The sequence below is a fragment of the Octopus sinensis genome, unplaced genomic scaffold (genome assembly GCF_006345805.1).
Source record: "Octopus sinensis unplaced genomic scaffold, ASM634580v1 Contig08757, whole genome shotgun sequence".
Taxonomy (NCBI): Eukaryota; Metazoa; Mollusca; class Cephalopoda; order Octopoda; family Octopodidae; genus Octopus; species Octopus sinensis.
The window spans coordinates 84,926-157,014 of NW_021831287.1; the positions used below are offsets into that span (position 1 = coordinate 84,926).

Sequence of the window (72,089 nt, forward strand, 5' to 3'; positions counted from 1 at the left end):
GACGACAACCTACTCAGTTGGGACATGGCAGTGCCTCCGAGTCCTCGTGGCCGATGCTGTTGATGATGTGTTTCATGTCCTCGTCCAAGTTGCACAGAATTTCATCATTGTTCCGACGGTCCATTTCCAATTTAATCTTTATTGAGATGTACTAAATATAGAACAAACCACCAGATATTAATAATTATTTACGTTTATAAATATTCGCAATATATATGCCGCATAATTTTCATTTATATATTCGAAATTTATTTGTTTAAACCGTTTCTTGTCAAATCAAGTTCTCTTTTTTCCCTAATTAAATCAATTGCCTATCAACCACATCGATTGGGGGTTGCCCCACCCTCGTCGTCCCACATGGCGTGATTGTCATTACTAATATCTATTCTTGTTTTAACATCTTTCACGATGACTTTTCCAGATGAAATGAGTTTATTCTTCTCCGAATTGCCGTAGTAAAGACATTGGTCTGTCCACAATTTTGGAAAGACCAAACATCAAAGCGCCGAATTTTGTAAAAAATATAAATCTTTGAACTTTCAAAGGACAAAAAGTCCCTTAATTAATTTAATCAGTAAATAATAAAGCATTATTGTCTGGTTATACAGTCAATTAGGTTTGTGGACAGTGGTCTCCACTTTTATTATCGACTTGAGAACATTAAATATGAGTTTGTTCACTTTGACCTTATTTCGTCCCCCGAGGGAACACACTCTGCATCCACAAGTTGGTAATTCACTGGAAACTCCTAAAAGTGAATGTCCTCAAACTGCCTTGATTCCTCCAGAGAAGGGGATTTCGCTTTTCTTGCTGCATAGACTGCAAAGGACAATCCAATAAGTCCGTGCCAGTGACACTCTCACACACATCTCGCACATGCAATCCCCGCAGTACAGCGTTCGGGGTTTCCTCGTCCCGTTGTCGTAACTGCCATCATTCGGGGATACTACCATTTCCTACATTTGGGACATTTTGTGTCCCCCCGGTCGACATTTTGAGCTTTGACGATCTCCATTGAACTTGTGGACATTTCAGGTTCTTCCATTCGATGATTGACTGCCAGAATATCTTTAGAAATGGCCTCATAGAGTCTTTCATCGGGCGTGGTCGTATCTGTGGTAGATGTGAACAAAGGACTCAGCAGTTTTCTTTTGCTGAAAGTAAGCATTCTGTGTATTAAAGATCTGCCTGGTAATACTGCACTCACTTTCGTTGTTTTATTTCCACTTTCAGTTTGGGGATGTCCTTAAATTTGATTTTAGACGTCCTTTCTGATTTGTCTTCTCCCACTAGCAGGTCTCCAGAAAGAATAGCAGCAGGCATTTCCTTCATTTCACTTTGGGTACTAAACTCCCTGCATGCTGATAACCCCGTTTCGGCGGAGACAAATGATCCTTGTGACTTATTTTCTTGGTCAATGGAGGATAATTGCTGGACAATTTGATGGCAGATTTCATGCAACTCGGCAACCCTCAGTGCCATCTGATTTATCAATCCGCGGATAGTTTGATCATCAACCATATTGGAGTGTCATTCTATAAATGGCGCAATCTGTGTTATTTGTCACCTAATGGATTATCAATTCCCCTAATTGAGTGACGGAGAATATTATTGATCCTCCCTCCTCAATCAATGGGGTATTCCCCACTAAGAGTATCAACACAAGTCCTCAATCTCATCAAATACATCTTCGTCCACACCCCCAACACCCACTTCTCGTCTAATCCTGTCCAACATATCCCGACTGACGTACTCGCTCACCCTCCTCCCCAATTCCCTCTCCAACACAGCCACATGTTCATAGGCCTTCCTCCAGTCCTCGAAGGAGTAGTACAATCCACATAAATAAGCACGGACATGAACAGTACGGACTGCCCGGTCTATTCCAGGCTCCTCTAACAGTTGCCGACACTTCTGTTCTTCTTCCCCCTTCATTCTGCCCCCCACAACTCCATCAAACACACTCGCCAATCTGATCCTTTCACGTAAATCAGCAATGTTCTCGTCGTAGTTCTCCCTCTCTTCCATCTTCTCTTGCAAATTCCCGCCCAAACCAATTCGATCTCCAAAATGTGGGCTCATCTGGGGGCCTCGCTTAGGAATGTCAGCAGAATTAGCCTTTTGGTAGTACCCGATGGCCTCACCCCAGGCCAATGTGGCCTTGTTGTAATCTCGATACTCATCAATCTCCAATTGGGCACATGCACAGTAAAAATTGGCAATCAAATGATGTGCTTTGGCCTTCGAATAAAGTCTCAGAATCTCCTTCATCAAACTGGGTGTTTCACTCCAATTTAAAGACTGAAGATAATTTCCCGCCATTATGTATAATTGAGGGTCACGTGATAGGTTTGCCACTCTAAGCACTCTTTCCGTGTCTCCTCCTCTTATTAGAGCCTTCAGAGCATTCTCTGTCTGCCCGGAGAGAGTGTACAGTCGACTGGCCACTTCATATTGGCCATTATTCATGCAATTTAAAGCCAAAGAAGAAATTGTGCTCTCATGCAAAGAGGACCTCTTCTGAGTTTCCAACTTTGACAGAATTTTAAAAGATAGTTGAGGAGTCAGCACTATTTTGTGAGTATTGCACAGTTCGAGGGCATCACAGGGTTGTCCGGAGTTTATTAGGACAGTGATTGCCTTTTCAATGTGCCCTTTATTAACAAAGTACTCCGCACAGTAAGACACCATCTCAGGATCAGTACTATTCACTGACTTTCCAACAGGATCCCCATCCTATAAAAATATAATAAGCATCACTAAAATGTTAATATTTTTCGCGCTATCGTTTAAATAATTTATTACACATGCGGTTAGCCGGTTTAAAAATAAAAAATACAGTGTCCAAAGCAAAGCTGTCGGCGAGTTCTTGAAAGGAAGTAAGATGGTCAATATGGAGGGCCAGCTCGAATGCTTTCGACAAGTCCCCAATCTGAATACATGCACTGTCAACCAACCTGCTGATACAACGTGATTGCCCTTTCCTCCATTCCAGGAATATCCTTCAATTCGAGTGCTACTTTCCGTGCCTCCCCTGGGAGTGCCTTCCCAGCCAGAATTGCCATCTCCGAATAAGACTGACTGGCCTACTGGACTGACCACACTACGACTGCCCTCAGCAGACGGATTGCCTTGGAATAACACTCTCCTTTCTTGTAGTACTCGATTGCTCTCCCAATCTCCCCCTCGTTTTCATAGTACTTCCCAATGTAGATGTAACACACTGGGTGACCACATTTGTCACTCATCTCCAATGCCTGAAGGTTAAGGATAGTCCAACCTCCTCTATTCTGTTGCACTGACACAGTACTGACACAGCTGACTCAATGTCACCAATGGCCGTCAATAAGGATATTCCCGCTTTTACTTTCTTACAATTTATTAATACATTTGCCAACGACTTTTTCATTTTACTAAATAATTAAAATAATAAAAAACATATTATTCCCCTGTTCTATTTTTTGCCTTAAAATAGGCAGGGAACTCTCATCTGGCTTGAACCACAAATTATTCACTTCCAGACCACCCGCCCCATCGCATAATTCGGGCCAGTAATTAAGCATATTCTCCACTTCCTTCGAGCCTTCCAAGTGCTTTGCCCTTCGAAGCCTAATTACTGCTTCCTGCATTTTGTGAGACTCCTGGGCGACTTGCAAAGCCTAATATTGATAATTACAAATTACTTTTCCCCAGTCTCCCGAACATTGATATAACTCGGTCAGCTTGGACCCTGCCAGCAGATCAGAGAACTACCAAATATGCCAACAATATACCTCCTCTCCCACACACCCTGCCAAAACTCCCAGGATGACGTCATCAGACTCGTTCTTTACTGCCCTGTAGGCTAACAGAGAACACGTGTCCTCTAATTTGGCGAGGCAGGTGAGACAGAGCTTGATTTTTCTGTATTTGACACACAATTTGGCCATCTTCTTCCAAACCACCTTCCTTCAATTAAAATACAATTCCCCACTCTGTCACATGTCCTATAGACTTGACAGCCTCCTCCAAACTGCCAGTCGTAGACAGATAGGCAAATTCCATCATGTCAGAATGTTCTATAACATGCAACAACAAAGCCACTTAATTTTCCCTCCAAATTTCGAAAAGTATGGACAACCAAATCCGAAGACACGTGATCAAATCCCAGGGAATTAGTCTACCATTCACATATAAAAACAAACTTGGCTAACAAAATAGACAGAAAGGAGAGACATCCCCGCCAGCAGCCTAAACGTGGAGGGAGCTGCCAATGTCTCAACCAAGAGCAATCCTTTGGGCGAACAGGCAAGGATAGCCAGACCATATATGTTCTAGAATATTCGAGAACATTCTACATTGTTTTTGGATTGACAGACAATAAATCGACTGTCATCCTCATCCCAGGCGTGTCTCGTCGCACAGCACTGCAAGGATTTGACTTGTTTGGTCACCACATCCACAACAAATAAGCGGGAATCCACTTGTCCTCTGATCTGTTAATAGAACACCCACAAACAACATTCTTAACAAGGAGAGACACATAATTCCCCCCAGAATTGCACTTTACATCCACAAACTCCCCAAAGTCCTCCACGAACTCATTCACAGAGAGTGCACTCACTGCCTCCCCGGGTGGTCTATCTGTTTGTGTGGAGGACAACCTTCCATCACACTTGTATAAATAGATCATCCCACAACTCGTCTCCACCAGTAGGTTAGTCCTCACTTTACTCATCTTTGTCGGCCTTCCCCTCATGCTTACACACTCACTACTCCCTTTTCGGTGTCCCTGGGGTTTAATCCACTGATAGCAGTCACCTTCAAGTCCAGGATGACCACTGATTTCCCCTCAATGTAATAAATGTGGTCTTTTATAAGACAAATGTGGTCTGCCAGGCAGTCGAGCATGTCTACATAGTGAGCATCACCATTTTCGATTTTAAGAATGATTATTTTATATCCATTCCAACAGATTAAATAGTTCTGGGTGATTTATTATTTTAGTGTGGCTAACCTCACTCATCGACATTCCAATGGCGGTAAAATTCATCTCAATGAAAAATGATTGATCTTTGTTGGTGAAAAAGTACTTTTGTGAGTCAGTCTGGACTATCATCGCCTCTCCGTCCTTATCCAACATTATGCCCTGTTTTTTGAGAATAGTACACGTAGAAGAAGATGTAATAAACAGACCATCACTGCCCCACTACACCCATTACTATTATTTATTACTTTAATAAATTTAAAATCACCCCCGATTGTGGTGGTGTATTTTATTTGGTGTCCCAGTCGTGGTTCTGTGCTCAACCTGAATATAAACACACGACCCTCCGTCGTACACACACCCAAATACCCTTAAATTCAACCACCAATTAATACTTTTTTGGCGGGAAAATTCCATTGCTTTAATATGGAAATTTCCAGAACATTCTTGTTGTAGATCAATGACATAGTTGTCCTCCATTTGCAAGTCGCAGATTCTGAGGGACTAATAAGGCAGGACTGACCGAATTAGGTTGTTTCCATCAGAAATGCCCACAAATCTGCTCTCAGCCAGAAAGAGGCAGGGATTGTCCACATTCCCACTCAGTTTGAGCTGTCCTGTTTATGTGGAGACAACCTTTCTGGTTTCGACAAACGGAGTCTTGTCAGTGTGCCAGTGGATGAGAAGGGACCTCGTAATGCTGATGAGCACTTGCTGTCCTTCCAAGTGGTAGAGACCGATTACGTAATCATTGACTTCAAAGCACTTCCGGAAACCACGGAATTCCGTGATTGAGTTGATGTGGCCTTTTTTGAGACTTTAAGGATACCATTTTCGAGAGCAATGAAGAGGGAAGGGTCAGTGGTCTGGGAAGAGGAGGGGACTCGGAGTGCCAAGAGCATTGGCTTGGAGTCGAATTTGTAGGAATCACGAAGAAGGGGACCGTCCTCTTGCCCACATTGACATATATGAACATAAAAATCCTAACATTTTATTTAATTAATATAAATTAATAATTAAATAATTTGTATTAAATTAATATATACTTTTGTAAAAATAACGATATTATTTCCATCAAAATAAATTTGTTCTGGCCTGGACTCGAGAGTGACTTTCTGTCCGACAAGCAGTACCTCTTGGTCACTGACGTTGTACAGTCCCACTGAAAAGTCATCCGAGACGAGGATTATTTTTGAGTTTTGAGGACACCAAGAAGCCAGAACACAACTGGCACTGTCATTTATTACAATTTCTTGTCCAAAATTGCCCTACAATGGTATTTGATGAGACTTGATTGTTCGACAGACGCACTGAGAAAGAATTAGGAGTGTTGGATATTATCGCCGTCTGTCGGAGGTTTGGGTGTGGTAAAATTAGTTGTTGTTTCCCAAGTGGTAACTCCTGAGTGATGTAGGTAGACATTTAAATTTGTGTTGCTTAGATATTCTTTTATTCAAAACTGGTTAGCATTCATAAAATGAAATTTTTAATACGAAATTAATAATTATTATATAATTCCTTTTTCTGATTACAATTTTATTTTTTAAAATACAAGTAAAATGATTAATAAAAGTTCACTGAAATTCGATACTCAGGAATGAAAACTAATTTTCGAATGAGTCAAATTTATTCTTATTTGTTACATGAGCCGAATTCTGAACATATTTGCATAATATAAACCACATCCGACGACTTCACATTCGAGGCTCTCCTCAAATAATTAATGGGGACGTACCCCACCACTTGCTTGGACTCGGCCAGGCAAAATCCGTACTGATTTGGAGAGCCTTTGACGACCACGACTTGTCCCCTTTTCATTTGAAGTTGTTTGCCCTGCCAATGACTCAATCCACCCACCATGTTGGCCGTGACGTTGATTGCGGAGACTGGATCATAATCCAGAATGGCCACATAGTGGTTGTCACTGCTGGGAGTCAGGCTGCTTTTCCCCCCCTTTTTAGTCTGGATTTGCTTTATTTTTTCGATATCTGTGATCTCCTGCACGACATTGCTCGGGACATAGCCAAAGCGACCGCGACACTCCCCCTGATAGAACCCATCTGAGTCAATTTCCCCATAAACCTATCAAATACACTCAAAAACTCCACTTTGATAACATCATCCTTCATAAATGCTATTTCCTCGTCAATTATGTCCTGATTGGGGGACATTTTGTGGGGGTCGTAGGTGTAGAGGGCCAGAAAATACCGAATCTGGAAATCATTTGGCGAATCACCTTAATTTTGTTTTGTTGGGTCGCCAGATTCTCCGAATACTCAGAAAAGTCACTCAAAAACTGATTTCCTCTGCCCTTTATGTCTGAATCTGAAGTCTCCACTATTCTGGGCTGCTTTATCATAGGCACAGCAGTCTGCTTAGTTTTTAAAAGCTTTGTGTCTTCCTTAAGAACACTCTCCTCTGTGGATTCAGAGATCTACAATATGTCGGATGGAGACCTGGAAAACATCCCAAATAAGTTTTTTGGTGACTTCGAATGGTTCACTGTCGGCAGTTTCTGTTCCGTCGTAACTCATAGTCCGGATGGTGGCTTTCCTGGCCATTCCCTTCCTCAAACAGCAGGCAGGAAGAATAACATAATCGCCTGTAATAAACCACTCTCTCACATCACTTTTTGGTCCCGATATTTTTTTGACCAATTCTCCGTCGACGTAGAAGGCGTACCCCTTTGGTCCACACACCGAGTCTTTTTCGGGGGGAGGTCGCCAACTCACGAGGAGACTGCCCAACTGGGGACCCGGCTCAATCACCAAGCCCGTGGGAATGTTAAAAGCACCAGGAATAACAGAAATATCAAACATGGCTCAGTCGTGCGGAATAACGTTGTTTCTGAGTCGCTGGTGATTCGCTGCTTTTTCTGGGAGTCGATAAACACGGCGGTCAGTCTGAGTTTGTACTCTGTGAGGGGATGGAGGTGGGAAATAGTAGCCCGGACTATCCCCGACTTGACGAAGCCATGTCCGAATCGTCAATATACACAATGTGATGACAGTTGCTGTTCCCCGGTAGCCAACTCACCGTCACCGAATACCCCGTCACATGTTCTACTCGCACATTGGAGGGGGAGGAGGATGCCCCTGCAATGTGTGTAGGAAGTCAACCTCGGCCAATCAGGAGAGTGCACTGAGCAGGGTCGGACTGAGTGTACAAGTCCATTCTGTTCACTACGCTTATTCTCGATAACTAAAAGTGGAGTCACAATCCAACCTCCTCGTACTCAATGTCCTCCAAAATGTGCTTTGGCTTGTTGGTTCCTGAGATTGATGCCATTTTTATGCCATTGAAATAAATGTCGAAGAATTGGTTGTCGTTGGGGGATTTTAGTGAGGGTGGAGACGTCCAGGATATGAGCAGTCCTTTGTTGAATTCTCTCTCCACTTTTAATTTCATTGGTGGTAGGACGACCCCACGTGACACATCCCTCTCCACAACACTACTTTGTTGAGTCTATACATTCATCACCAACCACTACCTCACTGCCCTCTCTTCTCCTTTCTCTCAAATCTGCTTATTACCACAAAACTAAAACCACATTCGTCTGTTTGAGTCTGTCCAGTGGTCGTGTGGATCTCAGTTTGTGTAGTCCCCACATAACACGTCCGTCTGACCACCTCCCTTTGGAGAGACAAGTCTCCTTTATTACTGTTCATTTGTTCCTCTAACGAATTTATTTTGGCCTCAAAATTCTGAATTTGTTGACGTGAAATTACTATTTTTTGACTGTCCAAATGTGAGTTCAATTCTTTGATTGAAATTATTTTTTGCCTCAATTCATTCTGAAGGGCACGGTTCTCCTCCTTCAATTCCTCAATGATCTGCCCTTCAGTCACAAACTATACTTTATCGTCTCTCTTGTTTACAATCTGGGGAACTCGGAGTGAACTGTCGGCACATTCTTTACTCAGTCGTTCGTTCTCTTCCTTGACCTGCCAATACTCCAAAAGACACACCAATTGTATCCGCTTCTCTAAATGCTCAATCTTGGACTTTTGCTGAGTAGTCAGCACTTTTAGTTCGTTATTGTTTTTAGTCAGACGCTCATTTTCCCGTGTCTGTGAAATGTCACGACAAACTACATTTTCAGCCACTTGATTTGCGAGATGTGTAAATCTGCTTAACTCAGCTCTGAGGGCTGCATTGGTCTCGTCCAGTGCCCTCGTCCGGTCCCTTTCCAAGTCGTACTGAGCCTTCATTCGGTGGTTCTCTCGTTGCATATAAGCAATCTATGGACACATTATGCCTCCGAACTAATACACCAGCACTACTGCCCTATAAACCTCTCTTATGCGTATTATTAAATGTGTTATTGTTTAAATTGATTAGCAATATCGCGCTAGTCGATAATGCGTGCTTAGTCCCTCGGGCATACCGTGTTGTGCTTACTCTCAATTTCCTCAGTCAGCAGAGTTATCTTTGTCAGGTTTTCTGCCAGTTCTTGTCGTAGGAATTTCTCCACATCATTTTTGGAATTCCGAAAAAACGAAATGCCACCGAGTCTCTAAGGATTTGTTCATTCTATATATACAAATACCTTACATCCATACATTGCAGTCTCAGATGTTCTATCACCTTTTCCTGCTGGTCTCTTTTTCTTTCGCTCTGTTTATATTTCTCACTCAAAATGTCGAGTTGTCGCGTTTTTACCAACAGTTTTTTCTCCTATTGGATTCTACAATTTGTACTCACTAAAATCCTTATTTTTGTGCTCTGGTTATCTTTTGAGGGCTCTATATTGTCCATTTTGTAGTCCGATTAAGCACAGCCAATTAAACCCGAATTGAGCACATTTTGCTTTAAAAAGCACTCACACTTGCAATCAATGTACACATTTTGCCATCTGTGCCTCCTTCTCCGATCAATATGGCAATCAATTATTCAATTAACACTTGAAATGGGCAACTTAATTGTGTTGTTCGACATTAAGTTCGATTTTCATCACTCTTTGTTGGACACTCGTCATGGATCGATGACAAATTGGAGGATTATCATTTATTCTGATCGTCTCCCACATGTCAAATATAAGAGGACGCCATAATTGGAGAGGGACCTTCAGACTTGAAAAATTAATTTATTTTAATTCTTATCTTATGAATTTAATTCTGATTTAAAACTTCAAATTAATCTGATTAAACGCGAAATTTTTCTTCAACTTCTACTCCAGCAGTTCTCAATCGTGGTCCCCAGGAATTTTGAAAAAATTAAAATATATTATATTTTAAAGTAATTGTGTAATTAAGTATAAATAAAAAACATTGAAATTAACGTGATTTATTTTCAAGGTTTATCATTCTAGTTATTGTTAACAAGAATCGTCGTCTTTGGTCAGATTCTTAAGTTCAATTTGGATTTACTAAATTCATTGCCTGAAATAATGAAATAAATGCATGATTTGCCATATAATTGTGGGAAACAATTCACTGAAACCTTCTCAACTTAGGCGGCACAAAGAGTCTGTACACTCAGAAAATTGTTGCTCACATGAATATCTTAAACTCAAAAAAACTAAATTTGATTCACAGCTGAATGGTTTAATAAATCCAAAGATAAACCGAGATTAGAAGCATCCTAAGCGTTAATTTTAATTTGTATCTAAAAATAGGTCTCAAAGATTATTGCAAAAAAACAAAACTGTACACAATTCTGGGGAAAAGTCAATTAAATCAGCGGCTTTTGAAATGGGTCGAATTTTATTTGGTCCAGATGCAGTTAAGGACATACCGTTATTCAACGATTCAATTTCCCATAGAATTTCAGAATTGTCATGTGATATCCTGGAGCAATTAATTAAACGAATTATTAAAAGTATTAGATAAGCATCCAATTGGAGGAGTCAATTGACATTTCTAACGTCTGTCAGCCTGTCTTCTTTGTTGATGATGTGAATATCATTGATGAGTTTTTATTTTGTTTGGAGAGAGTACATTTTTAATATTTTTGACAATTTTATGAAGACGAATAAAATCCAATGGGACAAAGTTGGGAACATTAAGATAAACTCTCAACATTGTTTAACAATATGCTTGAAAGAAATGACTTTTCAGAGCTTGGAAGAGGATACCTGTGACAGTCGAGAACGAAAATAAGTTATCTGGACCGCTAGAGAACTTAAATTTGTTATTTTAAAAAATAAACTACTGAAGATTCTTGCACTAATCATTGGATCGGATTTGAGAACTTTTAAATCGATATTTATTGAAAAGCAGGAGAGCCTTTAGAACTGGGAGATCAAAAACTGATTTACTAAATGATTACTGTGCTATTTGTAAGAAAATAGTTATCTAACGTATAATCGACACATCAATGAGTAGTTTCCGTCAAATGCATAAATGCAACAACTCCATTCAGTGACACGTAAAATATTACATCCTCAGAGCAGTAAATGGATGTAACCTTTGAATCGTAGGCATTCGTTATATTATGGAAATATACTAAGTGAAGGCGTGTAATATGGAGATTTCTTTCTTTTTTTCTGTAATCGAAATAACAAAATCACCGAAACCATCAGAATATATACCTAGTTTGGATTAATACGTGCACTCTATTCCTTGCTCCTTGCCCAAGTCCCATTTCATTAATGAACGCAACTGGGTGTTTATATTGACTGGTACTCAGATGAGAGGTAATGTCTTTCTCGTTTGTGGATGTTGTTTCTTTTTAATTTTCCATATTTCAATTAATCTCAAAATGCTGACAATAAAAACTAAAAACCGTTTCAAATAAAAAGCTGTTACCCCACGACCTTATTGTCATTTCAAACATAGAGGATCTTGCTATTATCATTTCGATACATGAAATCTCTACAAAGCCAAGGGTGGTTTCATTGAACTATACTGATAATTTCTTACTTACTTAACGAATTTTCTATGATTTTTAGTTTAACAAAAAATTTTAATGAGAACTTATATGAACTTTCTTGAAAACTGAAAAAAAATGACTTGAAAGGCAATAAACTTACAAATTTTTAATGATTAAAATACCTAGCCTAAGGCTCATTCTTTATTTTAACTCTAGTTCTATTGCAAAGCTATATGAACTTCAAGTCAAATATCAGATCTACAACAAAATTTTAGAAAAAAAGCTGCTGTTTTCTTTGACATTTGATCCATATTTTTCGATTTTATGAAAATAAATCCATTTTCATTTATACTCACAACAAAATAAGCACGCGTGTTAATGTGTTTATTTAATTTTCGTTTTGATGTTTTAGTACTTTGACTCGTATGAAGACTGTGTGAAACTTTAACATCTGAAATAAACAAACGAATGTCATCTTTCCACCTGCGCTTTCAAACCGTGTGCTCTTCCATTACGTCAGAATTCTGAATAGCCTCTATTCTACTATGATTCCTTATATCTAAATATGTCATTTATTTCTTATTTTATTAAATTTTACTAGTTATTTTCCGCTTCATTAGTTGCTAAAATACCATTATTACCACATTCTCCTAACTGAATTCTTCGTTTATTGAAGAAGCGTATAGAGAAATAGATATGATTTAGCCTGTGTACAATCAAAGATTCAACCATATAAAAAATCACAATTCAATGTTTTAAGTCTGTATATACGCATTTAAATCGATTTGTAAAATTTTCAAAAAATCGATTTTTTGAATAAAAAGCTAATTTCTATAATATTAATTTTACTTACAATCACGATTATTAAAGTTCCAACAAAGCGCTTAAAATTGAAGTTGACGTCGAAAGATGTTAATTTAAAAGGCACTTGGCAATTGATTATGGATCATGAATAACGTCGACCTATGTACTATTTAGTTAGAAAAGTCAAAAAAATAAGTCAATTACCAAAGTAATTAATTATGGTTAGCCCAATGAATGAAGGGCGTGTTCATCCATTAAACTGACTATAAAAATGTGAGCAACGCCTAATTGTCAAATGTCGAAAAGCATCGTGTCTCATGGACCCATGGACCTACGAATTGTATTTTATAATTTTTTAATCCACAAAGGATACGCTTGAAATACCTCAAGTCCAAGACGACGGTAGATTTGGCAGCTCTGAGTCATAACTAGACGTCCTAATAAATATAAAATCAGTGGGCGTGTGTGGGACGGACATCACAATTTGGAAGAACGGAGGACTCGGGGGAGTCAGGAACGTTCGACCTCTCCGCATTGGTCACGAGCCGGCCGGGATTGTTGAGAAGGTTGGCTGCAATGTCAGAAACGTCAAGCCAGGTGAGTGTTATGGAATATAAAAGGCGACCGAGTGTGCATAGAACCACTCATTGCCTGCGGGGAATGTCGCTTCTGTAAACTGGGACGTGGGAATTGCTGTTCCAATCAGGGATATTTGGGGGTCCACGACACGGACGGGGCACTGACACAGTACCACACACAGCGAGCCGACTGTTGCTACATGTATGGTTTTCCAATGAGACCTCAGCCTCCCCGATTCCTTGTCCTTCGACGAGGGAGCGATGGTTCAGCCTCTTTCGATAGCCGTCGGAATTTGCAAACGAGCGGGAATTTCATTTGCACAAAAAGTGGTGATTGGTGGGACAGGAGTCATCGGGACATTGTGTATGATGGTTGCCCGGGCCTGTGGGGTTTCGAGGATTTGTGTCACTGGTTTGGGACTGTGTCATTCATGTAGATATTCTTGAGGATCGAGTCAACTTTGCACTCAAAAAAGGAGCCGATTGTGGCGTGGTTGTCAAAGAAGAGGACAGTCCAGCAGAAATTACTCAGAAAATAGTTGCCGAATTGGGGGGCATGGCTGACGTGTCTTTGGACTGTTGTGGGGTCTCTTCCAACATTGAGAGCATTCTGCAGGTAGGACTCAAATGGTTATGACAGGCCACTTTGCCTGGAGGAGTTCTGACGTTGGTGGGGATCTCGACTGGGATTTTATCTGCCAAAAATGTTGTCTTCAAAAACCTCGACGTTCGGGGATTTTATAAAACATTCAACTGGTAATGTTTTGTGAGGATTGCAAGCTATCCTGAGGCTATTGATCTTATCGAACAGAGAAAAGTCGACGCAGCTTCAATCATTTCTCACAGAATCCCCTTCGAAGAATATCAGACTGCATTCGACAACATGGTCTCGGGAATAGGAATGAAAAACATAATCTACTTTTAATTGATTAACTATTTCGGATTTGTTAAATTAACCAATTCCCTTGTTATGAACACTTTTATTCCACGGGCATATTTTTTATCTAACGTAAATTAAGTATTAATACTTTTCAAAATTATAATAATAATCGGTGAAAAGCCTGTATCTATGAGTCTTATCTGCTCAATTTCAAGAATAATGGAGAAAAATCGTGTTCAGAAGATTATTTACTCAGAAGATTATTCACTCAGGCTTTTCAAATTAGTTTCGAGAATCAAAATCTGGTCTTTATTTGGCATCGAAAAAATACAGTTACACACATATCGAAGAAAATAAGTGAGACAAAGAGTGATAGTCTAACATCGGAGTTTGTTCAGACTCAGAGTGTCCATTATTTGGATGGTTTTTGACAACGATAATGCATATTAAAGAAAAAGAGAATTCTGAAGAGTTTGATTTGAATGCCGATACGCTTGTTTATATCTGAAAGAGTATGTTTGTACCAGGACTTTTATATGGATGTGAAAATTATGTTCTCCGACGAAAAACAACGGATTAGTCACATTTTTACTGAGTCGTAGGACAGAGAATAAAGACTTTCAACAATAACAGATAATTTGGGGTTTTTGGAAACCGTCAACAATGCGAAGAGGCTTTTTAAGACTCATAAAAAGACTGTGTCCTTATCACATAACTTTTCTTGTTCTTTTGGTTTTACGTTAAATAAAAACATTGATTCATAATAATATATCTGTTTCTATGAGAACGTTGGTTTCAGACTTGATGAAACGAAAAGATAAAATGGACAAATGTCTTGATAACATAAACATATCAGTGGTTGAACTACAAGACGACTTGGTACGGATTTGCAAAGAATATTACCCGAAGGACAACCATGAGGGACAGTGCTCTGAGGCAGAACCCAAAGACTCGATTATAGTTCATTTGCTCCCATACATACAGGAATGTGTTAAAAGTTTTGAGAAGGCCCGGAATCTGCTTAAAAAACACAAAATCTCAATGCCGGATATCAACAACCAACGTGACCTTCGAGTTGTCATCAAATTAATCAAGTCACTCAACGTAAAGACCAAACTGATAAGGTTTCTGACGACAATGTACATCAACACCAAGTCAACCACCAAAAAGATCAGGAAAGTGTTGGGACAAATCACAGAACTCGTGTTTGACCGCCTTGTTCAGTTCGACCGTCCTAACAACCTTTCTTATTTCAAAAATGTCAACAAACTAACTTCTGAAACCCTCTGTTCAGTCGACGTGGAGCACATTAAAATCAGGAAAGCCATCGAGGGCACTCTGGAAGGGTCTCCAAGGGCAGAAGAGCCCCTCAAATTTGTTAAAGTGTCGGCGGAGTTGACTAAATCCTCAAAACTGGCCATCATTCGCTTCATTCCAGAACTCGTAGACGAACTGTTCGAATTGTTCTTGTTGGCCGCCAGGTGGGTGTCTCTGGAAAAAGAGTCCGTCAACAAAATATATGGCCAATTAGAAAAGGTGGTGGACATGTTAATAGTTTTAGTCTGTTCAGAATGAAAGTCACAAATGTTTTATAAACGGAAATGGGCGTTCTTTACTTCATTTTTTTGTTCTTAAAACGTCAGTCGAGAATGTCCAAAATTTGTGCGGAAAATCTGTTTTGTATGTGTCTCCGTCCCTTGTGAGTAAAAGTGCAGTTCTCTATGATCGTTCGCTCACAAAATAACCTCAAACATATTTTCAAAAAAACCCCAATGACGTCTATAATAAAATGTTGCAAATTTGTATGTAAAGTAACTTTTGTCGTATTAAAAGACTGCTAAGAAAGTAAACCTTAGATGTATCTTTTGAGCTATGTTTTCTTTTACTCGATTATAATGTGTTATGATAGATAGTACAGCGTGTTTTTATAAGTTTTGTCATCTTTCATTGACTAGATGAAAAATGTACTTTGAAAGTTGTGGAAGTAAAGGTTGCCCATGCAATAGTGATCTTGCTTAATCGCTTGAAAACTCGATATTTATGACGCCCAAAGTTAATTATCCAAGAATATATAATCTCACAATGCCGAATGAACTGACGGAATGGAAAAGAATATAAAATCAAATATTACCCATCCAATTTACCAATTTAATGCCTCCAAACAAGACAGAAATCAAGATAAGTATAACCGTGGCAGTTGTCGCGACTACACGTCCCAGTTACAGAAACAGTACAATCTCCTATTGAAGAAACATGCCCTCGCAGAGTGCACAATTGGTACAACCCATCATTCAGTCGCCCAGATTCTCTAAGAATTTCAAATTTGATGCAAAAAAACGTTTCAGAACCAACAAAAAAACACTTCACCTCTTCATTATATTTAAACAAAACGGATGTGCTCGAATCCGAGGACTTTATTCCCCGAGTACTGCAAGATCTCGACGAACTACAAAGAAAAGTAAAAAAGTGAAAATATTTTTCAGATCGACAAAAATATTGATTTATTAGAATCCGGGGCTTATCAAAATAGTAGAGAAGCGCGACATCACATTTCAAAAATTCAAAAAGAATTTGACTTTATAAATAGTCAGTATTTGGAGGCCAAAAAGTCAAGACGACTAGTCTTTGCTACAAAAAACGTGGACAAAAAAGTGTTCGAAACCTCCACCAAACTCGAAAATATATTTGAACTGGTATTTATTGACGATCAATGGAAGGTCAATACATACGACGAAACACGACACAAATCAACCTTCCGACTTACCCAAAACACACTCAAAGTACTAATCAAGTACCAAATAGAAGGATTCTCCAGAAGAAAACCTCCAAAGATGGAATGACCATCATAGGAAAGCGTTCAGACTAAAGCGATCAGATATAAAACGGTAGCGTGATCTAAATTGATGTCAGTATGTCTTCCAATCAGGAATTGGAGGTTCAGGACAGCGGGCTTTCTTCAATTATGGAGCCTCCCAGCACCGATTATATGGAATCTCCCATTTTTGAACAATCGTCGAATGTTTAGAGTGGACATTCAATTTATTTTAGACTAACAGCAAGAAAATCGGTCACTTGTTGAACGAGTTGGTGTTCCAGTCGAGATCACTGGAAAATTTGTCCTTTCGACTGAATAACAAAATAATGACCAAATTTGGAAAAGGAAAGAAATTTAGCTGGAAATAAATTAATTACAATTTTAAGTCATCTTTATTGTTTTTCCACTAAGAAAATTGACTCCACAACCCAAAGTGAGTTTTAACCGACAGTGACCTGTGTATTACAGTTGTGTGGTTAATCACTCTAATCAGGCTGAAAATATATTTTTCAGCAGCAAAAATAATGTTGGAATTCCAGCGTTTAGATTTGATAGTACTGAACTCATTAAACTAACACGAGAACTCAAAATAAGCATTTCAGTAAGAATATAATCAATGAATTACAAAGTGACTTCATTTTTAGTGTCCATCAAATTAATGCCTATTTTGGAATCCTTATGAATATGCTGGTAGTTTTCAACAGGACAATTTGAGTGTAATTAAGCATCCTTTAACCCAGGATTACATAATGTTACTACGTATTCAGCAACTAAATAAAGAACTAGTAAATTTAAAAAGCTTAGATTAGGCCATCGTTTTGGACATGCAGTATTCCACAGTAAAAATAGACTTTATTGTTCTCTGATTTATGGTGCCAATAATTTTGTTTAATTCACGACAAGAAATTTAGATTAAAAAACACAGAAATCCTATTTTTGTAGACTTGAATTGCTAATAAATTTAAGACAGATATGGTCACTTGCACAGAAAGTTGTTACAACATGTTTTGAAAGAATTTCCCAATGTTTATTGTTTCTTTATAAAGATATCTCCGACATCAACATGGAGGCCGGGATGTGAGATCTGGCTAGTTTGTTTGTTTTATCACCATAAAAATCTTATTTATTTATTTTTAAATAAATGTTTTTAAATTTATTAAATAGTATAATGTCTTGTGAGCATAAGACTGATGTTATAGACACGTCTTTAAGTAATTCAGAAAGGAACTATGTACTTGTAAAGAGAGTAGATGAGAAATGCTTAGAAACAAAATGCAACTCGATTTTCAAAGGTATCCTTAACTGGTTGAAAGAAAGAACTCAAAAAATGTGTGGAATCATCTTATATATTTACAGACAGATACTTCTGCAGGCCACTCTACAGAAATATTCAGGAATGCCGTCTGAACTGGTTGGATATTTCGTTTTATTTTTCAGTAGCAAAGACAAGGAATTAGTCGCCCAGTGCAAGGAAGAATATGTCACTCAAAGAAATAAGAGAAAAATAGCTCAAAATAAATTAAGTATTTGTGATTGCTGAATTTTAGACAAAATGAGAGATCGTGTAATTAACGAGTTCGCCACCACATCAACTAACTAATTTTTCCCTCAATTTTTCAAACATTTTATTATTTTTAATAAATACAAGATGTCTTTTTTTTTTTTTTTTTTAAGAAAAGAAAATGGAACAGGAAGTCAGCTACTAGCCGCAGAGAGAATAGAGAAACTGTTCCCCCTGAGTACGGCTATTGAGACGCGCTCAAAAAGCCGATTGACCTCGCGGGGGTCGTTTCTAATCCTCCCGAGGTGACGGCCTCTCTCGGTGAGAAAACGTAGCGTGGCTGGGCCGAATGTGCCTGATGTTTCGACTGAAACAGGCACAAAGAGGAATCTGTCGGCGAGCGAGGCGTACTTGTCTTTCTTCCGGGTCTCTGCCCTCCTCGCCGCTGTGCCAGCTTCGATCGCGGACGCGAGAAGGCATGTTGACGCAAAAGTGTCAGAGCATGTCGCGTCCCAGACGATCGCTTTGCCGCACTTGAACGGGAAGAGCGAGACGCCGTCCGGCCTCTTGCCATCGCCCCTGTTAAGGCCAGAGGGCTCCAGCTGGCACGGGATGCCGGTTGCCTCGAGCAGACGCTGTATTATGGAATTAAGCTGTCCGTGCCTGGGGAACTTCCCAGGGCATTTGCGGCAGGAGAGCGGGTGTAGACCTTTGCGGTCTATATGAGCCCCGCAACGGCATTGTGAGGCTGGCAATGTCCAAGCCGAGTCGGAGAGATATTCCGATTCTTAAACAGTCTGGGTCCAGGAAGGTTCCAGCTGCAGGGGAAGGATAGGCGTTGATCCAGGCGCCAGTCCGTGGAGATGCTCCAGACAACAGACAAGCACGCCGGTGTTGTCTCCGTGAGACAGTAAGTACCGGAAAGACTGAGAGCTGCTGATCTCCGTCCATTCGCGCATAAGGCATAGGTCAACGGGAGTTTTTAGTCCGCAATCTGTCCACAACGATGTGCCGTATGAAAGCTCTGAGTCCGTGAGCGATCCAGAGGGAGAAGGAAGGATCTGGACTACGAGAGGCATGCATCGGTGAGAAGAAGAAAGAAAGCATGGCAAGGAGAGGACCGAGGGGGCTTGGAATCCGAGACCCCCGTGCCTGATAGGCAGGATAGCCTGTTTCCAGCCCATTTCGTCAAAATGTACGTTTGAGATTTGAACGAGAGTATTCCTGAGCAGCGAATCGAATTCTCCGACTGCATCCGGGAATCGGAAACAGGGAGAAGTGCGAAGTGCGTACTCCAAACGAGGAAAGGCAAGAAAGTTCTTCAGTAGGAAGAAAGCCACATGGGCGTCGATGGATTTAAGAGTGTCGAATGATTTTTCCATATTAAGAAGTTTAGCGCGGAGGAAAGATGGGATTCCGGACGAGAATAGAGGCGTACCGAGAAGAGTAAGTTCTTCGGGCAGAACGGTGCGTATGGCTGGGAGATTATGGTCGAACAGGGCTGGATTTCCAGAGTAAAGAGTGCATGGTCGTATCCTATATTGAAAATCTCTGATTTTTGTGGGTTTCACGGTAAGGCCTATAGAAGCCAGTATCGGAGCCACATTGTTCAGGTCATTTACAACACTATCGGCCGGGCCTCCAATGGAGGCGTCGTCGAGGTACCAGACGTTGAGCTCAGAAGTGCACGAGCGGACCGCTTCATCGATGGCCAGCGAAAAAGGAGAGGGCCGAGAGGATCGCCCTGTTGTACACGGTGGCGGAAATAATGGTAGAAGAGCGGAGATAAGAAGAGTAGGAGAGCCGTAGCTTTGGTGCACGAACCGATAAATGGATGGGCAACGAAGAAAGCAAGATTCCAGCACTGAGTCGCGGCGGACACTGTTAAATGCGTTGTTAATGTCAAACTTGACTAAGATTCGGGGATGTAAACTCTCGGTCACAAAGCGTCTGGCGGCATGCACCGCTGCCTCGCAGCCTGAGGAAACCCCAACTCCTAGCTGTAACGGGAGGAAAGCTTTTGCAAGTTCGGGGAGACCGACCAGCAGGCGAGCTTTGAAGCCAGACGTCGGAAAATGTTCCCGACGGCGATAGGACGAACTCCGCCGTCTTTTTTGGAAAAAGGAAGCAGATGGGCGGAGAAAATGAGTCCACGAGCGAATGCGGATAAGTTTGAAGATAAAAGGTTGTTGACAAGTTCCGTGATCGAGGTAAGGAGCAGCGAGCCTGTTGGGCCGATCAAGGGAGAGATGAGGTTGCGAAGGTGACTGGGGCGGAGCCCCTCAATGCCTGCACTGCTGCTAGGTGAAAAAGATTTGAGAGCGCGGCAGATCGCATCGTTGGTGAGTTTCGGGGGGGAGGGCGTGGAATCGACGGATGGAAAAGGCCTGAGGTCTACAGGGGCGGGAGGGTGTTTGCACTTCAAAGTGTTGATAACGTTTTTGGTCGATGGGAGTACTCCGCCATTGGAAACCAGAACTCTCATAGCAGCTCTGGTGTCGCCCTCGATCATTTGGACAAGATACGAGGCCCAAGAGAGGCGGTGTCAAAGCCTGAAGTACCGGCGTTTGTACTATCGTCGGGATTGAAGCGCTTTGCGGCTTCGACATGACTGGCAAGGATCGAGCTTAGAAACTCGTCCTTAGCTGATTGTTCCATAAAGTCCGAGATGTTGTTTTTGACGGATGTGGCGAGAGAGCGATCTGATTTCTCGTGGTCGTAACTGAGACCTAGTGCAAGAAGAGGAAATAGGAAGATTCTGACCCAGCGGATTTGGATGAAGAGAAAAGGATGTCATTTATTAGAGAGGCCAAAGATTCGGATGCCAGCGGCCGGGCGGCCTTAGGGATTTTTCCGAGCACAAAGCGGCTGCGGCGGAGCGAGGAAATTGCGAGGAGGACATCTTCTGCGGAGAATTCGTCCAGGCAAATAGCGTCCGCGGGGGGTTTCCGGGTGGGGATTTTTGGATTTCTGCGAGGCTGAGGTAGGCAAGAGGGGCATAGCCAGCATTTTAGTGCCATAGCCTCTTATCAAATAAATTAGTCTCTCTATTATATAAATTATCAAACAATAAAAATTAAAACAACAACATATTTTTTAAATACAACTTAAATTAATTAAAGTTTAAAAAAATAATAAATATTTTAACAATATTGATTCTTGTGGGTTGTTGTTTGTTACGATTAATTTGAACATATAAGCTTAATTTATCCATATATATAATTATTTGTAGAAATGAATTATAATAATCAAAATCCGAACATTCCAAACAGCACTACGCCCCCTCAATTCCCCTTTGTCCCATTTATTCCAGTGGAAGCAGTGCCACCAATCCTGCCCCACCTCAACAACTACCCTCCTCCCCCCACATTTATCACTAAAAACGAAAATTCAACCAACAAAAAACAAAAACCATTTTCCCGCAAACACATTCGGTCCTCGGCAGGTCAACAGTGGGAAGATCCGACCCTCCTCGACTGGGAATCACGTTTTTATCCAAAAAGATTTTTTAGACGATTTCCGCATTTTTTGTGGGGATCTCGGAAATGAGGTGACCGACGAAGTATTGGCACGTGCTTTTGCCAAATATCCTTCACTTTTGCGGACTCGTGTTATCCGAGACAAGCGGACGAATAAAACGAAGGGATTTGGGTTTGTGAGCTTTAAGAATGCCACGGACTTTACTAAAGCCATGAAGGAAATGAACGGTGGTGTTTGAGGGGTTATATTTAGGGAAATATGTGGGGAATAGGCCTATTAAGCTTAGGAAGAGTGACTGGAAGGATCGGAATGTGGAGAATGTCCGTAAGAGGGATAGAGAGAAGAAAAAACTGGGGATTCGATAATTTTGTGATTAATTTGTTTTTCTAATAAATTGTTGTTCTAATAGTACAGTTGATGATTGTTTTGTCGTCTAATCGTAGCACTTTAGGACTGTATGTACACTCCAAATGGCATCAGATTTTATATTTTATGCAATTTTGATTATTTTCATGAATTTTTTAGTCAGTTGATCACAACTGTGGGAATTGGACAGTTATAATAAAAATGTTTTAATAAGAAAGGTCTACGGAGAATTACGTATTTTAATTTTGTGTATATTTTCTACAAATATTGCTAAGAACTGGCTTTAGTTTAGGTAAAAGCCTGCCGTAGTTGCGAAGTATACAAATTAAATTATGACGCATTTTGAGCAAAACTATTTCGAATGAGTAAATTTTTGTACCCTAAAAGTAGAGTATGTCATTTTCCTCATTCTCTTAACTTACCAAACTGCTCGAATTTCTGCGGAAAGTAATCAGATAACCATGCTTCGGTTCTTCCCGAAAGTAAAATTTTTAGCACAGTCGAAGAAATAAAACAAAACATTGCAAACCGTTGTGCGGAAAATGAACCGAAGAGCATATACTGGGAGGAGTATTATAAGCTGAATCCAAATAATAATTTGAATATACAGGACTTAAACATCACTCTCAGTCCATCGAGCAAATGTTAAGTCGAGTGTGAGTAATTTAGATTATTGCTCTTTCGCTCTAATTCATGGGGGATCCTTGTCAGGGACGGATTCCGCTATCGATTACTGTTCGAGTGTTCTCATATTTGGTCTCCAAGCTTTGATAAATGTGTCCATTACTTCTCCGCTATATCTGAATATTGACTGTAGATGTTATGGATACAATATTTGGGGACATTGGAAAAAGGAGTCGTGCTCTTCTGTTATATCCAACAACCTGTTGACATGTTCGTGTGACAATGTGGGAACCTATGCCCTCATTCGGGTATTTCGGGCACACATTGTAGCCACTAACTGACCGTTTTAGTGGAGTTTTGGTAGACCAACTCGATCTGTGTGGAATGGACATTGATTGTGCGGCCAAGTTCTCAAAAGAGCAGTACAAGCAAGTTATAACAGGCAGAATATATCAGCAACAATTCACAAACCAAATAAACCTCTCTCTGTCCAACTTTGAAAGTAAATTAATGCATTATGTAGCCCAGATAACTGCACTTTGTTAACTTATACTCTCATTGCCAAGCCTGAAGGAATATACGGCGATATTTTGTTTTGTCTTCTTCACAATGCACATGGAGAACCAGTAAACGCGAGGATTGAGTATCTCATGAGGGGAAATACGTCTAATACGTATTTGTGTGTTTACTATGAAACGAACATTAATGATTGGTCGACGTCAGGCTGCACAACACTGGTCGACCAAAGTGGTCTAATTCGCTGCCAATGTACCCACCTGTCTGTGTTTGCTATTTTACTGGTTGGTGTCTGTCTAGAGAGTGATTTAGAATCCGGACGTTGAGAAATACCTCCCTCAGTCCCAAGTGGTCGTCATTTCTCTAATCTCCCAAACTGGTCTCTTCTTGTCTGCGATTGTGGAGTACTGCTCAATAGGCCTGATATTTCTCAACTGGAGGTTTGTAAGCGTCCAGCCCGTTCATAGAAGTGCCAAAAAGTCTGTTACTCAAAAATATTTTCTCCAACTATGTCTGGCACTATATATGCTCAATTTTGCATTTATGGGCATTTTTGCTTCCTTTGGAGAGGACAGACTTTCCTGTAGAATAAGTGGAGTAGTCCTTCATTATTTTTTGCTGTCTTCATTTTTCTGGATGTCTGCTTCGGCTGTGTACCACTACATTATTTTGGTCAAGGTGATTGGAATAAATACGATTTTTCTCAAAAAAGCAATTCCCTGGATTTCCTGGAGTACAGACTGGTCCTTACGTTTTAGTTTTCCCGACCTTGTTCATCGCACTCGCGTTTATGGTTGATAAGGAGTCCTACAGTCCAAAAAACAACATGTGTGTCTCAGTAACTAAACTGCAGATGTTGGCTAGAAAGTGGCCCGTTATATGCCTCCGTCTACGCTCCTGTGCTTGCTGTTATTCTGGCAAATTTGTATTTGTTCATCAAATTGTGTCTGGTTTTCACAAAAGTGTCGTTTAAAAAGAAAGTCAAAATAAAATTGCTGTTTTTGCTGTTTCTTTCTTTTGGTTGACGTTTATTTGTCATTGTAGGATTCACGTGGATTGTCGGTTTTATAACTTTGTTCAGTCAAAGTTTTGTTTTTGTTTATTTGTTCTGCTTTCTCAACGCATTTCAGGGATTTTTTATCGTGTCTTTACGCTCAGTCGACGACCCGTTTTTGAAAAAAATATTTTGTCGACATTTGTCACTTATTAATCAAACAAACTAATTATAATTCACGTGTTTTCTATGTCTTCTCTAGATTAGGCTTCCTTAATTTAAAGGCGTTTTAAAATTTTGATATTATATGATAAAATTATTATTTAATATAACATTTATAATTTGTTGTAATTAAATAAAATATAAAACGCGTGTAAAGTTAGTTGTGTTCACCTGAGTCAATTTCTCAACACATGTTTTGAAATGTTACAGTGGTGAAATATTATAGCATTACATTATGAGAAATGCAACAATTTTATTACTAAATATCCAACTTTTTGTATTTTATAAATCACCATTCCTAACCTCTAATGTGGTAATCAGAATTAATTAAAACGTGTTAAATTGAACGTATAAGTGATTATTTGCTAGGCAATTTAATTTGAGAGAGAATTTTGTTTCCTCCACGCTCGAATACAACCTGAGCCAATTCACAGGCCATTTCGGCCACGACAGCCATTTCACCCTCGTCGGCCAAAGCGGCGATTGATGTGAAAGCTGACTGATCCACGGAAATGGTCTTCTTTAAGGAAACTTCCGTGCTTTCTTCGACACTTTCCGACCCATCCAAACTCATTACAATCCCCGTCAAAGATAAATTGTCAATTCCTGCTTTACATCGAATACCAACTGGAGCAGAACAGCCAGCTTTCTACAAATATAACCAAACAAATACAAGACGATAGAGAAAGACTCTTTCAGCCAAACACTCTAAAATAGTCTCTCGGCAATTGATAGGTCTTAACATGTTCAATAAATCGTCATCCCCCCTTCTCAGTTCGACTGCAATGGCTCCTTGTCCCACAGCATAAAAGAGAGGACTCTCATTCATGTACTGCCAGGGTGATCCTCGAAAGTCTGACCTGTCCAATCAAATGTTCAAGTCCCATTCTTTTTAGACCTGCAGCAGCCATGACCAAAGCGTCGTAAATCTTTTCAGTTCTGTCCAATTTGGAAAGACGAGTATTCACATTCCCACGCTTAGAAAATAGTCAGAAATAACTCACCACATCCTTTACTTCCAAATGAGGAAACATTCTCTTTATTTGGGCAATTCTCCGCAAACTGCTGGTCCCCACAATTCTGGTAAATTAGCAAGAAGGACTACGAATTGGGAGGCAGTTGAGCAAGATCCTGACAGGGAGTTCCAGAACGGAACACAATCGCATCCCTACGATCTTCCCGACTAGAAAATTAAATTATTAGTCCCCACGGAAGTATGCAGCCAATCACGAGTCCTTCCTCGAGAGTTGTGGGCAGATCCTTCATAGAATGGACAGCCATGTCGATTTCATGAGCCAAAAGAGCGTTTTCAATTTCTTCTGTGAATACTCCTTTTCCTCCGATCTGAGAATTTAAAATAATTTCCGAACACTAGGCAATGATTTGTCCTGATTTTTGTCTCCCAGACTGTCCATGTGGACTATATAAGGGTAGGGAATGTGACCAACCAATCTCGAGTTCTATGTCTTCAGCAATGGCTAGACTGCGTATGGCATCGATGACTGTGTTGGTTTGGATGAGTGCTAACTTGAAATGATATTTTAGTTTACTTGACTTTTTCTAGTCCCAATTCTTATTTTTCGCTTCATAGTCATTTTGTGCTGCTAATATGTTTGTGGTTAGAAACAAAAATAATTAACATTCATAAATTAGGGGGACTAAACAATTTATTTCATTAAAATATGATAATTATAATTGTAAAAATAATTAAATGGAATATAATTTGTACATACGCCACGTTACGAATTTTTCGTCAAATTTACTTTGAAAAATATTTTTTTACATTATGAAATATTTTGTTACAAATTAAAATCGAATATTCACAAAATTAAAATTTTTTGACCAGAACAAAAAGTAGTCATTAATTTTTAATTTACGCGTATGCTATCAGTCAATATTCCTTTTCTTCATTTTTAACATATACCATCAGGCCCCGATTACTGAATCCGAGACCTGGAAAGCAATAAGTGCAGCTAGAAATGCGGCTCCGGGATATGACAAGATCCCTATGTCCTGCTTTAACCATGCACCAAGCTGTTTGGTGTCTCTGCTCACAAATCTCTTCAATTCCAGCCTTCAGAGAGGGTTTATGATCGCTGGTTTCAATTCCACCATATGACCTCGAGTTTTTCAGTTGGGCCTTTTGATGCTGCCTGCAAAGAATATAGTCTATCTGGTTATAAATCGGAATGGTATTTCCAAGTTTATCTTTTCTAAACCCAGTCCAGGTGGTTTTATTCCTTGCCGGGTGCTTGAAACAAGTATTGAATAAGAATAAATTGAACGCCGTGCAAAATTGTAGCATTGATTCTCCGGGGAGGTTGCGGCGGTTTCTTCCATGAGCTCCAATGCATGTTTCCCCGGGTTTGGCAGTTACAGCCCTAGTGTCCAGTCTCCGGCAACAAACAAGAAGTAAGAAGCAAAAAGCGAGCTGTATACACTCGTGAGGGTGGAATAAAAGTCGTCCAGTCGGTGATGGCTCATGGCACAATGATGATTATTATTTTAACCCAAGAATCACCAACAGTTAATTAGGGTAATTAATTAGGTGATTCTAACAATCCTCAAAATCTTTCTCAGTTTTTCCCGATGTTGGACTCTGGACCCAATGCAAGTGCGGGACGGGCGGGGAGCAGTTTTTGTGAGGAATTGGATTGGGGTGATGTACTTCTGATTGTTGAAGTCTTTTGGCAGGTGGTCTTGTTGGATGGCTAAGAAACCCTTTCCATCTTTCTTAATAAGTTGGTCAAGCGGAGTTGGGGTAATGTTGTTCAGTTTGGAAATTTTCGTTATGCTAGCCGCATAGTGTAGTCTCAATTTTAAGGCGGTTAGACCATGAGAGATTAGAACCCCAAGCGGCACAGGCATAGCCAATTGTTGGTTCGATGAATTGTTTGTAGAGGGTGCCAAGAGCCGGGAACGGTGTCTTTAGTCCACCAAAAATCGATTTGATTAGTCTAATCTTTCTCTGACTGGATCTGATGGCCTTCTCTAAATGGGCAGTAAAACACATGTGGGTGTCAAAAGTTACCCCCAGAATTTTAGGGTTCTTCGTGAATGGGATCTTTTCGTTGTCCAGAAAAAGATTCAGATTTTTATATTAATACAATATAAGAAAATCTGAATTGGGGGCAGAAGCGTACTTTTCGTTGTCAACCTTCACACCGTGTCTGTGCTCAATGAACATACTCCCCAACTTCTTTTAAGCATAACCGACTGGATTTATTTCCTAGTTCCTACTTCAATGAATGACTGCATAAGAAAATCTAATTAGCCTAATTTAAGTAACAAAATTTAAATCAGGTTAAATTTCATCTATTTTAATAAAAAACTTTAAAAAAACTAGTCTGTGAAGCTTTATTAGAAACTTCCTCTCGGAATTGATAATTTCCATGGGCCACGAATTAAAACGTATAAACGTATTTGATTGTTTTGGCCAATTTATAAGTTTAACCTTGTAGTTTTTTCATATCTCGTCTTAGTTTTTATAATTGGTCTGAAAAGCAATAATTTGTATTTATTTTTAAATTATATTAACTATCTTATTTTTATTTGAAAACAATAATATAATACCGATTTTGCATTTTAAATAACAAATTTAATAATGGAAACAGCGACATTCAAGAAGGGAGTTATAATTTTTTTATCTATATTATTGCTGGTTTTAAATGTTTCTAACTTATTTTAATCATAGTTACTTTCATTGGGATTTATTGTAATCTCATCTCTATATGGAATAGAGTTTAAATTTTTAAACACTTTTGAAAATAATATCATTCTATATTCACTTCCTATTGGGATAGGTTGCTTATCTGGAATTTTCATCTTTTTGATTTCAATTAGTGGATTCATATCTATATCCAGAAAAAATAAATGCATTAAAATATTTGTATTCTAATAGATTTTATCTAATTTTAGTTTATTTTCGGTCTTTTAACCGTCCTGATTCTTTGCTTAGCAATTATTTCGGGGTTGTTAAGCTTTCAGCCTGTAATAAAAATGGGAATTCGTTCATTCTTCAAGGCTTTAATTGATGATTACGATAAAAACATTAAGTTTATTGACGATCTTCATAAAAAAGTGATTAAATCTTATATTTATCTAATTCTTCGTTAGCTTAACTGTTGTGGTTATAATAACGGGACTTCACAAGATATACGAATATTGCCAGAGACTTGTCCTAACCATAATTGCGATATATCAAAGGTTTTAGTATTTATTTTATTTTAGACTTGTCCGTCAGTTTTATTAAATTATATAAATGAGCTTTTCCTCTACATTTATATAGGAACTGGAACAATGGGTTTTCTAATTGTAAATACTTTAATTTTTTACTAATAGTTGTTGTCCATTTTTTTCACATTTTACATGTGGAAATTTAAAGATAAAAATATCTTCAAAACACAATCAAAAAGTACTAATTGACATTTTAACCCTTTATTAAATAAATAAACTCATTAACTACTTAGTCTGCTAATTATGTAGTGAATTTTCTGAATAAACTCGACGCTCGATAAACCTTTCTCTTGTTCATCTTCTCAGTTTGTAAACCTCTGAAAATAATGTTGAGGCTTATTTAAATCTGTCTGGCTGTAAAAAACTATTTTTCAAATTACTTTTTGTAAAAATAATCTATATTTCATGTTAAAACAATCGTAAAACTAACTTCATTTTGCTTTTATAGATCTAGAAGTTGTGTGGATTTTAGATACTAAAAATCAATATGATGTACTTTGTTTTAATAATATCTTTGTGTTTATATATTCAGACTAATTTAACGGGCTAAGTATGAATTTTATTCTTTTTCAAAACCATCTTTCTACGTAGATAGATAGATAGCGTACAGTAAAATTACTGGACAGCGTACAGTAAAATTACTGGAACCGGAACATAGGCGAAAGTTATTCGCCTGAGACTTCCTGGAGGTTGCCTGTCGAGCCAGGAGGAGACTACCGAACTCCTCCGCAATCAGCTCGCAGGTGTTTTGGAAGCAGATCCATCTGCCTCCTTTCCTAAACCTCCTCCAGCAAATAACTCAGACAGATCGAAACACTGCCACCCGATTACTGAATCCGAGACCTGGGAAGCAATAAGTGCAGGTAGAAATGCGGCCCCGGGATATGACAAGATCCCTATGTCCTGCTTCAAGCATGCACCAAGCTGTTTGGTGTCTCTGCTCACAAACCTTTTTAATTCCAGCCTCCAGAGAGGGTACGTCCCAAAATCATGGAAAAAAACTGAAGTTCGAATGGTTCGAAAACCTAAGAAACCTAAAGAGGAAGCCTCGAGCTATAGGCCCATAATCCTAATCTGCTCTATATCAAAGATAATGGAGAGAATCGTCTACAGAAGGCTAGTACGCCACATAGAAAAGAATTACTGGCTCTCTCACGATCAGTGGGGTTTTCGTCCGGGCCGGTTCTGTTCTGACTGCATCTATCGACTGAATTCGATAGTATCTAAAGCACGAGACTCTGGCTTATCGACCAGTATTATCTGCTTGGATGTATCGAAGGGTTTCGACAGTGTCTGTCACTCAGTTTTGCTGGAAAATCTTGTGAATTGCGACATTGATGCGGAAACCCTTGAATGGCTAGCGAACTTCTTGAATGGGAGGATCTCTTTTGTCAACTATCTTGGCCGAGCCTCGAAAGCCATTCTCCAAAAAGGGGAGTACCTCAGGGTTCAGTCCTAAGCCCGCTACTATTCAACGTATATATGGCAGACTTCCCTAAACCTGTGTTCATCTCAATGAATATGCTCATTTATGCAGATGACGTCATTATCACGGACGAAGCAGCCCTTCCGACGACGTCAGAAATGAAGCTAAAAATTTACTTAAAACAAATACAACAGTGGATGGCAGTGAAATACTTGACTCTGTCAATCGAGAAATGCACGCTCACTAGAGTGTCGGCAAAAAGAAGTTCGAAAATGTTACCATATACGATCGAATCCATCAGGAGGACCCACTCGTTTCTGTACCTGGGAGTCCAATTTTCCGAGAACGGAAGGTGTGAGGAAGATATCATCCTAAAGAAAAAACGGTGCACACAAATGATCAAGTGCCTGATCAAATTCCGCCTACCCCCAGATACTGTGCTATTCATCTTCCGGGCAGCTATCCTTCCAGTACTGATGTATGGGCTGGAAGGGTGGATTTTGTCCCCCTCCAAGGCAAGAATTATAAAACTGCTGGAGAAAACGAGGAGATTAGCGCTCAAGGTGGCCTTCGGCGTAAATCTAAGAGAGAAAATACCGAGCTGGCGCGAAGTCTTTCCTATGATTGGCGAGCTTGTTGAAACCCAATTCCAAAAGTTCCTAGAGAAGAGAAGAAAATAGCCCCGGACGACCCTGTGTGTAAGGCCACTACTGGCCCTTAATTTCTTTTATGTCCGATATCCCTTTGCAAAATAAACCCTTATCTATCTATTCCTTTTCTTCGAGAAAGATCCAATTTCTTCGATTAGATTATTTCAAACTCATGTTTTGTACGCATATTCTTCAATGTTAACTACCGACTGAATTAAGCTCGTGTAGGTCTTTAAAGACCGATTGAGTCGCAGTACATTCCCAATATTCATAATATATTTAAGTTATATCTAAAAGTAAGCTACTAGCTAGTAAGTTTCCCAATATTGATAATATATTTAAGTTATATCTAAAAGTAAGCTACTATCTAGTAAGTTTCAGCTCGACGTTTTCCGCATGGGGACATTTATTTATTCCTTTAGACATTCCGTTCCATTTATCAAGTTCATTATAGACGATTTCGGGTTGGAAAGTCTGTATTATTACTCTTGATTTGTATACTGCAAGAGGAGAAGGAATATTCTTGTACAATCGGCATTATCATTTATCTTACTTTTTAGCTCAGTATTCCTTTTACATGACTCAATTTGTTGCTAAAAGAGACAATCACATTTTCTAGTGTTTTTATAGTCAAAGACTGAGTTTCAGATTAGGGAGAGTTGTTTCCTCTGAGCAACCAGTAAGCAGAATTTCTCTCATCTAGATAATAAAGCTCTTCAACAAAATCTGGTTCACCATTGATTCATTTTGCTTTTTCGATAACAGTTTTCTCGCAGGTTCAACATTTGCTTTCCAACGAGTATTTACATTTCAAATATTTTTCAACAGTTGCCAAATGTGTTTTCTCTAAAAATTGAGAAACTCCTTTTGCAAAAACCACTTCTAAGTTTCAAATCAGAAATAAATCCAAAGAAATATTTTCACATAACATAGAAATTGATCGCAATCCCCTTCCAAGTTTGTTACTCGAAGCTCCATTTATTTTGATCGAATTATTTTATTCACTATATCAAACTCATGAGGTTCTGCATCAATCAGTCCGACATAGTACAGAGACAGCTCGTGTTCTTTTATAGCTTTAAAGAGGTTCACAGCATTCAATTTTGTGTTGATCAAATTCTCAATTCGCAGAATTTCGTCTTTTAAAATCCTAATATGAATTTATTTCTTCTCAATTTGTCCAGAAGCTTCTCCCCATACACCTAGATATTTATATTCTTCACTCTATCAAACAATTTGGTTTCTTTTGACAGTAAAGCAATATTTTGTTGGTGACTTTTCCAAATTTTTCTTATTCCCACAGAATCAAAATAGTGATTTATATTTTGCATTATATAAAATCTTCAGTACTAGAAATAAGCTTCAGGTCGTTAGTCGAAAGCTTACTTTTAAATATAACTTACATATATTATCAATATTGGGAAACTAACTCTTCTGGTCTTATTTTGCCATGGAGATTTTAGGATAGACAACTGAGTGGATCTACCACCAAGAGCATAGGAGATAAACTATCTCCTTGCAGAATTCCTTTTTTGATCCGGACATGCAATTTTAGTTCACCATGAGTTTGACTCTTCAATTTACAATCAATGATATGACAAACTTTACAATCCAATCAAGAATATCAGATTTTCTAAAACTTAGAGATGGTGTGAGAAGGTCCACAAAATATTCCGTTTAAAATAAAAGCATATCACTTTATGGGAGCTAACCAATAGTGTACATCTCTGGCCATATGCATCTCTTTATTGTGATACCAATACTGCACATTCCGTAATTACTTTACTCCTATCCATAATATCCACAGGTCGTGAGTTCGAATCCCGACGAAAAAAAAATTAGAAAAAATTCGCTTTTTCATACTGTTGAATTTTGATAAATTTCAATTTCAACAAAATAAACATTTTACTGTCAAAAAATTAAATTAAAAAAAGTAACTAAGTGACTTAATGGAACAAGAGTTCAATGAAATCAAACGAAGGTTGGAAAATATATTGATAGACAACCCAAACACGAACGAAGTATTATTAAAGACCGGGAAAGAATTTGAAAACGTTAGTCCGTTCTTTGTAATGTTACATCAGGTCATAGAAAAAACAAAAAATCTCAAAGAAATTCTGAGTGTAATCAAATGCGGATACGACGATTTATTCAAACAATTACAGAAAGAAAAAAATAAAATAAAAACTGACAGTTTCAGAAATATGCAAATTCGCTACAACCAAGAAAACATCGAGAATTACACCAGAAACAACGATAGTTTGACAAACAGGTATTTTTTCCAAATAAATCAAGATACAATCACTTGAAGAAAACAAATAACAATTTAATAATCGATAATGAGCTCATCGACAATTCAATATTAAAAATCAAAGATAAAATCAAAGAAACGAGAAAGAACCGAAATTCTCGTCCCAAAATCAACCATCTTTTGGGTTTTCCAATCGAAAAAGAGACAGACGTTGATTATTTAAATGAACAAATCGAATTGATTGGAAAGGAGATTTCTACTCTTCAATTAAAGAAAGAACAAGATTACGTAACAAAACAAGAATGGATTGAGGCTGTCGCTTCCTTGACTGAGACGCACAAAAAAAGAGATGAATTACTGGGGAGGCACGAAATACTTAAATTCAGCGAGCAAAAATTGACTGACGTTATTCAAACTGCGGAGAAATACATCGAATCGGGATGTCCGTCAAATGTAGACATTATTCAAGAATTGTTCAACTCCGTCAAATCCTCCAAACAGATTCCTGAGGGTAAATTCCTTTTAAAACTCTATTTAGTTGAGGTTGATGTAAAACATGAACAAACACTGGAAAAAATTGAAAAATACACGAAAGAGTTCTGTCATCAATTCGAAGCCCAGAACTACGAACGAGCAGCCCTGATTGCAGTCCACTGCCCTTCGGGGATACTCCGAAGCATAAACGTATTGGACAAATTTAGTAAAGGTCACTGGTGTCGACCCGTATTATAGCTAAGAACAAGAAGGCAGTCATCGAGTATTGCAATGCTCTCTCAAAAGCGAACTACGGACGATTGAAATGGAATAGAGAACTTTCCGAACAACTCGTGGCGTGTTTATTGGATTACAACGAATTGGGTTTACTAAGGGAAATTGTAATGAACAAGAGGTTTATAATTTTGTTGAGTACAGAATGACTATCACCAGCGAGATCTGTCGCAAGTTGGAACTTGGTAACGTAGACGCCGCTCTCGTCATATTTGCCTACCAGAATCTTCAAAGTCCAAAAGAACTGCTCAGATTTTATATTATTTCCGAAAAGTACTCAGATGCAGTGTCTGTGCTTCAAAATAATCCATTTTTCGAAGATTCGTGCCTCGAACAAATTGTATCACTAAATGATTCAACTCTAAATAAATTTGTCCATTTTATAGAAGAGAATTCGTGCTCATTTGTGTTCCCAAACCAGTTTTTCCAAGACCCGAAAACACGTTTGAACAAAACAAAAATTACCAATGTCCCGACAAATTGACAATTTACACACTCTTATATATTAAATTCAATTTTATGTCGCAGCATAAAAACAATATTTGTAGAATATGCACCTCTAATGGGCCTACTAATAGTGAAAACATACAAAAGGACAATAATAATCACAATTATGAACACTCCGGACAACTCCAGTCATGTCCAGTGTTTTGCAGTGCTCTCCCGAATGGACAACAACGGTGGACGATATTAAAACACATTTTACACCGAATAAATAAGTCGGTCATGAATATTGACTGCCCACAATAATAACACGTCCCAATCAACAACGACATGGGCTCATACAGATCTCTCGAAAACAGACTCGAGTGCACTTTCAATGCCACCGGCAATGGCTTTGGCGATACTTCCCTTTTCGGTACTTCCGGAGAACACTGATCAGTCCACAAAACTCTTCTAGTAACTCTCCCACTCTTTGTGGTGACATTCGCAAACACAATGTCCCGTGGCTCCTCTGTCTTGGGTACCCTCTTCTTGTACTTCCTTTTCGGGGTCACTTCACATTTAACTTGAGACAAATCCACACAGCTTTCCTCACATTTGGGAATATCAATTATTGAATCTTCTTTTATTATTTCAACAATATTTTTTGCGCGCTTCGTGTACTTTCGTTTGACTCTGACCGGTTCATTTTTTGGTTTCTTTTTGTAAATTCTTTTCACTTTTTCCAGGGCCATGACCGTGTTTGGTGGAGGCCGACGAATCCTGGCCATTGCCTCCTTCGTCACTGCCTTCTCCACACCCGCCTTAAAGTCCACATTGACATCACAGGAAGAACACCGCCTAAAGTGAGGACACCAACAGTACCACGTATATCCCATCCCCACTCGAGGAACTGATCCAAGTGGGGGGACCAGGCACGAAATGTGCTGGGATTTCTTGCATATTCCACATTTCACCATTAAATGTTGCTGTTCTCGACTACTACAGAACACACACTCCTCAATCTGGGCTTCTGTCGAGTTCCTCAAGTCTCCGTGCTGTTCTCCCACCACTGGAGACTTTTTATAGCTCAGCTGTGACAGCAAGTCATATTTCCGTTCCAAATCTGCACGTTTTTCTTTGGCTTCCTCCAATTGTTTGGTGGCCTTAAACTGACCAATCAAACACGACTTGCTCAAACTGGACAATCTGAACCTGCTCCTTCTCTCGGAGGGACTGGTTCTCCTCCTTTAACAGCGATAGGGAAGTCCTCATCTCACCCATCCGCCTGTCTCTGTCTAACAGTCACAATTGCACTCCAACCAATATAGTAATGCACAAAGGCTGGATTGAAGCCCGGGGGGATATACCACAACTTGGAAATGTCAAATTCGTTTATGTTTATATTCTGGTGAAATCACGGAATTATAGAGACCGTGTTTATGTTCATGAGCTCTGCCTTCTTGGTCAATCTGCTTAGGGCTCCTTTGGAGGTCGACAAATCGCGGGAAAATACTCCAAAAAGCCCATCAAGTGACCCACTGATATAAGAATTGGAAATTTTCTCAAATTTATATTTAAATCTATTTCCCGCCCATTTTAACATTTTTCCGTTATATTTCTAAAAATTACGCGGGAAAATACAGCATGTTTAGGAGAATTTTTTTCAATTTTATTTTGACTATTTTTAACACCATTTAGGGCGGCAACCCATCTTTTCCGACGGCGGGAAACTTCTTCAGGATCACTATGTTGACCACAATAGGCGACGTGGTAATATCCACTACTCGAACCACTTTCCGAGTAATTATTGCACAAATATCCAGACATGAGAGCACTGGGGATTAACCCACGGAATAACACCAGGAAACGTGGAAATATGTCCTGCACAGCCCAGACTCGCACTGAATGGTCACTCCAGTCCCAGAATATCTCCAATCCTCACACAGGGAACATTTCTTGGATTAAATGGACTCCCCACCTTTAAACCGTAGGAGGAATAGTTCATTTCCAGCAGAGAGATTCCATTGACCCCCTCAGTCTCGTCAAAAGCCACCCCCGGGACCATCAGAGCACAAACAAGGTGAACCCACTGCCCACAAACCGTCTTCTTAAATGCCCCCTCCGAACAAGGACACAAAGCACACACCTAATTAGACCAATTGTGTCCTACTGGCTTATCATTGCCCAATAAACAGACTGCACAAAACCAGGGTTCGGTTGAGATTGAGGATTCGACACTCACATCATCACATTGGGAGGTGTTCTCTGATATTCCATAGCATTCTTCGTGGACTGACACCCCACAGGAGTCACACACCACCACTTCTTCGTTTGAGGCTCTTTTTGTTAGTTTAAATGCCAAACCGTAGACAAATCATGCAAATTGGAGAAATATTCCGTGATTGGGGTTCTCCGTAGTCTTTTGGGGAGTTATTTATGGGTTTTTGTGGGGGAATTGAGGTCTCGCTGGACTCATCAGAGGACTCCATGTTGGATGATTCCTTGCACGTGCTGTCACTTTCATCGGATTCTTCTTGGAGTAAGATTTCGGGTATTTTGTCTCTTTGGACGTGTTTGATTTGACGTTTTCCTGGAGCTCTTTTAATAAAAAGAGACAAATTTTGTTCGGAATTAATATGATTTTCAGTCATAATTTATTTAAATATAATTTCTAAGATATAAATATTAAAGTTTTATTACAGAAAATATGTACCCACCACAAAAAATAAACAAATTTTGTGTTAGATAAATTAATTCATAAAAAATCACATTTTTAATTATTTAAATTAACAATAATCAACTTTTATTAATTCATAAAACCATTATTTTAGATTGAATATACCCCATTTTATTTGTAAAATACAGTCTTCTCTCTATTGCTCGCCATTTTTGGGACCAAGCCAAAATTTGGCGACTAAGAGAAATAATCAATATCCTATTTTTATCAACAAAAAATTTCTATAATTTTTAACTATCTAAACATTTAAATAAATAGCCGAAACATTTATTTAAAAAAACCAAAATTTTAAGTAAAGTAATCATTTATAGTTTTTTGTATGATCTTTTCTCTATATTTTTTGCATTTTTAATAAACTTTCTAGCATATTCACATCAAGATTATCGTCATGTGAAAAATATTTTTTGAGGTCCGAAATACATTTTATCGCATCTCGATGTGTAATACAGTTGTTTCTTTCACAATCTTCAGTAATTGAACTGTCTAAAATTGCATTTTCATCGTTATTTTCATAGTTATTGTTTTGAACAAATTCATGAAGTTCGTCATTTTCAGAGTACGTAAAGTCTATAAACTCCTCCTCTTTTATGGGATCTGTGATCATTAATTTTTCTATAATTTGTTCGAAATTTTTTATTTTATGGTCTCCCATAATAGGTTCTACAATTCTGTTTTCCCATTTGGCGTGCTGAAAACATTTTGATATTGTATCCACTGACACATCTTTCCAGGCTAGATAAGAAAATAAGACTGCATCTTTCAGGGTTAATTTTTTATAGCATTCAATAGTTGCGTCACCGTAGTTTATTTGTTCAATTATATGTTTAAATTTAAATTTGTTGAAATGAGATTTGAATGATCTAATGATTCATTGATCCATCGGTTGAAGCACAGTAGTCGTGTTTTTTGGTAATATAAAACTTCTATCATACTTAATTCGATTGTTATTCTATGCGAAGGACAATGGTCTACAACCAAAAGTATCTTTTTTTGTTTTTGTTTGAGAGTCTTGTTCCAATTATACAACCATTCGTTAAATATTTCCATGTTCATCCAAGCCTTTGAAGAATTCCGGTATTGTAAATATTCATCAACGTTCAAGTTTTTAAAACACCTTGGTTTCTTAAACTGCCCGATCATCAAAGGGGTTCTTTTATCGGATCCAGTCATATTTTCGCAAAGCATTAATGAAAATCTGAAAATTGGCTAAAAATGTTAAACCTATCTTTAAGTAATTTTTGTCCTGGTCGGCGTTTCCTGCAGACACTTTTTGATGGAATGGTCTTGTAGAATGGTCTTGAAAAATTATTTTTTTAATAATAAATTTTAATTTTTTAATACTAAAACGTGGCGAGTTATAGAAATGGCGAGCAATAGAATTGGCGAGCAATAGAGGGTATGTACTGTTAATAAAACTTTGGAATTTGAGCTGAAAAATAAATATTAATTCCAATATTTATTAAAACTTCTGTTACTTAAAAATAGTGCTAAATTGTCTCAACTTGTAGAATATCCATAAATCTTAAAAGAAAACACCGCCAGCTGTTCTCCCCTTTAAATATATTATCATCTCCCACTCGAATACACAATGATTTACTTATTGTTTATTATAGCCATAAACTCAGTTGTAGGACTAAGTAAGACCATTTAAATTTAAATTCAGAATGCTATCGGGGAATGTGCTATTCACTTGTTTATCGAAAAATGAATTATTTTGACGCCCAGAATTATTGTAGAGCAAGGAAGGGGGCTTTGGCTGTCATTAACTCTCATGCAATAAGAGTGTATATTACAAGTATATTCGTTATTTACAACAAATAGATAATTTTGCTAGAATAGTAGGATTTAATTTTTATTTTGGTCTCAACGACATTGCAAGAGAACGTTATTTTGTAGATTCGTATAATCGTAGACAAGTTTTTGTGCAATTTATATTTTTTGGTTTATTCCTTTTGGAATCGTGGAGAACCAAATAATCGTAGAAATGAAGACTGCGTTGTGATGTTGCCTAGAAGTGGACGTTGGAATGACATATCATGCCGCTATAGATTATATTTTTTATGCCAATATCCAGGTTAATACGATTATCTAAATACCTCAGCTGCCCTTTTTACAACAACTGTGCCACGGGCAACTTCCACTGTTCCACGGACAACTTCTACCGTGCCACGGACGACTTCCACCGTGCCACGAACGACTTCCACCGTTCCACGGACAACTTCCACTGTTCCACGGACGACTTCTACCGTGCCACGAACAACTTCTACCGTGCCACGGACAACTTCTACCATTCCACGGACGACTTCTACTGTGCCACGGACAACTTCCACCGTGCCACGGACAACTTCCACTGTTCCACGGACAACTTCTACCGTGCCACGGACAACTTCCACTGTTCCACGGACGACTTCTACCGTTCCACGGACAACTTCTACCGTGCCACGGACGACTTCCTATGTCCAAAGGACGACTTCAACGGCTGCACCTGAAAATAAAGAACTGAACATTCTCTTCAATATATACGACTGTAATTGTTAAATTGTGAATATTAACTACTTACTAATATAACAGTTATAAAAGTATAATATCAAACTAATAAATTGATTTTTGGTTTTGTCAAAATGATTTGACTTGAATTTTAAAATCGAATATTTTTGTTGTACTTCATTTGTTTGCCAAATTTTTTTTCGAAAGATGAAAATTCTTTTTAGAATCTGACAATATTGAAGAACATGAAATTTTATCGTTGGTTCATTTAAGTGACGATTTCTTGCAAAAATATACAATTTGGTGCAAAAATCAAACGTTTTAGAAATTTTTTGCAATCGACAAATAGAGAACTAAATATATAACAGGACTTTATAGGTTGGTTGGAAATCTCCATCTAACATGAGCCCATTTCTCTCTGTTTATACTAGGAATAGATTAAAAATACATTTTTAAGGTAATTAGTTATTAACACAGACTTGGCTATCAGGTAAACTCCCAAAAATAGCGATCATAACAATTTTTTGAAAATTAATTAAGGTTATTATTAATAGCTTTAAATAATGGGGAAAAAGAATAATTATTTAAAAATAATAAATTATCAGCCACGTGATAACTTGTTGACATGAACAGTAATAAGGTATACCTCGATGTATGGAATATTAGCCTCTAATTGTGGATGCCAGCAATCATATAGAAGGGAGACTCGCGAGTATAATCGCCAAACTACTCCTCACAAGTATGAGAGCCCTTTTGATGTCTTTCAGCAAAGAGAGAAGTGGTGGTACTTCGATGTGAGAAACTGATCGTCTCAGGGTCAGAAAGGAAGAACAAATGTAGTCCCGACATTTAAATCCTCAGTGAAATTCCAGTCGTATCTCCACAAGAGAACCAACACAAACCCAAAGAAGGGACCACTCCACTTCCGAGCCCCCGGGGGAATGTTTCGTAAGGCAGTCCGAGGTTGTGAGTGAGCATAACGAGAAGGAATGATCCCCTATCGGACATCCCGCGGATCAGAGGCCTTCTCCCGCTTGTCCACCTTCGAAGGAGTTCCTCTCCGATTCCAGAGAACAAAGAAAATGGTTTTCCCGCGTGCTGTGAAGGCGGTATGCTTGAAGCCCCACCGCAAGGTTGGTCATCCCTCTGACGGCAGTTCACCGTGTTGGGGCAAGTGGCCCGTCGATTTGGCTGGAAGAGTGCCGACTTGGTGGAGGAGTTGGAGGACAAGCGCAGAGCCAATGCCGCCGTCTTCTACGAGCAGAAGAAGGCCAGAAATGTTTAGTCTTGTTTTATGCCCTCCAAGGAACTCAATCGACAGGCGAGGGAGTTGTTGGACAAGGACAATAATCCACAGTATGAGAAACTAAAGGCCATTATTTCTCTCTACTCCTAATTTACTTCATTTTTGGATGTTTTATTCCTTATTTTATGTTATTTTTGAAAGAATTGTACTTTTTGATAGTACAAGATAGGAATCTTTGATATTCGCACTGAAATTTTATTTTTGTACAAATTAAAATTAACACTTTTTAATCAATAAAATTCTGGACACTTGGTTAATGCCCACATTTAAGCCGATTATTTCTTGTATTTTCTAATCAATTATTTTACAATGTATTTTACTAAAATTGACCAAAGAAAATCTAAATGTTGCACAAAATCTGCATTTTAACTTAGCATGAAATCATTAGAAATAAAAATTGAATTTCATTTTTTAAATTATGCAGATATTTAAAACATTTGTCAATAATTATAATTATATACAACTACTTTCCTGGGAAAAGGGTTCTGTCTATAACTGGGAAACTGATCGGAAAGAAGACCTTTAACCACCGGGAAACCCTTTGGCTGTACCAGAGAATATCTATAGCAATCTTGCGAGGTGACTCGTTTGCTATGCGGGGTGCAGTCACTGGCGAATCCTATTTGTTTTACCCTTTCATACTTTAAATCAGTTTATTATTTTCATTTATATATTTATCTTCTCTAACAAAACTACTTTTCTTCAAATTCAATTTGTTTGCTTATAACTAAAGCCTATAAATTCTGTATACTATCCACACTTTCAGGAAATTAGTAATAGGACCAATAGGGAGTGACAAAATCAACTGAATATTCTTGAAATAAGACCTTTTAAGTTTAGGAAAAATGTGGGAGGATAAATTAACGGAATGCAATATATGATTCTTGTATGTTAAAGTCAATATTAGAACGACTAAGGAATAAAATGAACTAATTTAATGCAAATTTACGAATTAAACAGTTAAGAAAGTCATAAATCAGTACTTATATCCGTAAAATGGATACCAGTCATTATTTGTCGAATATGATTGAGGTTCAAAATATTCCATCGTGTCAAAATTCGTGTAGTAAATATCTGGTTGGAGGTTCTCTGAGTTTTGAAAGTAATAATCATATTGAATTATATTTTTATCAAATGTAGCGAATTCGACATTTTGAGTAGTGCTTGGAATTTCTAACGGTTTTTTGAATGATTTTTTAGATTTTCTTTTTCGGATTGGACAGTAAGTATAGTCTGGATAAGTCTTAAGGTGAAGTATCCTCTCTTCTCTTGCTTTATCGAAGTAGGGTCTTTTGTTTTCTTCGTTCATTTCATTCCAAAACTGACCTAGCAGTTTTGAAATTTCATGATTTCTGTAATTTGTATACTTCGCAGAAAAATGTTTTCGAGCTTCAGTCGACCAAATAAAAAATGCATTTTTTGGTCGTTTTATATGAATTTTGTTCATGTCGTTGCTGATTAAGTTTTGGTAATAGTGCTGGTGTGGTCTATCTGGAAATTGCATTTTTGAACGCAGTAAGCTCAAACAGTCAATTTAAACTACGTTTCGTAACGTAAATCTCGATCGTTGAGATTTTTTTATTTTCGAATGCGGAATTTTCATTTTCGAGAATATTAACTTTTCAAAATTAAACTATCATTTCTATTTTATTTTGAGATTTGTATTTTAGTAAGCATATAAACAATTTTTTAAATCTTACGTTTTGAATAAAATATTTTTTTCAACGAAAATTTAAAAAATCCAAATTAATCTACAAATATTTATTGAAATATTCATTTTTTAAAAATCAGTTTAGAATATTTGGGCTCTAGAGTCGGCTGATTTTTCTTCCCCTTTAGACACTGTCGGCTTTTTTCGAAGCGACGGTAAGCGTCTCGGGGATGAGGATATTTCCTTTCAGAGAAGGCAAGTCCCTTTTTGGGACGCCACCTGCGTCGAATCTTTTTTGGTGACATCTCTACCCAAGACCTGCAGCAATCCGGAGTCCGCCAATGCTTAGAATGAAGAGTTAAGAGTTCGAAATAAGCAGGTATTTCTCTCTTTATTTTTAGTTTTCTCTCTGCCTTGTAATCTTAGGAATCGTCGGCAAGGCTAGGACTTAACTTTTCACTGACATTGGTAGAAGAATCTCTACGAAAACAAACAAATTAAAATATCGACATATTTGCATAATCATCTAATTCACTTATAATAATCTTCCAATATAAATTTTGGAGCGACAAAATAATTTTTCAATTAAAATGCAAACGTGAAAAGTAAAATTCCAAATTAGAGACAGAAACTTAAATTTAAATTAAAACAGATACGATAGGAAACTTAAAACAAAATTAGAAACAGATATATAAAAGACATTAATTTAGAAAGAAAATTCAAAATTAGAAATTTGTCCATATAAATTTTTATTTACAAAATATAATGATTACATTTTCAACCACGCTGAGTTAGAATGATATTGAAATTCATAAATCTAAAAAATTATATTACAAAATCTGGAGAATCATCCAAGAATTTAACATTAAATAGAAAAAAATAAGCAAGATCTTAATATTTATTGGCTTTGTAAAAAGTGTTAAAAGATTAAACGATGGGAGGGCCAGCGGCCTGACGGATCACCAAACTGTTCCCCCGGATAACGGCAATCGAGAACCGCTGGTTTTGGCCCAGTGCTTGCGGAGGAATTTTTCCGTTTTTGGACCAAGAGCATCCAGGTCTCCACAGCTATTGGCATCACGAAAAACTCGTCCGAAAGGGCAGAATATTTGGTTAGCTTTAAATCTTCAGCCTTCTTAACAGCAGATTTAGCCTCCAGAGCACACGAAGTCAAGCAGAAAAAGTATCCCAGCAGGTTGCGTCCCATGGGAGACCTTTTCCGTTCTCAAAAGAGAAAAGGGTCATCCCATCAGGACGTTTCCCGTCACCGCGGTCGAGACCTGGTGGTTCGAGGACCGAAGGAAATCCCGCCAAATCGAGGGCCCTCCGTATGATGTCATTCATGGCTGAGTGCCTTGGAAAACGTCCGGCACTCCTTCTGCACGATAATAGATAAAGACCGAAAGAGTCAACAGTGCAGCCACAACGACGCACGTGCGGGACACATTGTCTTTTCCGAAGCGCAAAGAGATTCCAATCCTTACCGATTCATAATCAAGGAGGGTGAGGGGTTCGGGAATGTGCAAAGCCATACTCAACTGGCCGGGGATGCTGCCGAAAGAAGGCAAGCGCGGGGGTGTTGGTTGGACGACTCGAGCAGCAGATTGAAAGTTTGCTTGCATCCTATTCGATCCTATGTCAAGACATTGTTCCCTCCAGACTTCGCTAAAATGAGCCACATTTGTGTCCAAGAAAAATTCAGAAAAGGAGCGTAGAATTTATATGACAAGTGTGTGGCTCGGGGAGAGGGACGAGAGAAAAGCAGGGAATGATAAGTCGGAACATGAGCGGATGCCGAGATTGTCAAAGACTAACGGGAGGGTTGTCTGTCTCCAACCCCTATCGTCGAAGGGGGAATTGCATATGTTTTGAGTACAAGTACGGATAAGGTGGTCAATGATTAGTTTTATCGATGCCACTAATAAAATAATTCTGTGTAAATGAAGATAATAGATTTTATTATGAAACAAAAAGCGTCCAAATTTATAATTGATATAATAATTGTTTTTTATGAATTTAAACTCGTAAATAATTTTAATAAAAATAATTAATATTAAGCACGTTATATCTTGTTGTCAAACATGGGTCGTATGTATGGAAAAGGGTTTGGAGAAACCATTGATTAGAGTAGGAAGGGAAAGTCTCGCTCTGTTCTGCCAATCCAGAAGTCTCGTCCAAAATGGGTGGGTCTGACTCCTCAGGAAATTGAGACAACAATCTGCCGTCTGGCCAGAAAGGGTCAGAAACCCTCACAAATAGGTTTGATTATGGAAAACATCCTCGAGGAGTAACACTTCGAGACTGCTACGGAGTGCCGAATATATCTCGGTGTGCCTCCAACAAGGTGTTGAGGATCCTCAAGAAGAATGGTTTGGCACCGAAATGTCCCGAGGACTTGTACTCGCTGATCAGCAAGGCCATCAGCATCCGCAAACACCTCGAGAAAAACAGGACGGACAAGGATTCCAAATACAGACTCCTCCTCACCGAGAGCAAAATCCACCGTCTGGCGAGATATTACCGAACCAAAAAAGTGTTGCCTCCCACATTTAGATAGTTCGGGTTGCTTGTTCACGTTTAGTACCTCCACCAATGCCTCCTCTATCATATCTTAGACTAATTGTTTCGTTTTAATAAATGTCGTTCCTTTTAAAATTTTTAGCTATATATGAATTACATTGATACCAACTTGTAGAATATGTACAAGTGGATTAACTTATGTATTCGTAAGGGAAAATGCTAAGGCCAATTTTTAAGGTTGCATTACTAATCGGGTGATTCCAGTTTCTTTAAGGACGGTCCTCATTTTTTCCTGACGTTCTTCCCTTGTTTCTGCACATTTTCTATAGGGGCGCGTCGGGTTTGTCAATGTGTGTGTCTTCCCCCTCATTTCTTCGCAAGATCCTCTCAAAAATGGCAACATTTAGTTGTTCGTTTGGTTATTCTAGAGTTTTGCAGATTCTTATTGAATTTTGGAAAATTTTTTCCAGATTGGTGTAGCTGATTGTATTTCCTCACGCTGCGCAGGCGTAACTAATTGTGGGTTCTATTTACTGCTTATAGACGGTTTTGAGAGTGGCGAGGTTTGTCAACTGCCTGCATTTTTGAAGGAAAACTCTGAGAATGTTGATTTTCTTCATACATCCCATGATCACATTATTCACTTGCTGCGAGAATGACTATGGGTGTTGTATATTACTCCTAAAATATTTTGCGATTTTTGGAATGGTATTTCGACATCGGCTAAACATAGCTTTACCTCCGCTTTCCAGAGTATGTTTGCTGAAGTAAAAAAAGAGTAGTAATTGTTCAAGGAATATATTTACTTTACTTAAAACTGTAAAAGCTAGTGAGATAAAAGAAAGTATTATGACGCAACAAGTAATGCACTGTCATCATTTTGATTTAAAAATCAAAAATACGAAATTTGGTAAAAATCTTCTTTTTGATTTGTGGGAAATAAAGTCACCTTCTAAAGTGATATAGTAAGAGATTGAGATATGAAAGAATTCACAATTCTGTCAAGTTTATTTGACTAAACTCAATAAAGTTTTTTTATTTGATTGTGTAAGAAGTATTGGTGAATTAACACAGTTGGGCTGCAAATGAAGTAGGTAGATATTTCAGTAATAGGGCAGAGCAGACGTGCAAATATGTGGAACCTGCCATGAAGACTGTAAATGAGACACCAAGAGAGAAAATGTTTGTTTATTTGTGAGACTTCTGATGTGTGTGGTAGACGACGGATTCACAAACAAGTCAGTAAATATGAAACAGATTCAAGAATCATACCAAAAATGTAGCAGTCTACCCCCATTTCATCTCCACGAAAATTAAGGGCAAAGTAATATATATTAACAAATACAGTTTAATAAATGTATTAATTCAATGTCTAACCAATGAGATATTGACAATAAAATTTGACGCTTAATTATAATGTTTCCACTTGTGCTGCTTTTTGTTCACTTTGGGATTCAAAGTGACTGTGATTTAACACAAAGGTTTTTAAAGAATTGCTCAATTAAAATTAGATCTTTGAGAAATTGTGAATTCAATGCAGAAAATGTTGCCGAACATTCAAAATCTATTATTATTGCGAACGACATTACTTTTCCCAATGGAGAAATATTCTCTAATTTAACTAACTTGGAGGAATTGTAATCATCATTTTATTAATATTAGTATCTGTGGTGGAGTCTCGTTAACGAAAATACTAAACAACTCATTTGATAAATTGGATCGCTTATCCTCTATGTACATTTAAATATTTTGAATTATTAGAGGTCTGTTTTCGTGTTATGGACTTCGTTACCTAGATGTAGAGGCCTTTGCAAATGTCATCAGTTTACGATCTTTGTAAAAATCGCATACTAATATTACAGTGTAATGCCCTCATATGCCATTTTTCAGTCGCCAAAAATTAGTCGTCCGTTAACCCTTATGTATTTTAAGTTACTCATTGTATAGTATGTATGCGCGCCAGAAAATGTGCATTTTTACCAATGGATCTCAACCCACAACGTACACTTAAATATTCTCATATAAGTATTACGAATTTCAATCTTCCGCTGACTATATTATTAACTGGCAAAAGTTTTAGAATAGATGCGGATTCAGGAATCGGAGCAAGACTAAGAACCGGGAATGCATATGGTGGGTTAGTTCACTCACAATAGATTGCAACCTCTGTCGCTATCCAGCATCAAGAAATATGCTGTGCAGAAGGGATTGTGCATAATTAAAAATTCGGATATTACTAATTAACTAACTTGATTATTCATTCTGATATTTCCTTGTTCCCCTACTTATTTCTAATTAATGTTATATGCATACTTCCTGCATAAATATATACACTTCTTGAGTAGTCACTATTTAGCATTCGACCAAACTTCGTTGCTAAGCGATCAACATTCTTCCAGTATTGCCGAAAATAAATGAATGTTCTGTATGAAACACAGAAACCCCTGGGTTATTTCTATGCAAAAACCAATGGGAGGATTCAACAGCATCAACGTTGGGATCATTTAAACAATCAAAGAGAATTGCATCCAATGGTTTTTCATTATTTACTCAATTAAAGGGTTCTCCTACATTTCTTTCAGTATGTTAAGTCAAGTTTCCCAGTTTTTTTAGATGCTGTATTTGCGCTTGAGGTATTTCGCTATTATAAAAAAATCTGTTTGCTTTAATGACCCGAATAATCCCATTTTTTATGCATTAAGGACAGAGAATACAAGTCCTCCTTCATCATATCTTAGTTATTTTATTTATTGAATCAGAAAACCACCTTCATTACCAAAAATAACAAAATTCAGACGATCTAGCCTCCTTCAGCGGTTCTTGGAGCCTTTTTTGATGTACCGACACAATTCCCTAGGGCAAATTTAGTCTCAATATATTGGTCTTCTTTATAGGTCTAGAAGTATCATCAACATCTCCAAAGACGCTGAGCAACCACCGGGAATGTTCCCGAACTTCGGGGAAGTGTTGTCCAAGGAGAGGTCTTTTTGGATACAATTTAAGATTGTATTTGACGCCATCAGAAACGGGGAACCTTAATCCGATTAATTGTTTTGTTTTATTGAATAAATCGTGATTTTTATAGTACTTATAAAAAAATGAAATATTCAAAGAAACCAATCAATTGAAAATTAATAATAGCAAGACATTTTCCAGTCATATTTGGCTACCATTGGGTCAAAAATATTAGTTTGATAAGACTTGTGGTAACAGGAATTCTGTTTTTTAAAAATATAATTTTACTGTTTTCGTATCCCAAGTCCATCTTAAATCATTGATTGCGTAACATTCATAATACAGATCAGAATAGTAATAGACGGGATAGACCAAATACATCGTCGGCTGTGGTTTTATTTTTGGGTCAGTTTCTATCCCAAATATTACATTTTAAAACCAATAGACGCTTTCCGATCATCTCTTTTGTATCTGGGAGTAAAGATGTGCCGAATGCGAATTTTCTGAATAAATACAAGGCGACAAACCCCCTTTTCTCTAAGTTGGTCGTAGACGAAGACCGCCTTGCCAAACGAGTCAGTATAGAGGACCCATTTGTCAACAAATTGCCGCCAAGCCTGTACTTCCACGTTTGTAATTCCTGCTGGGTTTAGCAGTTTTTCCCATAATTTCTGAATATTCAATAATTTAACTTGTTCTGTGTCGAAGCCTAGAATGTAGGCCTCAATTACAATTGGGAGGTTTTTAGCTTTTATTTTTGATTTTGATTTGTTTAAAATAAGAAATGATGAGACTAAAAATGAATCTTACTCCTCACGTTCTGCAGCCGAAATGACATCGGCGGGAGTTGCTTTGAACTTGTTCATTCGCTTAAACTTGACTATTTGTGCAATTTCAACGAACTCGTCGACGTCAATTATTTTTGGTATGTATCTGTCATATGCCAAGTTGATACTTAATTTTAAGAATTAGTGAATAACTCGGAAAAATAATATTCTAGTTGAGTCTGGACTTTGTGAATGCGTTCCAATTGTAGGGTAAAGTTGTCCTTTTGGTGGTCCTTTACTAAAATGGATAAATAGTCTGAATATTATACAGTCAATTCCTTCATTGCAAACATTCATTAGGGGGAAGGAATACAAAATGGGATATTACAGGACTATATATACAAAAATGTAATCATTTATTATGAAGGTTATTTCATAATTATTTGGTAATGTAATTTTGTTGTCTCAAATCGAATTGATCGAACCATGTTCATTTAATGAATAAAAAATGTTATATTTTATGATCTCAAAAATCGTTCATTATTTGATTAATAATACAGTAAACTATTTTTTTCATTCTAGGTTCCTGTCGAATTTGCGACAAATTTTTGAAATGGAAAATTTCAGAATTTAAAATATTTATTAGAAACTTCTCGTAGATAAAAACAGCCAAATTCATGCATAAGTACAACCGAATTATTAAATTTTATCGAAATAATATTCAGTTCCAATTTTCTTCTTTTTGCTATTTAAAATTTTTTTTTCGAAGATGCATCTTCCCAAGCCATTTTTATAAATAGAACAATGTCTGTGAGTTTTAAATGTTTATATGGTTTATATATCGACATGTTTTATTTTTCCAATAATCCAGTAAGATACTCCAATTTTTGTTTATTAAAATGCACTTTGAACGTTTTACTAATACCAAAATCCATTGGCTGAATTATTCTTGTATCTAAGCAATGAGAAGGACAATTGTCTATAAGAAGCAAAATTTTTTCTGCCTTCAAAAGGTAATCAAAGTTTATTATCCAGTTAGTAAAAATATATACGGCCATCCATGCTCTTTCAAAAACTGCAATACGAAACAAAACACAGATAATCATATTTGTTGAAAAACCTTGGCATTTTTGATTTTCTAACCAATAAAAACTTCAATTCAAGATTTCCAAACATATTTGCGCATAACATCATAAATACTCTATCTGTGATGTTTTTATATTCTCCAAACAGTCATGTAAATACTTCTGGATAGAAGTAGTATATTCCAGTTTCATCCAGGTTAAATGACATTGAAAGTTCTTAAATTTTTTTGAGAAACCCTTCAATGTCGACACTTATGTAATTGCACATTTGTTTATGTAATTTCCTTATCTGAAATATATTTCTGCTTAAGTTATGATAAAAATCCATGTGAGTTTTTGAATTATTTAAGAAAAATCTGCTTAGGAAATAATTCTCTCTTACAATAAGTTAAAGTGGGTCAAAAGCAAAGTGGTACAAAGAATAATTTCTGTTTTTAATAAAGTGACTAAGCAGCATTTAAAGTCGCGAGATCAATTGCAAAAGTGACTAAGCAAAACCTATATATTTGCATGTTTGCGCAAATATTTCATTTTTTCATTCGTTTGCCTGCACAAATAAAAAAGTCTGAAGTTTCAATTAAAAAAATCTTATTATCGGGGCCTACGAGAGAGATGGTGACTGGAGGGAACTTACAAAATCTCTCGATGTTCCAAAAACTACTACCTATCGTTAGGTGAAAAAAAAGGATAAACCTGATCAGCAAAAAAATCAAAAGCAAAAAAATGTCTTGATCAACATAAAAATTATCGTTCTGAACAAATCGAACTTAACCCGAGGATTACTTATGTGACTTTGAAAATTCTTTTAAATTCTAATTTCAGTTTAAATGTGTCAAAAGAAACCATTCAAGTCCACTTAAACGGTTCCTGTTATTCTTTGAAAGATATCAGGTATGAACCAGAGGAAGGCAATAGTCAATTAAATAAAGAAAAAATTTTATTATTTCATTATTGGAATATGAATCGGAGAAAATTCCAATATTATTTATGAATGAAACAAATCTCAACATGAACATATCCCGTAAAAAGGGTCGTTCAAACAAAGTAACAGTGGCTAGTGTCGTTTCAACAAGTTCGCGAGGTGCCAATGTACATTTCATTGGTTGTATCGGGTCTTTTGGATTGTTACATTATGAATTGAAACGTGGATCCTTTAATAAAGAATCTGTCCACGAATGGTTGAGAATTTGTCTACGAAAAGCCAGGGAAGCTTACAATTTCCCAGTAGTGTAGAGAATTGTTATTTATTATAGATTTATGTATATAAAATTTTTTAAGGGGTCGATTAAATATTAGGGGGGTCAAAAAAATCAAGGGGTCGATGACTAAAAAAAGGTTGAGAACCCTTAGTGTAAACAATGCTCCATTACATTCAGAAATTGAAGAAATTGTCAAAAAAAAGGAATTCGTCAGAAATAAAATTTCAAGATTGGGTCCCTATAGCCCTATGATCAACCCAATTGAAATATAAAGCTAGCATAAAAAGACATATCGCAACAGACATCAAAAATATTTTAAATGGTGTGGACAGGAAGTTTTATCAACAACTGAGTTTCAACTTCGAAAGTAGTAGAAACAATGAGTAACTCTTTTTTTATAATCACTCATCTTCATGCAACACCGTAAGTGCTAGAATTCAGAGGTTGGCCCCATCGGTGTTAAATAATGATGAAATGGTTTATTACATAATTTTATTGTTCCACTTTGCTTTTGGTAAGACTCACTTTAAACCTGAAATAGTATAGATATTAATGCACAGTTCAATAATGCGGCTAAAAATTAAAAAAACTAAGATATACTTTTTAATTCTATCAAATCCATACAATCAACAAGTTTTTCATCAAGTGGGAACTTTGACTTTTTGACTGCATTTGTAAAATAGAATAGAATTGTTTTTATTACCCAAAAAATCAAAACTCAAAGAAAAAAAGGAAAATCGTTTAAGGAAAGACAAAAACAAGGCACCGAAATGTCTCTTTTAGTGCGAACCCCAATTATAGTAATCAAACACAAGTTTTCTTGAGGACCATCCAGATTGTGGAATTGTTTAATTTTCAGTAATTTTTTTTAAAATTCACTGGAAATTCACTGGAAATTTCCTTCAGAGAATTGTCAATTTCCACTAAAATTATAAAATTTCTTAAAATATTGAAGAATTGGCAAATTTTCTAGACAATTTATTGACCGAGTAATTATGACATGTTTTATTTTTTTAATTAACCATTAAGCCCACGGTAAAAACGGAACAAACGTCACCCCGATGCAGTTGGACAAGGACCTCATCCTCGCTCGGTGATCTTTCCACGAGCCCACACGCTTTTGACAGGACATGTTTTATAAGAATAATAGTATAAATTCAGTTGTATTAATATATTAATTACATTTTAAATAAAGATATAAAGTGTGGTTATGTCCAGTGAGGCAATCAACGATGACTGGGAGAATAAGAGCTTTATTTCACGACATAAAAGATTATTTCGATACTCATTCATCCCCTTCCTATGTTTAAGCAGCTTCGGTAACATCAAAGACATAACTTTCAGGGAGTTATTACTGCTTTGATATTCCCGGTGCTATTCAAGCAACAATAAAAAGTGATTTAAATATAAACTCAGCCACTTTTATGGGCTTCTACACATGGTATGCACTTCCCAACGTCCTCATGTGTTTTGTCGGCTCATTCCTCGTCGACCGCTACACTGGTCTCCCTCTCGGAGGAATTCTCTGCATACTTTTTCTGCTCCTGGGACAAGCCGTGTTTGCTTCGGGAGGATTTTCCCACGTGATTTGGGTCATGTATTTGGGAAGGGTCATTTTCGGGATTGGGGGAGAGACTCTTTCCAGTGTCCAAAACTCATATGCAGCACTCTGGTTTAAAGGTTCAGAACTCAACTTTGTCTTTGCTCTCCAACTAAGTTTTGCACGTGTGGTTAATTCCTTATATAATTCGCCCAGGGCAGCACTGCCTGTATGAAATCAATGTTTTATCTCTACAAACTAGCCCGTCATATCCAAGCGGGCTACCATCAGTTGGGCATAGCCTTGTACTTGGCTGTATTTGTTTGTGTCATTTCTTTACTTACTTCTGCCATTATGGCAGTCATGACTCGGACTGGGCAAAGGAAGGGAGGTTTATTTTCTGTATTTATATGGCAGTGATTAAAACATGTACAAAGGATGTACAAATTGTCTGTTTGAGGGATGTTATTCACTTTGGGACTTCTTTTTGGCTAATAACTGGAATTATTTGTACTTTTTATGTGGCGATACTCCCCTTTATAGGAATAGCACTGTTTTTTGTATTTTTTATGATTTAGATCATTATGTATGCTCAAATATGAACTGTCTTTGGACACTGCAACGACTGTGAATAGGTTTGGATTAATTTTTAGTTATTTTAGTCTTATTTATCTCGTTTCTGCATTTTCTTCGCCTTTTGTGGGGCTGAGTATTGATAAAACTGGGAGGAATTTGATGTGGGTGATTTTGTCGATTATTTTGGGTATTTTGGGGACTTTTTTGATTGCTTTTACTTTTGTGTCTCCGTTTGTGCCTGTGGTTTGTCTGTTTTGTTTATTTTAGATAATTTTGGGTGTTAGCTATTCGTTTTTGGCTGCCTCACTGTGGCCTATTGTGGCCTATATTGTAAAATTGTCACATTTAACGACTGCCTATGGAATGTAGTGGAATATTAAAAAAGTTTAGATTGCAGTCGATCCAAAATTTGGGATTGGCTGGAGCTTCTTATTTGGTTGGGATGATTGTCGATAAGTGGGGGTACTTTGCGATGGAATTGTTCTTCTTGGGTAATTTATATTGTGCTTTGTTGATTGCTGTGGCCTTGTTCTTTTTTAATGGAAGTAAGGGTGGTTGTTTGTGTTTGTAGAGAATGGAATACTTAATGCCAATGCCAGTCAAATAAAAGAATATTTGGATAATGATTACTAATTTTTTTCTTTCCTTATAAATTAAAATGACTAATAATTAATACAGCACTGTCGTAAACAATAAGGTTCCACCTCGACATGAGTTTTTTTCCCACTCTTGTTTAAATAAAAATATTTTATTAAATTTTATTTAATTATTTTAAATTAAAATTGTAACTAGAAATAAAATACATCTAAATTATTTCCGTTGTGTGAAATTAAATCTTAGTTTATAAAAATGTGTTCTAATGGGAAAGAAATAGACAAATTCGAACAAATATTTTTAAACAAAATAAAAACAATTTCCGAAGGAATTTCTCAAATCTCTGAAAGTGAGGATCACCTCGATCAACTCTCAAATGAAATTGACGAATTAATAAAATACACCACAAATTCCCTCCATTTTATTCCCGCCTTTACAATTCGAAAAAGATTGACAGAAATCAAAGCACTTCAAAACAAACTCGAAATTATTCGCCAAAAACGTCTCAGCCATAAAAAATTTAATTTTAAATCGACACTCAATACCAAAAAATCGCCAAAAAATATTCAAAAAACGTCAAAAATTTTAGTCGAGGAATCATTTGGTTTTCATTCCCGCCAAAATGAGACCCTTACTTTATTCAGAGACGAACTTGTGAATAAAAATATAGTTCTGAAAAATTTAAAAAACTGCCACGTTTATTTGTTTGGACCAATGGCGGGAATTCAATTAATTGATTTGGAGAGCACAAGAGTACACAGCGGGCCAGTCTCCTCGTCAGTGTTGGCTCAAAATTGTCGAGAATGTCATTTTTATGTGGCTTGTTTACAACTGAGGATATCTTTTAGCAGAGACTGCAGATTTAATAGTCACGTGGGTAATCGAGCAGTGTTGGAGAATTCGTCGGGGATTGGATTTGGGGACTACTCTTATGAGTATGAGGGAGTTGAGGAGGATTTCGAGTTTGTTGGCTTGAGAAAAGGGGAGAGTAAATATGCAGGTGTAGATGACTTTAATTGGCTCAATCAACAAGAAAAATCACCGAATTATTACTTTTTTGAATAATCTTTTTGTACTTTCAAGTTTTCATTTCACTTTTGTATGAAGGATCATTCCAATTAAGAAAAATTTTGCAAAAATAGTTTTTAAGTAGCTTTATTTAATAGGTTAGATTGAGTTTATATGTTTTTTGTGTTTTCAGTGTGATTTATATTAGGGGGATTTGTCTCCTCTCTGGGGGCACTAAAAGATGAATCAAGAGTTTTCCTAACATGATTATATTTGTGTAGATACGTTCTAACAAAGATATAGTGATAAGTATTTGAATGGGTTTGTTGAAAGTTTAGAAAAGACTGAAAAAAGTTGTAAAAATTTTAACTTTTTCTAAATATAATGGGCCTTAGGTTTTAAAACTTTTATTTGTGAATAGTTAGCATTCTACCATCAGGCCTATAGTTTGAAAATTTTGTTTTTAAGGATCGAAATATTTCCTTGAACTGGCATTCCATAATTGAAATAGATCAAACAAAACTTATATTTAATCACTGAGCAGCATATAGTTGTTGTAATAATCTGCGGTCTACGGCGGTCTCGAATTTTTGTAATGTTAGTTACAACTAATTGAATATCATTTCTATTGGCAATTTACTCTCTTTAATAACTCACAAAATAAAGTACAGAGTGCGTACTCCAAACGAAAAAACGTAATGAAATTATAATTTATTTAAATTATTAGGATAACATTAGCTGAGAGAAAACGGGTAATCGTGTCCGATCCGTTCGAGGAGGCACAAATGGGCCGCTGACTCGAGACCAGTCTTCACGATTTCCTGAGTGCCTTGTGTCTGTGAACATACACTAGGTGCAAAAAAAAACCGTTTTTTTAAATACGGCATATTTTGCAGAGATAACCGTGATTTTTCTTTGTCGATATCGAAAGGAATCATTAAATTAACCCTAAATCAATTTTGTTATATTTTTTTTGTATTGTGTTATATGTCTAAATTAAAAATTTTAATTACACGAGCGCAATAAAAAACCGTTTATTCTGGTGAGTGTGACATTTTTTACTTTTTTTAGAATTTTACCCCTCGATAAAATTACGAATGCTTGATGTAATAACAAAAGGAAAGATTCTAAGCTTGAATGCGTTAAATTGGACCACTAAAAAATATCTGACGAGCTTAATATCCCGCGATCAACTATCGCTGACTTCATCCGAAAATTCATTAAATATGGTACGACTGAAAGAATGAAAGGTTCGGGGAGACCAAAAATTCTTAATAAAAACGATATCCTTATTTTACTCAACCTGGTTAAAGAGGACCCCCAAAAAAAGCTGATTGCTTAAGGAATGATCTCCGTAAAATAACCGGAAGAACAGTCGGTAAAAGATCCATCGCAATTATTTAAGAAGGGAGCAAATATATGCTCGTGTATGTAGAAAAAAACCATTATTGAACAAAATAAATAGTGAAAAACGCTATAACATGGCAAGGCATTTCATTACTGTGCCAAACACTGAATGGATGAGGACAATTTTCAGTGACGAATGCAGTTTCGAAGTTTTTAATATTAAAACACGGCAATATTGTTATCGGAAAAACATACAGGCCTTCAAAAATCAACCTTTCGCCTACTGTAAAATTTGGTGGGGGGAAAGTTATGGTCTGGGGCTGTTTTTCCTATTACGGAATGGGCTCGCTTGCTTTTATACACGGGAATATGAATTCCGCACTTTATATCAACACACTATGTAACCATTTATGGGAATCTGCAAAAAAATGGAGCTTAGTGACTTTATTTTCCACAAGACATGGCACCATGTCATACTTCCAAGATGACTATGCGATTTTTTCAAGAAAAGAAAGTAAACCTTTTACCATGGGCACCTCAATCACCGGATTTAAATCCGATCGAACATATATGGGCTCATATGAAGAGGGAATTAAACACCTTTCATCCAAAGAATGTTTCGGAATTGAAAGAAAAAATCGAAAATATTTGGAACGAAATACCGATTAGTTTTATAAAAAAAATTAATCGAAAGCATGCTGAATAGAGCACAAAAGCTTTTTAAGGCAAAAGGGGACCATATTGAAAACTAACTTTGAATAATCAAAAATAAAACGGTTTTTTATTGCGTTTGATTTTTTGTTAGTTATAATTTGTTAAGTAAAAATGATTACAAGTTCAAATATAAAAATAAAACTAGTGTTAAAAAATGATAAATTATTCAATTCTTTAATAAAAACAATATAGTTGCATAGTAAATTTTTGATATTTCGAAAAAACGGTTTTTTTTTTGCACCTAGTGTACGTCCAACCCGAGTCGGTAATGACTTTTTTTTGATATTCATTTCTTTGTGTGTACATTAAATTAACAAAAATAAGTCTATGATTAGAATACAAAGAATCTCGAACTCTGAAGAAACCTGAACTGTTCACTCACTTGTGTCAAACCCCGCAAATGGGGAATCAGGCACCCTCTGTAATGGCCATTTTCATCTGAGCTGTGTATCTTAGGCGACTGCAAGTGCTTTAGGCGCATAGCACTGTGCCTCTTCAATTCGTAGGGCATTGGGTCTAATCAGCGACCCGCTAGTGCTACTACCTTCTGCTAAAATCTCTCGACTGAGGAATTTATCCCTGTCCTCCTTCCGTGGCACAAGAGAGATCCCCCTTCCCAAACAAACACGTTTGATGGCTGCTTCCTGGCTCAAAAAAATAATCTCGGAACCACTCTCTTACGACAACGACCTCCCCTGGTTCGTATCTTCCTCTTTACTGAATTTTATATTGTGAATAAAATTGGCAATTTATTAATAAATTGTATACGCACGCGGGTAAGACATGCTATTAAAAAAATTAAAAATTCAAATTTATGCGGATGTGGGTGCTTCTGTTAACTCTACAAAAGCAATCTACTCGAGTCTCATTAATCTCAAAATGGACAAACTCTACGACATAACCTACATCCTGGGCCCTCAACTCAAATCTGGTCCATCAATTGCCTTATTAAAGGATCGTGGGTGGAGGATACCTCCCTTATCATCTTCCCAGGGGGATTTGATCGTGGATTTGTCTCCACCCTGGACACTAATGGATGCCAAATAATCTCCAAATATGTTCAAAATGGAGGATCTTACCTCGGCATTTGTGCAGGCGGGTATTTCGGGGCTTCAAAAATTGAATTTGACAAAAATGGACCTCTCGAAATATGTGAGGACAGATTTTTGCACTTTTTCCCAGGTTTCCCGCCAATTCTTGATTTTAGGAACTTGTGTCGGGCCAACTTACAAGGAATTTAATTATAATAACAATAAAGGCGCGAAAATAGTCGCCTATAAATATATTTCAACAACAAACCCCCCAATTGAGGCAAGTGCTTATTATAATGGAGGAGGCAGCTTTATTTGCCCAGAAAATAGCTGTTTTTGGAATCCAATTGGATTTTACTGTGAGGGAAGTGACTTGGGGGATATCAGAGGGTCGTTGGTGTCGACTGTGGAGTGTAGAGTTGGGCTTGGTCAGGTTATACTGACTGGACTTCACCATGAGTATGGATTTGGACAAAATGAAGGCACACTCTTTGACGAAAATAAAGGTTTTGAGCGTCAACTCGAAAGGGAATATTCTACCAATTTGAGTGTTATTTCTGATATGTTGAAAAGACTTAAATTATACTAGAATTATGTCATTTTTAATATATTTTTGAGTTTTATTTATGTGCTTGGGGGTCAATCCACGTCACTCAATGTTAAAACATTTTATTAGTTGTGGTTAATTAGTGATTTGGATTAATTATTTTAGTTTATATTTTAACTATGTTAATTTAAATCTATTCATATTCCGTTATCTCCATAAACAGGTTCCTCATAATTATTGTTTTCATAAAAAGGTTCATTTTCATATGTAGATTCTTCTTCATAGGGGGATTCCTCTTCATAGACAGGTCCTTCTTCATAATTGGATTCCTCCTCATAGGCAGGTTGTCCGTATTCTTGCTGGGGAGGAAAAGTTTTGGGCAATAACTTAGACAGGATCAATTCTTTGACTATTTCCATTGCTGCTTGTCCGAAAATTTCAGCACCAGACGACAATCCTTCAATCAAATTTGATTCTTTATTTTCTGCTGATTCTACCTCTTCTGGTTTGTCTTTTTCTTGTTTACTAATTGCTGACGTGTCTAAAGGCTCCTCTGGTTTGTCCATAGGAATCGGGGACTTGTTTATCGGCTCTTTTGGTTTAGGAATAGGAATCGGGGACTCTTTTATTGGCTCTTTTGGTATGGGAATAGGAATCGGGAACTTTTTTATCGGCTGCCTTGGTATGGGAATAGGAACTGGGGATTTGTTTATTGGCTTCTTTGGTTTGTTTATTATGTTTTTGTGTCTGGCTATGGGGGTTCGAGGCTTTGGAAGGTTCCTTGGTTTAGTTATGGGGATGCGAGGTTTCTTCAAAGTTTTTGGTTTCCTTGCTATTTTGGGTCTACTTGGCCTGCTCTTTCTTATCAATTTTCTTGGACTTTTTCTTGATGATTTTCTTCGTCTAGGATTTGATTTCTTTCGTGAAGATTTTGAACGAAACTACGTTGATATACACACTGATTACTCTTTTTTCGATCTCACTTTCTTCATCCTCTTCAGAAATATCCTCGTCGTGTTGTTCCATGTCCTCAATTTGATTTTCTTCTTCATTTTCAAGCTCATTGTCTTCTTTAACCCGAGAATTGTCCACAATTGTAACTCCAAAGAAAAGTAATAAGAAACAAATAAACATCATTTTATAAGTATAGACTGAATCTGAATATTTAAAGTACAAGTTGCAGCAGAATGGATTAATTATGATCAGTGACAGTTCCGAAGTAATTATCTTATCATCAGCTGTTCTAGTTTTGTGTACAAACATTCAAATTGGTGTAAACATTCCACTTGTGTACTCTTAAATAAACAAATTGACATGCCAGTTTTATCACATATAAACAAGTGTTTATGCCTGCATGACTTTTTGATTTGTTGTCTTGTTGTTTGAATAAAAATTAGAAACAAAACAAGTGTATATGAATATCAATAGTACAGTACTGCTATTATATGAAAATTGTGTTAGCTGCAAATTAATAAGGGCACTAAAAGGCATAACTTTTTTTTGATGAGTCTTTTATATGATTCACATTGTAACCAATATTAATCATATTTTTAGTCTTCAAGTCAATTTTAGTAGAGTTTAGATTAGTCATTTCTGATAACAATTTCTCTAGATATAGTTTATTTATGATGGAGAAGAAAACTAGTCACTGTTGATTTACTTGAATAAGACGACTTTATGAAAAATGGTAAATCACTATAAAAAATGATACAATCATTCAACACATAAAATTAGAATTTAAGTTCTATTTGAATCGATGCTTTTGATAGTCTTGTAAGTTTTTCTTTATTCTATAAATATCACTGCGACTCAATTGTTTTCGAAGGAGTCGAATTTGAGAACAATCACAGAATAGGCCAACCCTGTGAGATATATGAGTGTGCTCATCAAAAAAATTAGCTCTGGCTCGAGAGGAAAAGAATTAACTAATAGCGGAAGCATTAATTAAAAACTAAGTATTGATATAACCATTCTAAAACTGTTTTATTTTGTGAGATAAATATTTATTAGCATATCGCAAATAAATTATAGGTTTTTTGGTGTGAATTAGAGAATACAATGTCTGAGGTACAAATAAATAAAAATTATTTTAGGATAAATTGTCGTAACATTTGCGGATAAACTTTTTTCCTTTTATTCCATTTAAAAACAGTTAAAGAATTTTTAGCCAAATTTTTGATTTGAATACAGAGCTGAAGACTAATTGTTCAATGAATAAAAATCAAGTTTTTTTTATTATTTTTTAACTATTACAATCATTATGATTCTCAGAACTAGTCAAATAAATGACGATGTAACAAAGGAGATTATGACACCCCCTAACAGTTTTTTAATAAAAAGTTTTATCAATTTAGTGTGGTAGTGTTAATCAATTTGTAATTATGAGAACATATGTTGAGAATAATTATATAATACTATCAATTAAAAATATTTTTTGTAAAATTACCTATTTTAAATGCTGAGAAAATTAAAATAAAAATTTTCAAAAGCTATCCCTTCAACAGGAATTAATAATCGTGCTTTGTCTCTCGCATGGTTTTCCGCAAAAATAGTGTCTGGATATACGTCTTTACTTTGTTCTCTACTCCGAGCGCCTCCAAATGATTCTTGGAGAATTTTGACACAATTCCGTCACAAGTCATAACGACAGGGACTTTTAATTTTACCCGGTGGATTAGCTCCATTTGCTAGAAAGTCATATTTATGGAACTTTTTCACTTCTATCAGCTTGAGACAATTTTTTGAAGTTATCCCAACCTCGATAAGTGTAATCGTGTTGCTTGATTTATCGTCGACAAAATGTCGAATTTTTTATTCGGGATAGTATTATTCGTCAGGAGCTTTGGATCAATTCGGATTTCCACAAATCTGACTGGGTTCTTAATTTATCGACTTTTATCTCACATTGACTGCAGATGAAAGCATTTTTCCACTTCGTTATGGTGTCAATTTCTTACAGACGTTTATTTTAAAAACATAATATTCATTAAGTGCTTCGGGACATACAATAAATAATGAATGTTCTAAAATATTAATTATATTCATCGTGTATTTGATGTTATGATTCACAATTTCAGTATCACACCCATCATATGAGTTATTTTCAGTTCCATCCAATGCTATTTGCACTAAATCTGAAATATGAGTCTCCAAAAGTTAAGCTTGAATGTTTTGATTAATTTCGAAATCATTAATTCTTAATTCATTTATTTTATTAGTTATTGTGTCTTTTGTTACTCGATTCCATGCTTCTCTTACGAATATGATAACTTGTCGCATATTTATCTTCAATAATGTCACATTATAATTCTCATAAATATCGCCAATACAAATTGCTTCATAAAGGACATTTGATTAAGATAATTTAAAAGAATTGATGATCTCCATATCAAGGGATTGAAGAATGGTAGTTGTATTCTTTGGAAGTTTGAGGAAAATAATATTTGAATAATTTAGACATCTATGACACGTAGAATTATCAAAAAGAATTAAAATTTTTCGATTTTGTGAAAAAATGTATAATTTAAAATCATTACTTCACAATCCTCAGTTCTTATATTTTTGAGGCATCTGAGTGATTTATACTTTCCAATAACCAAAGGTTTTAACTTTTCACCTTTAATAAAACAGCATAAAAGGATTATTATTTTTTACAAATTTTTCTACCAAAGAAATTTTCATTTTTAGCGACAAATGATTTACTCGGATTCTTTTTAATGAAAAGGCAGGTTTCATCACAATTAAAAATGTCTTCCATGTTGAAATTATTTATAGTCATCATACTCTTCGTAAAATTTTTTAATTAAATTTTGTCGGAGAAATCCTTGTTTAGTTTCCATTTTTATTCTAGATACTCCTCCCTTCCCGACTTTGAACAGCTTGGATATTTCCTTTTCATATATGGTGTTTGCCAACGCCTCAAAAATTTTTTCCTTAAAGTACAGGAAAGTTTTTTTGGCAAAACCACACGCAATAATGAAATAATGCATAAAAATTTCATTTATAAAATGGCCCAATAAGCGGGAATTTTTTAATTTAGTATTCTATTGGTAGAAAATTGGATAAACTGCTATAAAATGGACTTTAGAAATAAAAGTGCCCCAAATACAGAGGGTGCCCCAAGGCCAGGGTTTTATTGGGGCGGGGTCGGACTGTACAACAAAAAAGTTTTTTTCCAATTTTTCCGTAAATGTTCAGATTTGGTTTGTCAATTCATTTACATTTCCAGTATTGTATTTTCAAGAAAAGAATTCTTATTTTTTTGGTTAGCCTTGATTCAGAAGATACCAGACAAGTTGTCAGACTGGTCACTAAAAGTAAACATAGAAAAAAAAGTAGATCACGGAACTGAATAAAATAAGAGAGAAGACAAAAAACTATACCACAAAACTAAGAAACTGGGCTCCCTCTTAGGTAAAGCAGAAGATATTACAATCGGAAGAAAACGAGATTTTGTTTCTACAATGAAATGGTAAAGCCCAAACTACTCTAAAATACGGAAACATGACGTTATACAAGACAGGAATACAAAAAGGTAAATTCTTTTCAGAGAAATCAGCCACGACTAATCATAATCTACTTGCCTCGGAGCCACGACGCTTCAGATGCCGACCAAAAACAACATTGTCCTTGAAAAAAAACTCGAAGACATCGTGAAGCGCCTTGAGGATCTCAAATTGTTGTACAAAGCGGATTAAAACGAAAGGAGATTTTCTAGAAATTTTATTTTTTAGTTTTAACTTTTATGTAATATAACAGTTTTTTTGGATTGTTTTGACTAAATGTGCGTTAACATGATTATTTAATGTATTGAATAATATAAAGTATATAAGTTGGAAATAATTCAATTATCACTAATTATTTGACGTTTTACATTGTAAAAATATTTGCTAAATATATTTTAAAAACTTTATCCATAATTCAACTTCAACTTTACATGATAAACCAGACATAGTACAGTGTACACAATTTCATACATTTTCTAAAATCTAATTACAATAAAGTTTATAAGTCAATAAGTTTTTTGATTGAAACTTATTCAAAACAGAAGCAGTAATATAAAATTTATGTGCAAAATCAATCACTTTCTTCACATCAGATCAAAATTAATCATCATTAAATTATTTAAAAAATCTTACCTTTTTTCGAGATAATGAAAATCATAATCTCGCATAAAATATCTTGTTGCATTATCATCTCATAAAATACTCTGCTATTAAAATTGAAAATAATGCAGAAAGTTCATATAAATCACACATTGTCCAAATTTTCCAAAAAATAAAAATGATTAGGCTTGCATCTATTCTGAGATAAATAACTTAAGAGGGTTAATTTAAATTGATTTTTTTGACATTAAATAAAACTTTTTTAAAAAGGAATCTTTTTAGAATAGCTTTAACAGGTTTTTGGAGAAGAGTAATGTCGTTGACAGAAATAGCCCTTTTTTAATTTTCCTCAAATGAAGTATCTGGTGACATTTACTTCAAAGTTCAAATATTTAAAAAAATTACACTTTTTAATATTAAGTTAAATTTAATACAATAAAAAACAACAAAATTTATTTGTAATAAAAAAAACGTCAGACTATTCCATGTCGTTGGGACTCTTCCTTTTCTTAGCATGGGAAAGTTTAAATTCTAAAAAATGGACATGAACACGTAACCTTCCATAAACTGCTTTATATGAGGAATGTAAGAAGAAAATGACCTTTCATGAAGGGAGGCATAGCAGTCAGCAGGAGTCATCATTTTCCGGTTTCTATCCAAGGTTATTTGGGTCGCACTAAATTGATTGTTAATTTTCAACTTTGATGTGATGTAGAGGATAAATACACTTGCTGCGTTAGCTATTGCTTTTTTGGCTTCTGAGGAGACGGAAACTCCCTCAGGTAGCTGAAATTTTGTAATTTAAATTACTGATTCTTTGATTATTTTTGAAACTATGGCCTGTGGAAGGCTTAGATCGGAGGGAGATTGAGCCATAAACGCACCACAAGAATGAAAATTGTAATAATTAATTTTATTCTTATCATAATATTAAGTCGCAAATAGTTTAGCAAAATTATCCCAAAAAGTTACCAAAATATAAAAAATAATTCGATAATCAGAAATTGATATCTGGAATTGAAACAAGCTAGAAATTGTGCTAAATATACTACTAATAAAAATATGGATTATTTTAAGATCAAATTCGAATATTCCATCAAATTTTATTTTCTAGCAAAAAAAAATTTTGCGATATCCGAAACCAACGATATGTCGTGATTTGATGCGATCAATCAAACTCACTAAAATTATTTATTTAGTCTCAATCAAGCAATTTATTAGTTTGTTGACTTTACTTAGTAGTTTGACCCTAATAAGCAGATTATCTTTGATAAAAAAAAAAAAAAAAAAAAAAAATCAAGCAAATTTATTTTGCACCTTCAAAAATATGAATTCTTATTTATTTGACTATAAATGAATCGAAAGAAATTGTTAAGGACAATAAGAAGAAGAACTGATGGCGATCCTGTTTCCCCTCACTATTGCTCGGGACACGTTCTGGAGGAGCCATCTCGTCTCCAGAGGATTGTGTGTTCTCAAGGTCTTGAGACGTCCAATACACTTGAGGAAGCACAACGACTCCTTCCCAGGGTTTCGACAGCAACCGGCCGGAAAACTTAAAGATCGGTGAGCCCATCATATTTCTTCTTCTGGATGTCCTCTGCTTTATCCGCAGCTGTGCCGGCATTGCAGGCACTTTCCAACATGTTTGTCTTGGACAAGGAGTCGAAACATGTTGAATCCCATACGAGAGGCTTTCCCTCTAAAAACGGAAAGATAGTCATCCCGTCTGGGCGTTTTCCATCTCCTCGGTCCAATCCAGGTTGTTCCAGCACTGATGGGAATCCGATTGAATCGAGAGCTCTTCTTATAACGTCGTTGAGAGCTCGACAGGAAAGAGGGTGAATTCCAAATTGATCAATCGATGCACCACAGCGGAATTTGTGTGGTTCACAAACTTTGAGACCGATACGTAGACAGATACCAACTCGCAGTGTGTCAGAATCCAAGAGAGTCCCCAAGCTTCCGATCGGGAAGGCATCCAAACATTCTCCACTCCCCGTGGACCTCCCGGCAAGCAAGCATGCTCTACGGTGTTGATTCGATGTCTTTAGGAGACTCTCGAACCGACCTTCGCACACAATCTTGTCATGTCAGTCCGACGGCAGCTTCGATTCGTTTGCGCTCCAACTGTCAAAGTAGGCAGTCATCTTAGGTATTGAAGATTCGGGGAGGATATGGAGAATCTTCCGAACCAGAGTATGACTGCTGTACAGTGAAGACAGGAATGCGGGGCGGGACACATCGATAGGATAATATATACTTCAAAAATATTATACTGCAGATTGTTGATAAGATCGATTTTTTAATTTGTGAGAACAAAAAAAGCGGCAACTGTTGATAATTTGATCCAAAATCTTAATGACGAAAGAACTAATTTTATGTTTTTTATTTCTAATGATATTGTTTTAATTCATTTATGTTTTTTTTTATTTTTAAAATTCTACATCCTAATTTTTTCCACGTCAATTGCGTAGCTCATACATTACATACTTATTAGGAAAAACCAAAAGCAAAAATTGTTGTTTTCAGAAATTGGAATTCAGCCAAAGTCGTATTGACTATAAATTTGATTTAATTGATTTTTGCAATTGCAACCTGAAGTTCGTAATTGCCAAATTGACTTGAAAATTGTATAGATAGAGTTCCTGATTAAAAGTTACATATTATTAAAGTCAAATCTTTCTAATTTACCACCTCTATGATTTGTCACTCTCACTTTTTTACCAAAAAAATAAAATTCTGAAAATTCAAAAACTTCAATTATTCAGCATTTTCTAGATATTCACACAACCAAACTTCGTGGATACCCTTAAAAAATTCAATTTATGGTTGATGGATATAGGTATAAAGATAAAAGGAAAAATATTATTGATTTTACCACCTCATTTTTGCCACTATTTTGTTCGGTCCCGTTAGTGGCAATAAATAGAGAGTTGACTGTATTCAAAAAATTGATTAATATGTTTGAAAACGAGGAAATTTCAGTAACTTCTAAGAAAGTGCAGTAAAATATGATAGATTAGTACAAAGTTGTTCTTAAATAGTAATTTATAGAAAAATATTATTCCAAAACTGTCAGCCATTCTCAGCATTTGTCGAACGATGCTTTTGGTAATTCAGGAGTTTTTTGAGGTTAAATAGAAAAATTTAGTACGCAAAATCTGTAAACTTACGTTATGTGAATTATCAGTAAATAGTTTTTAAAATTACTTGTATCTTTATTATCTGAAATAAAAGTTTAAACTAAGAACTTTACCAGTTTAAATTAAGAAAAAATAAAGTTAAGTTTTTTTTTAACTTTAAAGTTAAAAATCTTGGTTTATAGGTAATAAAGTCAACTTTTTAAAGATAAAAGTGTTTGCCCTATTTATAACACAAAATTAAATATAACAAAACATCCAAAAATGAAGTAAATTAGGAATAGAGAGAAAGAATGGACTTGAGCTTCTCATACTGTGGATTATTGTCCTTGTCCAACAACTCCCTCGCCTGTCGATTGAGTTCCTTGGAGGGCATAAAACAAGACTAAACATTTCTGGCCTTCTTCTGCTCGTAGAAGACGGCGGCATTGGCTCTGCGCTTGTCCTCCAACTCCTCCACCAAGTCGGCACTCTTCCAGCCAAATCGACGGGCCACTTGCCCCAACACGGTGAACTGCCGTCAGAGGGATGACCAACCTTGCGGTGGGGCTTCAAGCATACCGCCTTCACAGCACGCGGGAAAACCATTTTCTTTGTTCTCTGGAATCGGAGAGGAACTCCTTCGAAGGTGGACAAGCGGGAGAAGGCCTCTGATCCGCGGGATGTCCGATAGGGGATCATTCCTTCTCGTTATGCTCACTCACAACCTCGGACTGCCTTACGAAACATTCCCCCGGGGGCTCGGAAGTGGAGTGGTCCCTTCTTTGGGTTTGTGTTGGTTCTCTTGTGGAGATACGACTGGAATTTCACTGAGGATTTAAATGTCGGGACTACATTTGTTCTTCCTTTCTGACCCTGAGACGATCAGTTTCTCACATCGAAGTACCACCACTTCTCTCTTTGCTGAAAGGCATTAAAGGGCTCTCATACTTGTGAGGAGTAGTTTGGCGATTATACTCGCCAGTCTCCCTTCTATATGATTGCTGGCATCCACAATTAGAGGCTAATATTCCATACATCGAGGTATACCTTATTACTGTTCATGTCAACAAGTTATCACGTGGCTGATAATTTATTATTTTTAAATAATTATTCTTTTTCCCCATTATTTAAAGCTATTAATAATAACCTTAATTAATTTTCAAAAAATTGTTATGATCGCTATTTTTAGGAGTTTACCTGATGATAAAAAATTAATTAACTAATTAATTGCCTAAGTCCTAAGCCATTAAAACGAACAAAAATGGCACTCCACACATCTCCTCCCCTTTTTCCTCCCATTTTCTGGCTCTGTAGATCTTCGAAAAAGTGCAGTCCGGCACCTCTAGATGACTAAATGTCAGAAAAAAACTGGATCGTCAATAATCAAACAAATACTCTTCAGACTCCTCTTAAAAATAGTAAACTGCATATAAACCTGTAGAGACTTATCTACACTAATGTATGTCGGTTATATGAATTTTCTCTGGCTGATTATGCTATGGATGTTGGAATATTAATGTCGGGGGTTTAATTCCGAAGGAAGCAAGTCTGCAGCTGGGGTCAGTTCCAACCCGTGAGGCGACGAGTCCATCTGGCACGACACAGATGTAGAAAGGAGATCTCCTGCCTTCCCTTGATCACATCACCAATGAAAAAATCTCCATTTCGTAAAACCCTTCCGAAAACAAATTATGTGGGGTGAGCGACGGTAGGAGGCTGACAAATGGGAACTGGGCACATCAGATATTCCCCACCTCTTTTTAAATCCGGAAGACTGTATTAAAGATTTGGAGGCTAATGCTGATCGGCACAGACATTTCCTTCTTTTCTTGGCTTCTTCATTCGATTAGTTAGCTATAACTGTTTCTGCTGGGTTTGCTATGCAAGCTTGGGGGTTAATAAATAAAATGAATCTTCATATTTTTGAGTATTTTAAATGAAAAATTTCAGCTAAATTTGGTAGATCTAAAAAAGTTTTCAACCACAAATAAAAATTATAAATGGATTTTAACAGTCATTGATGTTTATACTAGGCTTTGAAACATTTTATTCAGATTTGCACTTCTTCATAAATTATGAAGGCAATTGGACCAACACAAACCTTGGAAAATTTTGCAATCGAATAATAGTTCAGATTTTAAAAATTTATCTTTTAAGAAATCTATGCGAAGAGTTTAACGCACTTCAAATACATAAAAGACAAAACAATTTTTTGACACAAGTTAAAATAAACTTTTCGTTGTGACTGAATAAATTCAAATCTCAATTCTATCGAGATCATAAAATCATTCCTTTATTTAATAAACCCAACTCAAACAAAAAAAATTGAGTTTATTAGTATAACCGAATAATGTTAGTGGAGTAGAATCAGGATTAGTTATATTCGATGCTATTGTCTAAATAAATCACCGACTGCATTTTGTTGTTCTCCTCATTGGCTGTCACATTCTTCCTAAGGGCTTTCACATTCGTAATATTTTTGGAGATGGGAGGTTTTGTTGGAAGAACTTGAAAAATAACAAAAATAAATAAACTTTTTGTTTCACATAAATATTTGAGCTGACGACGGCACACAATGTCATTCCAAAAATATGATGATGAAATCCACGCGACACAATCCTCAATATTTCGCCTACTGTTGGGTTGTCCTTTGAGCCAATAAAACAATGACTCGATCAAAGTTGTGGAAATACCTGTTTTCGTCCGTAGGAATCTCGATAGTCCTCTTCTCTTTTGATGTCATTGAGTCCAATGTAAAAAGGTCCTTTTTCCTTTTTAACAAAATTGTCTTGGCATCACAGTGAAGTGTCTACCATATATATATTTGTAAGTAATTTTCGAATCAACCACGGCCAATACGCCACCACGTTTTTTGCAATCAGCCTTTGCTTTCTGATAGTTCAATAAATTGTTGAAATAAGTGTAACACTTTCCATTAAAGCACTCTTTATTAAATATGTTTAAATATACAACTTTTAGTCATTACAGCACTCATTACTGCAAAGATATACAACATTTGTCGTAGTAGTATATCAATCACTCATATATGTAACATTAGCCATATGGAACCTCTCGACTCGAAATTTATTGACAGTACTACTTTAATTGTAGAATTTATGTACTTTTAGGTAGTTAAATATACTTTTCCATAGTTTAATATTCCGCGCTAAATTAGGAGGGTAAATCATAAAACTACAGCAGTCTAGAATAGAAACTAATCATACAATATCACATTTCTGAGTATTAAAATGTAAACCTCACATTATTTTTGTGATAAATGGCCTTACAAGAACTTGGTAGCGACCAACTAAAACTGAGAGTCTTTACAAGTCAAGGTGAAATGTCGAGGATTGAAACATCTGTAAAACTGCGTGGTTGTAGTCCCCAATTTTAAGAAGCTACAAAATCTAAACACTTCGAAATGTCAGTAAAACAGAAAATTTTTGATTTTAGAACGATGGTTGGTCTGTATTAATAAATACAGCATTTTAACCCTCTATGCCTAAGAATAGTTTTTTTGATCTAAAAATATAGATTTAAGTTCCCGCAAGAAAATAAAATGATTGTAAATATTAAATCAATCTCTAGAATTCCCAAAAGTCGTTTTTATTTCCCATTCACTATTAAATGCACAATTTCTGGCTTTTTGACTTCCATTCTTACTTCTGAGATTAAAATTATAGAAAAAATGAAAAAACACAAAAAATAAAAATTTAAAGTTTTTTTGACATAAATTAATTTGTTTGAAAATTTCATACTTTCCAATTAAAAAATAATTTTTGGCCTATTCGAGCTTGAAATGCAGTGAAATAAAAAAATTGAAAATACGCCTTATTAAAATAAAATTTGACTAAAAAGAAATTAAAACATTACATGGAAATTAAATAAGAAAAGAAATCTCTAATTTTAGAAAATGCTCAAATGAATTCTCTTTCGTATTGACATTGAATCAAAACAGAGTAAACTCAAAGAATAGTACAAACAGACTAATACACTTATTCGCCAAAATGGAAAGTTAAAGTTTGATAACGCAAGGTAAGATACCCAAAGTGAATACAGATTTCGAAAGTCAGAGAAAGGAGAACTATGAAAAATATTGCTTGCATTGGAGATGAGAAACAAGTGCGACTCCATGAAGCAAGAAAAGAATTCCAAAAGCAAAATTAGTTCTTTGAACTGAACTAGAGACGCTTGAAAAAACAAATGAAAAGTTCACGTTTAGCGAGAGTGAATGCTTATCGTATTAGAAAAAATATAAGTTAAACACGAGAGGGATGGTAGTACAGTCCGATTAACAAAAGAGTCGGCAGAGAACGCATTTTCAGACTTTAGCATAGAAACAATCCTCGAAGTAATTAAACAACTCCCAAACTAGAAAGCTAGTAGATGCGACGGGGTGTACAACTTTTTTGAAAAAATAACCAAAAATCATGACCACTTGTATGAGGAACTTGTAATACATGAAGAGTATATAAAGAATAGTGATTGGGAACCTTGACTTAACATAGTGAGATAATTGCAAGAAAACCGCTTGAGTAAGCAAATAATAAAAGACCGTTGCATGAATTCTCTTCGATTGTTTAAATGATCCCGACGTTGATGTTGTTGAATCCTCCATTGGTTTTTTCATAGAAATAACTCACGAGAACTGAGCAACTTCCGTGTTTCATACAAAACATTAATTTATTTTCGACAATGCTGGGGGAATGTTCAGTCACTGTAACTCAGCCAGGAAGACAGTTGATCGCTTAGCAACGAGGTTTGGTTAAATGGCAAGTAAAAACTACTAAAGAAGTGTACACATCTATATTTATGCAGGTTTGGTCGAACTAAAATTTGAATTTATTTATTTTTACACATAAAATTAGTTATTAAAAGTTTTTTTCTTTTTTGTATCTTGCATTACATTTTGTAATTTACCCATAATTAATATATTTGAAGGTGAATTTTGTAGAATAAAAATTTTCATAGTCTCAATTGCACACATTGCATCTCAATCACCGGTCGAAGACCATTTGACGATGAGAAGACTCCAATTCCTACAGGAAATACAAGACGTTTCTCATCCAAGTCACAAAATCTCTATTCCAGAAAACAACAGACACATCATTTCTACTTTGGCCGATCAATGTAGATTTCCTTCAAAAATACTTTCAACCAACAATGGGAAAACTGCGAATAAACTAATCCATGACTACATCCCCTCTCGTGCTATCAGGATGCTTAAAAACAACAAACTTCTCAACTCTCCCCCCCCCGCCGGTCCACTCCTCAGAGCAATCACTCGGCAGATATCTCCGTGTCCAGCTTGCTCAGATTCGCTCGGGACATCATCCACTCATTTCCGAAACATACCGTTCCCTCACCCCTGAAGACCTTTTCCCCTGTCCTGGACCGCCTCACTTGTCTCCGCCTATTGGGATTCGGGATCTCTGGGAGCGCCCGATCCTCGCGTCTCGCTACCTGATTGCAGCCGGCT

At 36.6% G+C, this 72,089-nt stretch overlaps 5 protein-coding genes and 1 pseudogene across 5 annotated transcripts; 1 reads left to right on the forward strand and 5 right to left on the reverse strand.

The window, feature by feature from the left end:
* Window positions 1-1,549: 1,549 nt before the first annotated feature.
* On the reverse strand, window positions 1,550-2,929 carry LOC115228000 (intraflagellar transport protein 140 homolog). Its single transcript, XM_029798679.2, has 2 exons — window positions 2,840-2,929; window positions 1,550-2,736 (listed from the first exon to the last, which is right to left on the reverse strand). The coding sequence occupies exon 2, from the start codon at window positions 2,689-2,691 to the stop codon at window positions 1,657-1,659; it is 1,035 nt and encodes a 344-aa protein (XP_029654539.1). The 5' UTR covers window positions 2,692-2,736; window positions 2,840-2,929; the 3' UTR covers window positions 1,550-1,656.
* Window positions 2,930-8,551: 5,622 nt separating this feature from the next.
* On the reverse strand, window positions 8,552-9,596 carry LOC118761122 (CDK5 regulatory subunit-associated protein 2-like). The gene is made up of 3 exons (XM_036498799.1): window positions 9,516-9,596; window positions 9,354-9,482; window positions 8,552-9,207 (listed from the first exon to the last, which is right to left on the reverse strand). Exons 1-3 carry the CDS (start codon window positions 9,528-9,530, stop codon window positions 8,818-8,820), a joined length of 534 nt encoding a protein of 177 aa, XP_036354692.1. The 5' UTR covers window positions 9,531-9,596; the 3' UTR covers window positions 8,552-8,817.
* A 15,286-nt stretch (window positions 9,597-24,882) lies between these two features.
* LOC118761123 lies at window positions 24,883-27,746 on the reverse strand (annotated as a pseudogene).
* A 6,755-nt stretch (window positions 27,747-34,501) lies between these two features.
* LOC115228001 (PHD finger protein 14-like) lies at window positions 34,502-36,143 on the reverse strand. The gene is made up of 2 exons (XM_029798680.1): window positions 35,946-36,143; window positions 34,502-35,485 (listed from the first exon to the last, which is right to left on the reverse strand). The coding sequence occupies exons 1-2, from the start codon at window positions 36,141-36,143 to the stop codon at window positions 34,502-34,504; spliced, it is 1,182 nt and encodes a 393-aa protein (XP_029654540.1).
* Window positions 36,144-41,822: 5,679 nt separating this feature from the next.
* Window positions 41,823-42,350, reverse strand: LOC115228002 (transcription factor SOX-10-like). The gene has a single exon (XM_029798681.1). The coding sequence runs from the start codon at window positions 42,348-42,350 to the stop codon at window positions 41,823-41,825; it is 528 nt and encodes a 175-aa protein (XP_029654541.1).
* Window positions 42,351-53,988: 11,638 nt separating this feature from the next.
* On the forward strand, window positions 53,989-54,798 carry LOC115228003 (tubulin-specific chaperone C-like). Its single transcript, XM_029798683.1, has one exon. The coding sequence runs from the start codon at window positions 53,989-53,991 to the stop codon at window positions 54,796-54,798; it is 810 nt and encodes a 269-aa protein (XP_029654543.1).
* Window positions 54,799-72,089: the final 17,291 nt, after the last annotated feature.

Excerpts from the sequence above, each read along its gene's own strand:
- LOC115228000 (XM_029798679.2), bottom strand. The coding sequence starts at position 2,691 with ATGGTGTCTTACTGTGCGGAGTACTTTGTTAATAAAGGGCACATTGAA.
- LOC118761122 (XM_036498799.1), bottom strand. Across the intron at positions 9,208-9,353 it reads TTGAGAGTAAGCACAACACG|ATTGCTTATATGCAACGAGA; the intron begins GTATGCCCGAGG and ends ATGTGTCCATAG.
- LOC115228001 (XM_029798680.1), bottom strand. The coding sequence starts at position 36,143 with ATGTCTGGATATTTGTGCAATAATTACTCGGAAAGTGGTTCGAGTAGT. Across the intron at positions 35,486-35,945 it reads AACATGCTGTATTTTCCCGC|TTTAAGGCCACCAAACAATT; the intron begins GTAATTTTTAGA and ends TTGATTGGTCAG.
- LOC115228002 (XM_029798681.1), bottom strand. The coding sequence starts at position 42,350 with ATGCAATTTCCAGATAGACCACACCAGCACTATTACCAAAACTTAATC.
- LOC115228003 (XM_029798683.1), top strand. The coding sequence starts at position 53,989 with ATGTGTTCTAATGGGAAAGAAATAGACAAATTCGAACAAATATTTTTA.